The sequence below is a fragment of the Gallinula chloropus genome (genome assembly GCF_964237585.1).
Source record: "Gallinula chloropus genome assembly, chromosome: 22".
In the NCBI taxonomy this organism is placed as follows: Eukaryota; Metazoa; Chordata; class Aves; order Gruiformes; family Rallidae; genus Gallinula; species Gallinula chloropus.
In genome coordinates, this window is record NC_140107.1 from 3579721 (window position 1) to 3634884 (window position 55164).

A 55164-nucleotide genomic window follows, 5' to 3' on the forward strand; every position below is an offset into this window, starting at 1 on the left:
AAGGCAGGACGACAGGGCCGGCCTGCGCCTCAGAGCTGCAGGCCTCAACCCAGCAGTGCCGCTGCTCCAGCAGAAACCCTGCTAACTGGTAAGGTTTCCAGTTTAATTAACACACACATTGAGACTTTTTCAATCTCTTTCCCACAGTTTGAAGCCCCCTCCCCACAACAGCCAGAACAAAAATAAACTGAGAGAGAAAAAGCAAAAATCTACGTGAAAACACCATGTCCCATGGAAAACACCATGTCCCATGGAAATCACCATGTCCCATGGAAAACACCATGTCCCATCTCACCACAGCTCCCACACACAGCCCCAAGGGCTCAGCCTGAGAACGAGGAAGGGTCACAGGCTGGATGTTGACAGCAAATTACAGCAGAACACTGGGAAAAGCAAGAGAGGACTGCCTGGCTTAGGGTCAGGTCAGATGTGAGGGAAAAGTTCTTCCCTGGCAGAGTTGTGGGGCTGTGGCACAGGCTGCCCAGGCTGACTCCTGAGATGAGGTGCTCAGGGATCTGGGTCAGGACAGGAACGGTTGGACTCGATGAACTTAAAGGGCTTTTCCAACCTTGTGATGCTGTGAACCCACTACCAAACTTCTCCCTTCCCTTCTTTTGCATGCTCCAGGCCCCACTGCCCTTCTCCAGATGCCATTGCTGGTGGAAAGAGGAGCAGAAAGGGTTTTGAGTAACATCTAAAGAGGGGCAAAGCACTGAGAACAAGGGATGGATGGAAACAGTAAGAAAAAGGAGGAGGGTGGAGTTCAGCTGCACATTTGAGCTCTCATACACCTTTACAGCAGCTCATAACTTGTTCCTAAGCACTGAGCTGCTGCCTGTGCTGCATCTCCTGTCCTAACTCTGGGGTCTCACTGCTCATCACAACAGCCAGAACTGACATCACAGCTGTCCACCCCAAGCAAGAGCTGACAGAACCCCCATCCACGGTTTTATTGCCCAGATCCCCAAACCTTTCATCCTCCTTTTGCAGTGTATACAAAAAACCTGCTGAGGGATAGCTAACAGACTACAAAAAACACCTCCAGCCCCAGCCCTGTCCTTCACAGGGACACAGAACTTCCCTGATGTTGTTTAGCCATTCTTCAATTTCAAAACCTCACCAATGACCTCGTTAAGCACCAAGAGAACTCCATCCCTCTGGCACAGGCTGCCTTTATTACTGAAGCAGTGCCCCTTTCTGTGACCCCACTCTCCTGTTCAAACCTCCAACAGATGCTGGATGAACTTGAGGAAGCTGCAGCTCCTCTATTGCCTTTGACCATAACGTTTTTTGAACCATATATCATCTCCCCACTCAGAGAGACCTGAGCAGGACTTTGTGCAACCTCAGGGTTGGACAGCACCCTCTGGTCCTGAATTTCTATCTTCTGTTATTTGAGGTCAAAGAATCAGCTTCAAACCCACACATGGACTTCAGCTGGCAAGCTTTGAGGCTTCCCAGCAGGGCCCTCTGAGAGGCTATTTCTCCAGTTTCTCCTTTCCCATCCGTGTGGAGCTCCTGAAGGATGAGTTGAGAAGGTGGGGTCTCCCCTCCACCCCACTGCAGCACTGAGCCCAGAACACCCCTGTGTTTCCTGTGGCAACAGACACCATCAGCCACACTCATGTTCACAGCCTCCTCCATCCATCACACACGCTAACTCTGCTCTGGTTAACGGCACATGTCAACTCCTGGAGACCCAATACCAGACTGACAGGCTTCACTGGCTGTTTTATTGCATTATTTGCCTTTTAAGGAAGAGTTTCAAAGTAGTTTATCAGTGACCAACCCCCCCCTCCCACCCTGGACCTCCCCAGAATAAGGAGAGAACTGAGTTACTGGAGCTGAGCAGAGGACCATGCCCATCCCACTGACCAGGGCCAAGAAGGGCTGCAGGGGCCAAAGGGAAGAGAAGGTTGTTAGGAGTTTGGAGGTTTGCTTTGGTTTGTTTTAAAAGCCATTCCTTACTCCATTTGCTGCTCATTTATAACTTTGGGAAGGAGGTATCATACCTACACCACTTCTCACAGGTACTTTCCAATGACCTGCAAGACCACAAGTTGCAGCCAGAGGAAGGCTGGCTGAAGAGCACCACTCATGGAGCCCACAGGCACCTTTGGTATTTAAAAAACAAAAAAGAAAAAAAGAAAGGGCTGTTAATAATTTTTCTCCAGGTTTTCATCTGCAGCAAAGGCCTTTCCAGAGGAGAAGTACTTTTGCAGGTCTCTTGCCCAACATCAAGCCTCAAGCAGGGAGATGCCCTATGGGGAGCTTTGGAGTACAGGGATGGAGATGTCCTCAGCCTCACCCACCATCACACCACTCCCTTTGCAAAAGCATTGCTTGTGTCCCATCTGAAGCTCCCCAAATGCTATTTGCAGGCACTGAATCTTGCTCCCTCCTCTCCCCTCCTGGCAGCTGCCCTTCAAGGAGCCGTAGGGTTGGTGCTGGGTCCCACCCTGCCTCTGGCAGGCAGGCTCCAGTGGGTCAGGATAACAGGTACCTCTTCTGTCCTGGGAGAAGATCACCAGACCAAGGAGAGATTCAAAGACTGAGGTGTGACATGCTTGAGCGCTCACAGCATGTTTTTCTGCAGGCCTGCTGCCAGCTAAAGATCAGGGCAGCTTTGTGAAGGGCACAAAGCTCCTGTCAGGCCCAGGCAGGTGGCCCCTCTACAGCTGCCCTTCCCCTCTGTGCTGCCTGCGATGCTGTGAGTCGGGGATGGGGCAGGCAGAGGCGAGTGTCAGATCTGAACACCCACAGCTCAGGTGCCTCAAAACCACCCTGACTACCACGGGGACTCAGAGAAGCCAGCCAAGCTCTGCTGCCTCCAGCACAGAAAGTGATTCCTGTTCTCAATGATTTTTAGATTCTTTTAATTGATTGCACCAGACACAAAACTAACCAGCTTGGGCACAGTACTGCCCAAATCCAGCCACAGGAGCCCAGCAGCAGCCTTTGCTCCTGGGCCCAGGACACAGCTCTGCATCCACACGCTGCACTGCTCTCAGGTGCTGATGGTGTCACCAGTCCAGGACCTCTCATGCCCTGGGAGCCCTGCAGCTGCTGCACAGGCTTCACACGAGAGCAGGTTGGGTCAAACCTGGAGAGCAGACCAGGCCCCAGGGTGCAGGGTGGATACCCTGAACCAAGAAGCTCGTCCTGGGTTGCCATGAGCTCGGCTTTGCCCTTTGAAGCATTTACTTTAGAAAACACACAACATGGGCTCCAAAACTCATGAGAGCCTCATTCACCCTGGAGTGACAGCCCAGCAGCTGCTGTGCTGCATTCACCATCCCACACAGCACAGGGTGCCCAGAGAGGTGACAGAGGCCCCATCCCTGGAGACATCCAAGGTCAGGCCTGAGCCTTGGGCTAGATGGCCTTTAAATGTCCCTTCCAACCAAATGCATCCTACGAGTCAGTGATCCACCAGCCCTCTTGCAGCTGTAATTCAGCATCCCTGGACACACAGTCCTGCAGAGACAGACATGGGACTGCAGCAACTGCAGCTACACTCTGAAGTGACTTGTAGCTCTGGGGAGGTCATCAGGGATTCTCTTAGTTGGTGGGTTTTTTTCCCCCAAGACTCCATTTGTTCAACTCAGGGACAAATTTCATCACAAAGCAAAAAAAAAAGCTGCATGTGGAGAACATACAGGCAACAGCACCCCCAGGGTGTGGAAGCAGCAAATTCAGAGCACAGCCTCAGCATCAACCTCAGCAGCACCCAGAGGGGTCATGGGGCACAGGTCTAAACTAGACTGCCAGGTCACAATTGCTGGCTTGTCACCTTATCAACAGGAAAACAATAATTATGACCCCCGTTCCTCTAGTTTAACCTTTTTATATCTGTTTCAGGTGGTTCAGGTTCCTCCGAGCTGTGTGTTGTTTAACTTCACCTCCCCTACAATGCCAGGAGCTGCAGCAGCCCAGCAACAAGCTCCTGTCCAGTGATCCTGGGAAGACTGCTCAGCTTCCACAGCTGTCACAGAGGAAAACCATCAAGTAACAACTCCCAGCAAGCCAGGTGGCTGCTCACACAGTCTGCCTGACCTAAAAGCATCAGGACGTGCCAAGGAAAGATTTAGAGCAGAGGAACTATTAAATAAGGTCCTGCATTTCAACCTGTTGGCTTTAAATAAAAGTACCCACCCACAAGAAATGATAATGAGCTTCCCCCCTCCTCTTCCCTGTGTGATCCACAGAGAATACGTTACTGAGGACAAGCAACACAGGAGAACACTCAGACCATTGGAAAACAGCCACAAACCGATGACTTCAAAGTATGTTTATTAGAAAAACTGGACATTACAGGAGGACCAGGTAAAAAACATTATACAAGGCACATGCAGGTTGTAGTACACTGCATAGAACAAGGGAAAAGACTCCAAAGACACATAACACACCCACCTGAAGCTGCTACCACGGGTAAGTCACTGCTCAGATCACTTGTCACCACAGGCAGATGCCGGGTTCTTATAAGAGACAGCGAATTCACAGCATGTTTTACATGGACTGCAAGGTACAGATTGTATGCACAGCTTTAATGACAGTTAAAACAGGACATATACAAAAATATCTACAGCATTCTCCCAGGCTGGGATGTTAAGATACTGCATTCCTTAAAAGTTTTGATTATTATTTTAATTTGAGGTCATCTAGATTGCAAGTTCTTACACAACATGCTTCCCCATGAACAGTCAAGCCCTGTTGTTCAGACATGGCTCTACCTGGCAAAGCATATCTGCAACCATTTCCTGGTTACCTAGGGAAGAAATCCAGAGACTTCATTAGGGTCCTTTATCACCCAAATCAGAGAATCAGGGTATGTATTAGCTAATGCCTTCATTAGACACGAGCAACCTAAACCCAGGAATTCTTGCCTTTAGGCACAGCAACCAGCAGTCCCATCAGAGAGCAACAGGCTGCTGAGCTCCCAGCAGGACACACAAGCTGCAGCAGCTCGGTCGTTTCTACCAACAAGCACTACAGGGACACCCAATTCTCAATGGGGACAGTGAATGGGAAGAACCTCAGAGTGGTGACCTGGCACCTGGGTCTGGATCTCAGAGGACACACAAAATACCTTCAATACTTTGGGAAATGGATCTGTTTCCCCCCTGCCCCAGTGCTCAAAGCATGCTATTACGTGACATTCTGTTACGCTTTCAGCAGCTGCCTGACCAATCCAACATCTGTCCACAAAACTTGAAGGACACCAGGAACAAACCCAGATTAACCACTGAGGGCTTGGCTGCCAACCCACTTCCATCCCCATCCCCAACTTACCTTCTCTGTCACAGCACAGCACTTTGATACACTATAAATAAGGATAGACACCTCCATCAAGGCTAAGATTAACAAATGGACAGTGGGACAAACCACAGCCCAGAGACATGCAACACTTAAGCCTTCCCCAGAAACACCAGCCCACTGGGACTAGATACAAGTACCTTCCATCAGAGTTCACACCCCACATCTGTGCTTTAGTGCCATCACAGTGTCCATCCTGCATCACCTAAAACCAGAGGAGAGGAGAACAAAGTTACATGGCAAGGAAGAGAGAGTTGTAATGGGGCTGTCAAGGAAAAGAGGAAGCTGGCAGGGCAGTGAGGAGGTACAGAGGCAGCAAACAAGATCTCTACTGCAAATAACATACATGAAAAGAGACCTCAGGATCTCAGGGGAGGCTCTGCTGCCCCCACTAATTAACACAGTGAAACACTTCAATGGAGATTGCTAGTTCGTAATATTTATGTGTCATCAGCTAATCAGCCATCACAGAGCCAGGCAGCCTACAGGGACTGAGAGGTGTCACCTCACCCTCCTGTCACCCTCCTGCCTCTCCAAGAGCACAAAGCTACGAGTGAGCGTAGCTCACACCCAGGTTACCCATCACCAAACACCCTGAATCACTGAGAGGTACTTGGGCAGGTCCTGATCAGCTTTTCAAAATAATCCCTGACTCTCTGCATCTGCACAACCTCCTGTAACCCAAACCTGGGACTGAGGAACTGAGGAAAAAGCAGGAGAAGAGTTCTCAGAGCTCCAGCTTCAGCTCCCTAAAACGAACACAGCAAACTGCCAGAGCTGATGTGTGCCTTTTGCTTTGGATACCAGTCTGACTCAGGCTTGGTCCAGGGTAAGTAATAAATATCCACGTTCCTCAGCTTCAGGGTTAAGGCTTTCCTCTTCTTCTTAGCTCTGTTTCTCCTATCCTACATTCCAAGTGCATTCTAAGCATGGAGAATAACAAGAAATCCCAATTGCTCCAGAACATATGGTTATTTTTTCCAAGCTTCCCACTCAAGAGAGACTGTTCAAAGACAGATCAGCCTGAACATCCTGCAGATGACATAAAATGCAACAGCCACTTCACCCATACCTGCACAGCCGTGCACCCAGGACACTGACTGACATTCACTCACTCTTTCTTTAAGATGAATCTGCTAGGAACAGACAAGGCTTTAAACTCCAAAATGAGCCTGATGTACCCCCATGAGTAACAGCCAAGCAGGCTGCAAGGTTTCCTGCTGCCTACGCGAGTCAGAACGATGATACCTGTCAAGGTAACCCCATGGTGCTGTCACAGGAGGCAGCACATTAACACATTCCCCCCAAAAACATCTTCTGATCACCCAGAGCAGCGGATACAGAACGACCCACCAATTTTGGAGAAACTCTGAATTTGAGGATTCAAGACAGCTGTGAAGAAAACACACTATGCCCCTGAAAAAGAAACCCAAGAAACCTTCATTTCTTGAACCTTTAAAAGATTGAGAGATACCCATCAAGCCAGGCTGAGATACAGCACAGGCAAGAAATCAAGGGATCTTGGAGAAAAAGAACCTTGCCTTGAATGGATTTGACCAAACTGTTCCAAAAAATAACAGTGGTTGATGGGTTTCTGGCATCAGCACTTAGGGAGGAAGCTCTAAAGCTCACTCAAACCACACAGAACCCAGGACCCAACTGAACTCTTCACTCACAAGTGTCATTCCCATCAAAGAGCAGATCACCATACCTGGGGCTCAGCCAAGAGAGCAGAACTCCAGAGCCAGAAAAGGCTTGAGTCATCCATCCTGCCACCTCTTGTACTGCTCTGCAAGACAGGAAATCTCCTGAGGTGGCACTCATCAGTGCTAGGACAGCAGCACTGCAGAGGGGGAAGATCTCTACAGAACACAAGGGTCTTCAGAGTCAATGAACAGCATTGCCTCATCGTTACCTACCAGTGCCACAGCACGGGCATTGCCCAGGCTCTGGGCGATGTCAGGAGGTTCCGCTGTCATCCAGGACCAAAAACCCACCAAAGGGAAGGACAGGACTGGAAAGATTTTACTTACTGTAAACATGAGACTGGAAGGAGGCTGGAAGACCATGATCTGAGATGTCATCATGAGAAGGGGAAAGTTCTTAGCCCGAAGGGGAAAGGGTGACACAGGGAAGAGGAAGCACAGAGAGACAAGCACAGGCCTCCACAGCAAAACGTGTCACGAGCTGCAAGCAAAGCTACACCAATTCTTGTTTGGGATTGGGAACTTCCCTCTCACAGGCTCCTGAGAGAAACTGGGAAGGACATAGGTGTGCAAGGCCTGACACGTGCACACAGGGCAGGAGCTGCAGGTGGAGCCTGAGCCACTGCAGGCCCACACTTCTGCAGTCAAGCACAAGGCGAGTACGACCATGCTGCTGTCACAGTTACACCCACTCAGCAAACAGCCTGGACACGTCTGTGGACAGGGAGACTTACTGCTGCTCTGTCAGACCTGGAACATGATCATCTGCAACAGCCACCTGGGGTCAGGGCACCTCGATGGCAGGACAGCTCTGGAGAAGGAATTCCATTTCTCAAAGGCTGAGGTACTGGGAGGCTGTGGTGGGGGGTGGTTGTTGCAGTTCAGCAGATGCTGGTACCTCCCACCCTGTAATGCTGGGAAAACACCCCAAGAGAAAACAAGGTAGAACAGCAACACTTTTACCATTGCAAAGGACACCAAGACCAGCAGAGATTATCAAGTTCCACCCCCCTGCCATGGGCAGGGACACCTTCACTAGACCAGGTTGCCCAAAGCCTCATCCAACCCAGCCTTGAACTCCTCCAGGGATGGGGCTTCCACAGCCTCTCTGGGCACCCTGTGCCAGGGCCTCACTACTCCCATAAGTAAAGAATTTCTTCATAACATCTACCCTAAACCTACTCTCTTTCAGAAGAGTTGCATCAGTGTCTTACCAGTCTCCAGCTCCCAGAGGTCAGCCCTCCTCTCTCCAGAAGATGCATCTTCACAAGATGATCAATGAACTGCAGACCAGGACTATTCCTCTTAATCCTCCCTCATTTAACTCAAGTCACACGTTAAAAAAGCTGACACTGAGCTCCATTTCTGCCAAGAAAGTGTTTTTTCACCCTGCTCTGCCCTTCTTGTCACAGGCTCTTTACTCCAGAGTCTCATGAATATTCCATGTGAGCTGTGCCAAGCAGCAGATTCCTCAGAAAGCACCATGATGACTCAGGGGACACCCAAAGTGGTGTTTTCAGGCAAACACACAATTAATTCTCTCTCACTCTCCACTAAAAGGCAAGACCCAGCTTCCTAAACAACTGAACTGTACAGACACCCAGGAAGAAGTGAAGTATCATTCAGGTCCCTTTTTAATGTTTGCAAGGAGAAGACGATCTGGACTGTAAGGGAAATATGAGCCAAGCCTTCTGAGTGCTGACTGGAGCAGCTGATGGACATCAGTAGGTTCAGAGGGACAGAGCTTAAGGAAACCTAGAAAACACCAGAAAAGAAAAAAAATAGGGGGAAAAATACAACAACAAATATTGAAAAGGAACTTGAGATGTGGGTTGCAAAAGGGACACTGGATGGAATGTCAGCATCTTTTCCACCAGGAGACAACTGGAATTTGTGAGCAAAACAGTAAGAAGCACTTAGCAGTATTTCAAACCAAAGGTTTTCCTAAGCCATTTCCATTTGAAAAGCACTGGGCTAAATTTAATCAGGATTTCAGCAGCAGAGTGAAGCTGGATTGCACCAGGCATGACTAACACGCTGGAGAACACGGTACCCAGCCAGGAAGCCAAGCTGGGACCAATGTTCATGCTCCAGTAACCCCCTTCCCACACTCTCTGTTCCACACGATGCTGGCTGAGAGATCACAGAATCACAGGGGTTGGAAGGGACCTCCAGAGCCCATGGGGTCTAACCCCCTGCCAAAGCAGCTCCCTAGGGCAGGACACACAGGTCGGTGTCCAGACGGGGCTGGAATCTCTCCAGAGAAGGAGACTCCACACCCCCTGGGCAGACCTGTCCCAGGGTTCCCTCACTGGGAAGAAGTTCTTCCCCTGATTGGTGGGGAACTCCCTGTGCTCCAACTTGAAGCCAGTGCCCTTTGTCCTGTCCCCACAGATCATTGAAAAGAGAGTCACTGGTCCAGCAGCTCCTCCCTGCAGAGCACATCTGGCAGGGGTGCTGCAGGCTGCCCGTCCCTCTGGTTGGGGGAGAAGGGGTTTAAATACTGAAAAGCCAACCCAGGTATAACGACAGGGAACTCACCAGCAGCTGTCACAGGGCATCAGGATCATTCTTCAGGGACCATGAGGGATAAGGATGGAAGCTAAAGTGTTATCAGAAGGGAAGTGGAGCAGGCACTTGCATACTGAAGACACCAAACAAAAATAGGAGTTTCAACTTTTTTGGAGCCTAGTTTCTGATTGCTGCTTGATCAACTCTAATTTCTAAAATATCTTATATATTTAGACAACTAAATGACCAAAAACCCCATTTTCCAGCCATGACATTCGCTGCTCGTTTCCCTCTGCCACCAGCCCCTCCCAGCCAGCAGGAACACCCCTGCACTGGCTCCACTGTCACAGGGACAGAACTGGACCACAAGCATAACAATCACATGTGCTTAATAACACACTACACCTCAATTTTCATCAAGCCATCTCTGTATGTAACCACAATCATTCCCAGCCTTTCTGGTAGTAAGGTCCAATTGTGGGTTGTTTGGGTTTTTCCTCACCAAAGATTTTATGAGGTCAGTTTGGAAGAGAGAAGAATTGACTGCTAACACAAACAAAGGCTCTGTGTGTAACAAAGAATCATAGAATCCCAGACTGGTCTGGGTTGGAAGGGACCCCAAGGATCACAGAGTTCCAACCCCCTGCCACAGGCAGGGACACCAACCTCCAGGCCTGGAGCTACACAAGGTTGCCCAGGGCCCCATCCAACCCGGCCTTGAACACCCCCAGGGATGGGGCACCCACCCCCTCTCTGGGCAGCCTGTTCCAGCCCCTCACCACTCTCTCTGGTAAGAATTTCCCCCCAATATCTCATCTAACCCTTCCCTCCTTCAGCTTCACTCCATCCCCCTTGTCCTGCCATTATCCACCCTTTAACAAGCTGATTCCCCTCCTGTTCCTCTGCTCCCTTCAGGGACTGGGAGGCTGCAATGAGGTCCCCCCACAGCCTTCTCTTCTCCAGGCTGACCCAGCCCAGCTCCCCAGAAGCCCCACATGTCAGAAGTCTGTCTCTGCTGGGACTGTGCAGGTCCCACATCTCCTCCTGAAGCTCCTCTCACATACTCCCCCTCTGCAGTCTCTCTTGCACAGGGGATTCATTAACTCAGGCATCACCATCAAATTTTCACCTACCAGAGTAAGTGCCACTCGCTGGGAGTGACACAGCCCCGCAAAGCTCCCACCTGCGCCACTGGGTCCAGCTCAGGGTCGCTCAGATTCATGTTTTTACATAGGAAAAATGACATGAGAGAGGCCCACAGCCTGTCCTGTGTTCACTGGCTCAGCACTGGAAGCTTTGTGAGAAACACAACGGTTAAAGCATACAACTTTTTTTGCATTCCAAGCATCACAGGATCATGGACTGGTTTGGGTTGGAAGGGACCTGTAAAGCCCATCTAGTCCCACCCCCTGCAGTGACCAGGGACATCTTGAACCAGATCAGATTGCTCAGAGCTTCATCCACCCTGACCTTGAATGTCTTCAGGGATGGGGCATCTACCACCTCTCTGGGCACCCTGTGTCAGGGTCTCACCACCCGCAGCATAAAAAAGGTTGTCTACACTAACCCCCTTCTAGTTTTAACACTTTACCCCTTGTCCTATCACAACAGGCCCCTCAAAGTCCCTCTCCTTCTTTCAGGGACTGGGAGGGGCTCTAAGGTGTCTGTGCAGCCTTCTCTACTGGCTGAACAAGCCCAACTCTCTCCCCCTGTCTCCAGAGCAGAGATGCTCCAGCCCTCAGATCATCTCCACGGCCTCCTCTTGACTCACTCCAACAGCTCTGTGTCCTTCCTGTCCTAGGGACCCCTGAGCTGGATTGGATGCAGCACTGCTGGGGGGTCTCCGCAGAGCAGAGGAGCAGAACCTCCCCCTAGACATGCTACTCCCACTGCTAGAGAGGCAGTGCAGGACACAGTTTGCTTCTGGGCACACTGCCAGGTCACATCCAGTTCTTTATCTGCAGTGCCCAAAGTTCTCCTCAAGGATGCTCTCCATCCCTAGGACCTCAACCTGAAACATACACATCTATAGAAGACAGCACATAGAATTTAGCATCATTACTTGCTACTCCCCTGATGGTAGCCCAGCCTACAAAGAGCTTGCTAGCTTTCAAGGTTCAGATTTCACAGTAGGAACAAGCTGTTCATTGCTGTCACGAGTCCTACCATGCAGTTGCAGTCTACCCTGTACCCTCTGTCAGAAAGGGTACCCTCCTACAGCAGGACTAATCAAACTGCAGCCAGCAGTTTGATTAGTCCAAACACCCAGCCTAAACCTCCCCTGGGACAGCTTCACACCGTTCCCTCGGGTTCCATCCCTGATCCCCAAAGAGAGGAGAGAGATCAGTGCTGCCCCTTTGCTCCCCTCGTCAGGAAGCCACAGACCCCCATGAGGTCTCCCCTCAGCCTCCTCTTCTCCAGGCTGAACAAACCCAGGGCCTTCAGCCTCTCCTCATAAGCCTCCCCCCCCACCTCCAGACCCTTCCCCATCCTCTGGACACTCTCCAATAGTTTTGTGTCCCTCTTGTCCTGTGCTGCCCAAACCTGCCCCCAGGACTGGAGGTGAGACCGCCCCAGTACAGGGCAGAGCGGGACAATCCCCTCCCTGCCCTGGCCGTGCTGGATCACCCCAGGATGGGGTTGGCCCTCCTGGCTGCCTGGGCACACTGCTGGCCCATGGGGAACTCCCTGAGAAGGAACCGGGTGTACAAGTTACTTTCCTACAACATCCACTTTAGACTACAGATCTCAGGATGGACACCAGAAGTAGTATTCCAGCCTTTCCACAACTATCATTCCCAACCCTACATAAAACCTGCACTAAAGCCAAAGCAGAATATCAAGTGTTATCTTCTGTCTTCTCTTCTGTAAGCTCCCTAGTGCAGACCACAGCACTCACAGAAGTAATACCTGCTCTAGGAAGGGCTGCCTCTTGCATGGGCAGTGCACTGAAAGTCAAACTTGTGCAGAACTGCATTGTTAATAAGATGTGTAAGAGATGACAGGAATCACTGTTGGGAAAAACTTCCCTCTTGCTCCACACGCTGGTCAAATGAAGACAACTGGATGAAAAAGCAGAAGAAATGACTGCAACCCAAACCCACTTCATAAACTGGGTAAAAATGCCAGTAGTTGACTGTTGAAATCTGTTCAGATAAAGAGATTTCTGACTATACTGAGTCTGGATGAGCCTCCTTCACCTGACCAGCAGGAAGGACTATGTGGAATGATCCAGAATTGGTTTCTTGTACTAAACAAAGGATATGAGGAGATTACAGCTCCTGTGTCACCTTTAGAACCTGCTGTTCTCCTTTACAACACTATCTTCAGTTTCTTTCCCTGGTTCACTGGATACAGCAGTCACTCAGCTCTCCCACCTGCGTCACTTAATGCAAGTTCATGAGCCCATGGGCATCGTGTGAGGGACAGCAGGACACAGGTAACTGGGGAGGGGCTGTGCCAGTGGCCCATGCACAGAGCTATGAGGTGTCTGTTCATACACATGTCTGTCATACACACCTCTCCACACAAGACACCGCTGGGTGCGTACGATCAGTAAGCAGCACTGCTCACTGCAGCCTCTCTGAAAGGAAACAGCAGTTACAGAGAGGAACAGTGTGCCAGAAACATGCCTGTGAAGTAGCTTTACTCACTATTGGAACTACTGTTGTGCCTGTATTTTAACAGACAGGGATTCCTAAAGGCACCAGACAATCCTCAGTTCAATGCTACCTCCATAGTGGTCCCTTCCCTCACCCACATCACAGCACAATGCAAACAGACCTGGCATATGCTTGAATTAACAATCTTCCTACCTTGGCTGATTAGAGAGGAGTTTGTTCAAACCAAAAGTTGCTTGAGTTAAAGTCCACTTCATGCCAGAGAGAAGAACAGCAAGGTGAAGGAAGTATCAGAGCAGGAGAGGCAGGATCCTCACAGTAAATGTCACCGTCCTCTGCTGGGAGGTCTCCTGGAGCTCCCCCCGGCGCTCTCTGGAGCACCTTGCAGCTCTCCACCATCCAGAGCTGGAGTCTGTGGACAATAAGCCAGAAAGGCTGGACACCAGTCATGTTATTTTGTATATTTAAGTCTCCCCCTGGTAGTGAGAAAGGGCTGAACTCGATTTTGTTCCCAAGGACCTGTGTGCGCTCAACCACCAACCAGCTCCCACAGTGACTTACTTCTGTCAAACAACACCCCTCACTGCCAAGGGACCTTCAGAGGAAGAATAAACTCCATTAATGAAGGAGGTGACTGGTTATACGGGTGCAGCTCCCATCTCCCCCTCCTTTCCCAAAGGTCAGTTCTGTAGAGATGTGGAGTAGAAACCTTCCCAGGCTCCTTCACCCCAATGCTCCTCTCACAGGGACAGCGCTGAACGAAGCCTGGCTTGGTAGAGAAACTTTATGCTCAGAAGATTGGAGGTGCAGACATGTGCTTTTAGTTGTACTCACCAGTTCAAACAAGACAAGCCTGCCAAAAAAACCACAATTGTCCTCAGTTCCCCAAAAATCTCTACCTTGCAGGAAGAGTCTTTATGGAAAGGTTATCACAGCTCAAGCCCAAGCACTTAATGTTTATGGCTTTTATATAAATTAGAGCACTGAAAACACAGAATTAATGGAAAAAGCTCAAGTGGAAATTAGGGAAGGTAAAGGAAGAAAAATTCCAAGTGAAAAGAAGGATGGCAATTCCCACCATGGAACTGACCTCTAAAACCTCCCTGCTAAACTCCAAACTCTGTGCTGTAATAGAGGTGCACTGATTTTCAATGTATTTCAAGAATTCCAAGTTAAACCCCCTTAGTACTCTTTCTTGGTTGAGGAAGTGGTGGAGCATCTAGGAGCTGACCAGCTGCACTGCTGGTGCCCATGGAAGGCACACACAGCCACATGCTGCACAGGTTACCCCAGTAACATCACTTTGAGCTACTCAAGTACTTGCACATTAGATCTCATTTCAGCAACTACCAAGACAGTCAGGAGTTTGATGTTCTTTATCTGCTTCTATTTTAAACCTCAGCTCAGTCACTGAAGGGATTTTTGAAGCTGTTTGCAATGAAGAAAGACGACCTATATTGGTGGAACAGCCTCTGGCATCTGAGCAGCCTCCTGCGCCGCGGGCGACGCAGCCTTCATTGCACGTGCCCTACTTTGGCCCAGTGAGCCAGATTTAAATGTGACCTTTAGATTCCACATGCTGCACTGTACCCACCTCTATGCTGGAGACCTCTATCTGCCATGAGAGGTCTGGAAACTGCCCAGGAGTCAGTCAGGAACAAGTAAAAGGTGAGGAGTACAGCACATCCCTACAGACTGCCCCGGGAGAAGTCACACAGGAGGAAACACTGTGAGATGCTTACAAGGAACGTTAAAGAAAATGTGTGTTTAGTGCTCTGACCACCTGAGGAATAATGAACATTTAGCTGCATAAAAAGGGCAAAATGAATGTGAAATTAGCTAATAAGCACATCTCTTCATTGCTGTCCAACACGTGCCAGCGCGAAATCCTGACCAGATTCCAGAGTCAAGGGAAAGAAATGCAAATGAGAGAATTCTGCAGCGATTTCACCTTTAGTACCCCATCACCACCGGGTGTGAAAACCAGCAAGGCCCATTCCCAACCCTTCAAACCTTGCAGCTGGACTAGAATCTGCAGCTTGCTGCCTAAACCTGGGCTCTGTGACTCTTTCTTTTTGTCTCTGCACCCAAAGACAAGCAGAGGCACACGTCCCACCCACCAAGGGACAGCGAAGAGAAGAGAGAGAAGCTACAAACACTACAATTAAGCAGTAGGCACCCTTGTTTCTCAGGAATCTTAAATTCAGTGTCTCCACTAGTATCCATCAGCTGACAGTGTCACTAGCAAGGACAGCAAGAGCACTTCCTTGTGACGAGGGGTAAGAGCACCGATGGGCAAACCCTGCTTTGAATTCAAACAAGTAGTGAGCAGTGTTCCTGGGGCACAAGCTCCCTGTGGAGCACTGCTACAGGCTCCTTCTTTAACCTGAGCCTTGTTTTTTCTTGTGACTGAAGTGTTCAGCTCTGCAACACGCTAACAAAACCCTGACACACTGCTTTCTTAGAAGGCTGTAACATCTGTCATCCTGTAAAGGTGCAGCAATTAGAAACAACAAAGCAATCCTACAGAAATCTGATGGGAGAAGGTCTGGCTCACAGACCCACTGGCTATGGGTGACTTGGGTTTTTGTAGTAAACCCCTAAAGAATATCTGAAACACAGCATGTGCAGCAGAAAACCCTGAGTGTTCAAGAGAAATGCTAATGATGAAAAGTCATCTTTAAACTTAGTCACTAAAAATTTTACATCGAACCCACAATAAGAGGCCAATAAAGGTGACTTGCTCAACTTTCTTTTCTTCTTACCAGGAGTATGCAAGTTAGTACTTACTTTACCTAAGAACCCTTTTATAATCTGTAATATCCCTGGGTTTGCCCCTCTTGAAGATGATCTGTAATCCTAAGGCATGCTGTTACCTGTCACCTTCTTGGCTTCATCTTCTGCATGAAACATTCAGATTCTCAGCATCAGATGTCCATGATCCACCCTCCAACCTTGACCTGCCTGCAGCACACCTCAGTGGTGACACAGCACACTGAACTACTGGGAAAAAAAGGGCCAAGTTCTCAAAATGAGAACCCAAAATGAACTGACAGATGTTCTGCTCTTCCTGAGCAGCACCCAGGGAGCTCAGCACACAAGAGTCCACAAACATGATGCCTGACTCAAGTCACCCTGACAATAACTACATTTTATTGAAAACTGATCATCTGGATGTGTGTTCTTGCACTGCAGGGGTAGCAGAGTGTCCTGCAAGTCTGGGCAGCTCCCACCTACCTGCAGGCCCACCACTGAGAATCCCTCTGCACACAGGGGGTAAAGGCACCCAACACAAGTGGCTGCAGCTACAGCAGGGTGGGCTTTCTTGTTTGGGGGGTGTCTTTTTGGCTTTGTGGTTTGTTATTGTGGGTTTGCTGGGTATTGTTTTGCTTTTAATTAAAAAGACCTATGAGCACTAAACATTCATTAACTAACTGGGGAAATAATCCCCTGACTGTTGCAGGTTTTCACAGCCATGGTAGTTCTAACCTTCTGCAGGCTGCAACCTTCTGGAACTGGAAAAGCCCTGACAAAGGGTTAGAGCAGAAGCAGCTTTGTGTGTGCTGCACAGCACTGCCAAAAGAGAGGGTCCAACGCTGCCCCACAGTCTGCTCTCCTCTCTCTCACCACATGTCAGCCACCCAAAATGATTTCTGTAACTGGAGGAAGTTCAGTTCCCCCAGTCCCCTTTTTGGAAGGGCCAAAACTCCCAACAGTTGGTTTCAGTACTGACTGGAAAAATCTATTTTTGCCCAGAACCTGTAAAAATCACCTCAACTCGATCACATCCCTCTGGCAGGTGATGTCAGCACTCAGAATGAAGCTTATTCAGAGGAAAGAACTCTTTTCCCCACCCATGTCAGGAACTGCTTACAGTCCTTTAACTCTGTAAGCAGAAGTTATTGAAGTGGTGCTAGAACCAGACCTAAGTAATTTGCCTCTTGCCTATCTGGAGATGCCCCCAGGCAGCTGAACCTAGTTTTTGATACCAAGGAACTACCTAGGAAATACCTACATACCCAGACATATCAAACCACTGCTCCATTACTCCAATGCTTCCACAAGTATTGCTGATGGAAGCTTTTCAGAAGTTGCCAGACAACTAATCCCATCTTCTCTACTAAGCAGCTGGACATGACTGGCGGGCTGGGAGCAGGCTACTGGCCTGAGAGATGCTGAGCATAAAGCTCTGGTCTCAACACACAGCGTTCACAACACGGAGAGGTGAGGTCTAGAAAGTACTGCAAGATAAAAAACTAGTTTCAAGACCAAAAAACAGGACTGCTTTAGTTCAATGCAACTCACCACAGATGAGGTATCAGTCTGAACGTGTAAACCCCCTTACGAAACCAGAGCTGAAATGCCCAGACACCAACACCTGACAGTAGCCAGAAGCTCTCTGTTTTTTCCAAAAGCCCAAACGAGACTCCACACATTTCCAAAGGAAAAACTCATCTCGTTGATGCATCACATGCAAAAGTTAATCCATACACTTGTCTATGGATTTAGTGTACTACAGAGATGTCAAAGCCTCTCCTGGACCAACAACCCACTAACATGGGACACTCAGACTGGGCAGTTGGGCTCTGAAAGGATGTGTGTGTGCAGCCTGGAGGGCTGAGCAGTTGGTTGACACCTGTCTCCCAGTATCATTATTATTTGATGCCCAATACCTAGAGCCTGCCTAAACGCACCCATGGCACAAGTTTGTTTTGCACTTAACAACATATTTTTACTTATTTACTTCAGACTAATTCCTTTACACTGAAAACCAATCACAGCCTCCAGAGCTGAGGTTTCCAGTCTACTTCCCACTCAGAGCAAGCTCACTGAGAGCTCTGGCCCACAGATCTGCTGGGACACACCAGATAAGCACAACCATTCCCACAAGAACTTCATCAGATGGCAAACAAGAGGATGCTTTACTACCACCTGAGAGCAGGGCCCCTCACAGCTGCTGGTTCCAGGCTGCAGGCTTAGACCTTCACAGCTATAGGGGTTTTGTCCCTCTCCTCTTTCCAACACTCCCAATGGAAAAAAATACTCAGAACATATTTGCTCCTCCTCCTCCAACTGGAAACAACCCAAAGGCCAACAGCCAGCAAATCAGCAGAAACAAAACCCAAAGAGGAAAGGTGGAGAAGATGGGAATGCATATTTCATACCTTCAGAACAGCTACTACTGCTGGTTGCTCAAGGGGGAAACAAAGTGATAAATAAAATATTAACTGACAGGCCTGACCTGCTTCCTCACAGGAAGAATCATCCGGAGCCAGGAGAACCCAGAACTGAGCAAGCAGAGGAGTCGCTGTGAGGTAACCGAATTAACAGCAACATCAATGTATCCTGTGTCAGCTCCTGAGGCTGATCTTCAGCTGCTGGTAACCTGCAGAACGCACCATGCTGGACTTCTGCCCTCAGCCAGAACATCTGCAAACCCCTCTTGACCTGGTGGTTTGGATGTTGAGATCAGCAGTGTTTCTACGGAACCACAGATGAAACTCTCACAGGTAAGGTGCACACTGGCCCCGGTGTTTGCATGTTACAGAGCAAAACTCACTCAGGACAGATCTGCATCAAAATAAAGCTCCTTGCAAGGCTTCTTCCAGGCTGTTACAAACTCATGGATGCACGATACCAGGAGTAGGAAGAATTCCTCCCCTGTGATCTGAGTGGCGTTGCTGCCAGCACTGCAGCAGAACAAGGAGGGAAGAATTCACCACCCAGCACCATGGGGAGAAACACCTGTAATTACAACTGACTTGGACTGAAAAGGCAGAAAGACGAGTTCAGGAACTCTGGTCTGGATAAAATGGGAATTAAAACGATCTTCTTTTAGGTGTTTGTTCTATAGGTACTACCAGAAAAACCTCACTGCTTCAATATATTGAATTTTAAAGCCTGATTACTTAAGTCAGGTTCAACACAGCACGTTAAACGTGCTCCAAAGGATACCTGCAGGAAGCAGCCAGGAAGTAGTGGAAAAGCAAGTGTAAGAAACACTGAATTACTGCCTATGCAACGTGTACTAAGCTCTCCTGAGTACACACATGATGATACTATCTTCAATTATGCACTTCAACTGCTTTTAATCACAGGGATTTTAGCTCATGCAGCATTTCGCTTCCCTTTTTTCTGCTGAAGCTTGAGCAGCACAGCAGGGAATGTACGAAGAGAAAAGGCCATTCATTGCTCTGGCAGCTGAACGCTCTCCAGAATTAGCTTTCCTTTCCTATCACAAAAGTAATGCTTACACCACATCCCCTCTAAGATTCAAGTCAGGGATGCATTTCCTGCACGCTGGATTTGCAGCATCTGAAGGTCCATCAGGATGATGTCATGTGAACGGGTACTGTGCAAGAGACACTCCCTGGAATTCAAATGGACACACGACCACCTCTCAGAGGGGCTGCTGTGAATATTAAAAAAGATAGAAGTAATTGTGTGTAAACTTAAGCAAGCTTTGCAGGAAGTTCTACAGGAAAACCCCAGCATCACCAGGTCGGAAAAGACCCTTAAGATCATCGAGTCCAACCGTCCCTGTCCTGTGCTGACCCACATCCCTGAGCACCTCATCTCCCCTCTGTTAAACACACCCAGGGATGGGGACTCGGCCCCTCCCTGGGCAGCCTGTGCCACAGCTCCACAACTCTGCCAGGGAAGAACTTTTCCCTCCCATCTGCTCTGCCCCTGCCCTGGCACAGCTTGAGCCCATTGCCCCTTGTCCCATCTCCTGTCCCCCGGCTGAAGAGACCATCGCCCACCTCTCTGCACCCTCCTGGCAGGGCAGGGGAGGTGGGGAGAAGGTCTCCCCTCAGCCTCCTCTTCTCCAGGCTTAACACCCCCAGCTCCCTCAGCTGCTCCTCATATGATGTGCATGATGAGCAAATGAGCATGTTGGCTGGTGCTAAGGAAGGGAAAAATGAAGCTGTACTTGAATCAAGGACAGAGCTGAAGTTTGGTCTGCTCTTCATTCTTCTTTTGCATTTATTGCAACTTGGCAGATTGTAACTACAGAAATACATGACAAAGCTGTGTAAAGCCTCACTGGTAAGAGACTTACGCTCCTGATTCAGGAAAAGACAACTGCCCCTTGTATATTCCTACAGCTATCCCAAATTTCCACGTGTGCAAAGCCACTCAGGGTTTTTTTTTCCTGTAACCACCTTGCTACTTGCTTTATTTCCAAGATCCAGGCCCCTGGAGTATATTCAACAAGTCCTACTGCATTTCTTAACATCCCTGACTCTTTGTGCCCATGCAGTCTGGAGACTCCACGGTTACAAGAGATCCTCTCGGTTCCGTGGAAGATCTTTCCAGTGAAACAGCACTGATGACTCTGTGATCAAACCCATTTTCAGATGGAGGTATGCCAAGCAAAGTTTACCTGGAATTAAGCAAATACTTTGTATCTGAAAAAGCCTTAGGGAATAACCTCTACTCACCAGCTCCACTTCCCTGTAGCTGGAGTCAGAACTGGAATGCTATTCAGTCCCACAGAGTGACTGAGCCTGGAAAGGTCTCTCTGGCTCCTCTGCTCCTTTCTCTGTGCAGCAGGGAGAGAAGGGGCTGGGCGCTGCCGGCTGAACCGGGGCCACCAAGGATTCAGCATGTTACATCTGCAAATCTGTCCTTCAGCTTCTGTTATTTGTTTGACCAGAACCAACACATCAGGCTCTCCACAAGAAATAGTTACTAAAATCCAGTGTTTTTACCAACTAGAACTGGTCCTTGGTTTAATGGCAGTACTGTCTCAATTAATGCCTTCTAAGCACTATCATGTTCACAGATAAATGATCCAAAACTCATGATATGCCAGTTTTGTTAATATTTTCAAGGCAAAATTTTATTATTTTACACATATCTAGTTGGACACATTTCTTAACAGGATTCTTAGACTTTGAAGAAGCGTGTCGTAAGTTCTTTGACTTTTCATGGTTGGGGGGGTGGTGGTGGGGGGGAACCCCATACCTGGATTTAATTACAGAGGAAAAATTTAGATGTTCAAAATTTTTTCCTGCTTCCAGCACCCACAAAATAGCAGCCAGTTTTCTTTTGAAGTGCAAGTCATCTTTTCAAATTGATTTCAGTTGTAAGAGCCTAAGCCGTGCTCTTCTTGGACTTGGACGGATTCAGATTTAACCTTTACCTTCAGTGCTTGAAATCTCTCCATGGTAATGGCAGATTTTTCAACACTATTCCAGCGATCAGGCCTGTGGAGATCAATCTCCTCCCTCCTCCCACCCCAGCCCTTTAATCTTACTGAAGGAAATTAGAAAGAAAGTTGTCTTACCGATAACTCCAAGGTTAATGTCCCTTGCGAACCCCACCTAGCAAGTCGACATCATGACATGTCAGGTCAGCCTCAACCACGCTTCCCTGATAGTCAGGTAAAAGGAAGGAGTTAAAATACAAAATTGACACTTGCAGATTTCTGGACATCAGAAAATGTGATGCAATATATTCTGAACTGTCTTTCAGAGCTTCTGGTAACCTCCAAGTTGTTAAAACATTTCTTCAGAGGGATTCTCCTGTTCTAAAATTTCACAAGTTCCTGATCAATAACCAAATATTGCAGATCCACCTCCACCAGTTTGAATGAGAACAAAAGGTTAAGGTTTCCCATTAACACAAATCATTTTTCCCCCGACTCTACACATTTTATCAACCAATATATACTCAGCTTAGCCACTCTGGGTTTCAAAAGACATTTTAAGCCAATAAACTACAACAGCTTCATTCAAACTCTAAGTTAACAGAAGCTCTAACTTTTTATTTAGGAAAAAAAAAAAAGGAAACACAACTTGGTACACTCTTTCTATAAGGCTTTGAGCTACTCAAGTAGTTCAGGTCAATGGCAGAATGTGATCTTGGAAGCCTTTGCTGTACAAGCAACCCTACAGCACATCACTACACCACTACAATCCAGATTAGCCATGACAGGTCTGTAGGACAGGGTCCTTGCTGCTCTGCGTGGGCCACCATCAGCTTTTGGGTAACATCTTGCTGAAAACAGACATCTGCATGAGGCTCTACAGGTCTGGGTGCCAAACAGGTTTTACTGAGAGGTTTGAGAATTTTAGCTCAATGCTTCAGGTTTTTCTGCTAGCCTTATAATAAGAGTGCCTTCTGGATTTGGTTTTTCTCTGTAGTTCAAAATACAGAAATGGGCTTCATGTCCAAATGCAGAGGGAACAAAAAGTGGTCACGTTTTCATACAGAGTCACCAAAATCATGCGGTGATCTTCTACTGAGTTTATTTTGAAAAGGTTTAAGCAATGCAGGTGTCATCCTTTCTAATAATTAAGACTACAGCAGCCAAGTCCTGAAATTAAGTACTTGCTCCAAAAATTCAGCTTGGAAAAAACTGCAGCCTATGTTTAATGAATTAGCAGAATTAAAAGCTGTGCTTAGTAAACTGACTTTGTTAATTAAGTGAAAGGAAGTCTAATAACACGATAGCTGTGAAAAAAATCTTGCTCAAGTTTTGGAATTACTAGGAATCAGACAACCTACTTATTTTGAAGTCAAACACCTTATCAATACAGACATTTAAGCAACTGCTATAAATGAGTGATCAAATGATTAATAAAAATCCCATTTCTTGGCTCCTCCTCCAACGCCAGCAGGACACTCAGCAAAGTTTATATTGGTTTGCCAGTTGAAATCCATTTTCAATATGTTCTATAAGAGGATTTTTACATTATGCTGAAGAAACAATCAAAACAGATGCACAAGAGGAAATTTGAATTTATTTTTTGCTTTGACTAGATTATGGAAATTGTGCTGAGAAGATTCTTCCCTCGAGTATCTGTCATCAGGCATGGTAGGGTTTCCCACTGTGCTACAGTATCTTTATGCAGTAATTTTAAGTTCTTCAAGTTGGGTCCACACCACTACTCAAGGAAGCTGTAGGACACGTTATCTTTAAGGATTCAGTAAAGCACTGCTGCAAATTTAAATGGTGAATTTGAGTATCCATAATGTAAGTTGAAGAACTTGGTCAATCTTGTAAATATAAGCTATAAACTTTTATTGATTTTAATTTTCAGTTCTAAAGATGTATATAGCTCACTTCTCAATCAAAATATTAGGATAAATGGCGATTTGGGCAGAAAAATACCAAAGCAGCTTTACAATTCTTGAGGAAGACAATTTGAAGGGTTTTTTCCTTAGTTGGTCCATAAGCATTGTAATGGTTTCACTTCCTCCCCACACCCCCCCCACCCAAGCATGCAGTGGCACTTCACCTCTCCTGGGCTAACACTTGAAACATGCAGTACATGAACACTGTCCTTCTGCTAGAGTACTTTAAAACTTCATTCCAATTAAGCTCCCTCATTACCATATTCCCTCTACATTGATTACCAAAAGGCAAATAGGTATTGGGACTACAGGGTTGTGCTCAACGCCACAAAAAGCTGTATAATCACTATGAAGTCATAGAGGACAGCAAACCCTTGTAGTAAAACAGAATTACGAGCCAGATCCTCAGACCAGTAAAAGCCTGAAACACATACTCAGGGGTGTTCCTCCTGGATTCCCTGCTCAAGCAAGGACAGAGAGGACAGGGTTTGGCCCCTTTGACTTTATAAAGTAAAAACCAACCAAAAAACACCCCAAAGAACAAAAAGGGCTTTAAATGCTAATTTTGAAAAATCACTTTTAATTATTTATGACCAATTGTATTAATTTGGATGGAAGATCCTGACACAGGGACAAACCCATTTTTGAGAACCAGATAGACATTCTCACTTCAATTAAGGTCAAAACTCAAACCATGCAATTATATACCAGAACCACGACAGTAAGGCGTGGGAAGGCTCATCTTTCTGTTTACATTCTGATTTAATACACTTGAGAGACACCAGGCAGGAATAGAAGACAAAGGGAGGAGTATGACCACTGAAGTTTAACTTCCTCAATAGTCTGCGTTTAGAAGGCTGTAAATCAAGTATGAGCAATGTATTTGATTTGGATATTTAGAGGTCCAGCAATAGTTTTCTTTAGAGAAAGTATTAATCCCTTTGTTTCTCTTTTTTCTGGAAAAGCAAATGTTCTTCAGTGGGGTACAGAATGGCTCAGATGAAACAGAGGAGTAATGTCATGACTTGCCAGTTAAAACTTATCTGGGAGTGTCCAAGACAAGGGTCAAAGCAACACATAACACCCCAATAATGCAGCTAGCAACGCCCCCAAAAGAGAATATTTAGGATTTTTTAAAAACAGCCTTTATTACAAGGCATGAGGATTCTAAGGCAAATTGTTCATCATGGCAGAACATCAAATTAAAGTGTCAAGACAGAAACGAGCACAGTACAGAGAGCACGGCTGTTATCTGCAGCAAGAAGTTAGTTTACTGTGCCACAGCACCTAATTGATAATTCTTATCCCTAGTCAGGTATTATCTTAACTTAGACTAAGATGCTGGAGACTGAACCATTTCCTTACGTGTCTGTCGCTGAGGCAGTGTGGCTGGGTCCTAAGGAACAGCCTCTAGAGGGACTCCGCAGTACAGAACAGAACAGAATTAACACCATTGTAGGCTCTGCTTCCTTCTCCACAAATATGAGATTATATTTAGATTAGATCTCCATGAATGTTTGGATGCAATTCAACACTTTTAAGAAGAAAAAAAATTTCAAAATTAGATGCTGGTTAAGTTATGGAACAGCAATTAAACAGAGTGCCCTGTGGGCTATCTGCAATCTCTCCTAGTTCTCAGTCTGATGTGCACAGTGCTACATGTTGGAAAGCACAAGGAATTTTGCAGGAATTTGATCACTCACATAGGCAGTTATACTTTGAAAGCAATGATTTTCGCAAGAATTACCAATGAAATAATGTTTTAGGACACAATTGAATTTGAAATAGGTAATGTTTTGAATAGATTTTTGAGTTTTATTGAAATCTTACATGAACAAGAAATTGGAAATACAATCACATCAAGGAACAAATTGCCACGGCTTTGACGTTTTAAGCCAAACAAATTTTGTAGGGCAGATTTTCAAAAAGGTGTGAAGTTATAACAATTTAAAAACACAGTTAACCTACTTCTAGGAATGCAAAACATACAATCATGTTATTTTCAATACAAGAAAACTTAATTTGTTGTAATTTCTTAAAACTACTAAGACAAAGTACTAACTTTTACTTTTATGTACAGCATACTTCTATGAAGTCTATCCCAAATCGGAAAAAAAAAAGCAAAAAAAAAAGAAACTGTCCAAAACCAAAGGTTCTGCAAAATCATGATTGAACAGTGTGCCATTCCTGCTTTTAAACTGCTAAAATGAAGCCTAAAATGATAAAAGCGTTGAAACCCCGTATGGAGTTCAGGAATTCTGCAAGCCCAGTAATGTCCAAGTGCGTTTATGAAAAAAAGAAAACTAAGAGACTCGAGTATATACACAATAGAGTGATTCTTCAGCCCAATACAAATGGCAGCCAATCGCTACTGAAGGATGAAACATTAAGCCAATTTTGTTTTGAAGGATGTAGAGCTATAGCCAATTCTATGTTTCCAATATTCTCAATCCCTCCTCACTTGTCTACTTCCACTGTTGCCCATAAGTATCCTGATAAAATTCCTGGTTGTCATTATTGTAACCATAGTTACCGGCATAGTCACCACCTTGCTGGAGCGGCTGTTGAGCGATGGGTTGGGAGCCCCAGTTCTGCTGGTTGTTGGTCTGGCGGCGCTTGGAATCAGGCTGGTTGTACCCATCTGCCTTTCTCTTGCCTCCTACGTTGCCCCCACGGTTGCCCCTGGCTCCACGAGCACCACGTCCTCTCTGCTGCTGCGCAGGACCCCCTCTCCCACCCCTGGCTCCTCGTGGCGGTCCCATGGGTGCCCCCCTCTGTGAATAGCCAGCTCTACCTCTTGGTGGTGGTGCTCCCCGCCCCCTAGGTGGTGGAGGGGCACCTCTCCCACCCCTTCCTCCTCCTCCTCTTCCTCTTATAGCATAGCCATCATCATAGCCATAATAGGGATCTTCATAGCCACCACGGTAGTCATGATAGTCATAACCGTAATAATCATCGTAATAATCTTCATAGCCATAGTAATCTGGGGGATAGCCATATCCACCTCTCCCTCCACGGCCTCTGCCTCTAATAGGAGGCGGCATGCGAGGTGGAGGGTAGTAATAATAGTCTTCATACCTAGTAAGAAAAAGAAACATGCAATTATTTATCTTCAAAAGGCTCCCAAAAGAAAATATCAATTTCCCCTTGTCAACTAATAACACACAACACAGAAAAGTCATCTGGGTTCTTCTCAACCAGCTCTCACTTCCCAGCAGAGCTTCCCTTTCACCATCACAGGAGTGCACACAGGGATACTCACGCAGTGCTTCTGGAAGCTTGTCTGGCAGCCTGACGCTCTTTCCTTTTCTTATCAGGTGGCTTTGCCAACACTATTTCAATTTCTTCCCCTTCTATCTCTTTCCCATTCATTTCATTCATAGCCTGTACAAAAATTAGAAGAGAAACATTGAAAAACTGTTTCCAATCAGAAGGGAAACTAACTTACTGAAAGAAAACAGCTGTTTGTGCTGCTCCAGGCTGAACTATGCCATGTGCTTCATTTCTGTGCTACTCAGAAAGAATACTACATAACATTCTGCTAAGTCCCACTTTAATCTTTAGTTACAGTAAAACAGTATTTAAAGAAAAAAAAACCCAACATCTTTGAATATCATAAGGTAAAAGAAGGGGAGTGAAATACACTGAGCATTATTTAAAGAAAAAAAAAGAAAGAAAAAGGGCAGCCTTAACACCATTCCTTTTGTATGTATTTGGGCTTCTCACCCAGCTGAATGTGCTACACAATTGCCTGGGAGGAAATCAAGTATTTCTGAGGACACATATTTAAGGGGTGTGGTGGGAATTACTAGAAATTGGTGGTATCTTCAAGTGAGCCAAAAATTCTCCGGAAAAGTAATTTTTAATTATTAAGTGCATGCACAAAGTGGGTGTAGTGTGCATGTACAATGTACACAATCTCAGAACGCCAGGAGTTAGAAGGGACCTCAAAAGATCATCCAGTCCAACCCCGCTGCCAGAGCAGGATCACCCAGACTACATCACTCAGGAACGCATCCAGGGGGGTTTGGATGTCTCCAGAGAAGGAGACTCCACACCCTCTCTGGGCAGCCTGTCCCAGGGCTCCAGCACCCTCACACTGACAACATTGCTCCCATTATTCCCATGGAACCTCCTCCGCTCCAGCTGCACCCCCAGCCCCTTCTCCTGTCACTGCCATCCCTGAGCACAGCCTGGCTCCATCCTCCTGACTCTCACCCTCTGCGCATTTATAAACATTAAGGTCACCCCTCAGTCTCCTCCCAGACTAAAGAGCCCCAGCTGCCTCAGCCTCTCCTCATAAGGAAGGGGTTCCACTCCACCACCTTGGTGGCCCTGTGCTGGGCTCCTTCAAGCAGTTCTGTGTCCTTGAGCTGAGGGGCCCAGAACTGGACATATTCCAGGTGGGGTCTCGGCAGGGCAGAGCAGAGGGGGAGAAGGTCCTCTCTTGCCCTAATAACCACCCCCCTTCTAATACACCCCAGGGTGCCATTGGCCTTCTTAGCCACGAGGGCACAGTGGCTGTGCATCAGGATCCCAGAAATTAAGGCTACACCTCCCAATTCTTCACCTGGAGTTACCTGCCTTGCATTTAGCATTTCTGGATATTACAGACATTAGCATTCATGAAGACTGCCCATGTCTGTACAGCTACACACCTCAAAAACATCTGAGATCATGGCAACTTATTTCAAAGAAGGTATGAAAGTAAGTAGACACCGGAATGAGTGAGCCAATTCCATGCATTAATATCACAATAATGCTTTCCTAAACAACAACCAAGACAGCCATACACAAAAAGTCTCACAAAGTTCATAAACCAATTTAGTAGACATAAATCATGCCCATGGGATAGTACTCCAGCTTGTTTTAGAGAAAATAAACATCAGAGGTGCCTGGCTACAGTGCTTGATGTATCTGCTCATCTGCTCAAGTTTTAATTTACTCAAACTTCACTTACTTCAGAAGTAAGGTCTTCTGAGAGGGGACTGCAGAGTGTTTAAAGACATACCACAGTAAGACACATCAGGGGTGCCATGACTTACCCTTTCTGTCAACAGTCTCTTACCCTCTTCTTGGACATGGTCTAAACCTATCCTAACTGCCTTCAGCTTCATTAAATGTGTGTGACATTCATCCTGAACCACACTCAGGACTATTCTAAACCTTATTTTGATTGGTAGGGAACTTTATGAGATGAAATGATTGTAATATGATTAGTAAGGTTGAGTAAAGAGCATCTGAACTGTCCATGTAGCCACATACACCTCCCAGATGCAAAACACTTCCTCCCCTCCTGATTCCTGCATGAACTGTGGATTTATGAAAGACAATGGAATAGTTGCTATAGAATTCAATCTGCTCAAGTGCAAACAGCAGAGACTAATGACCTTCTCAACTGCTCTTAGATGTAAAGGAAGATACCTTTCAAGCTTACAATAAAGGTCTCAGCTGTTTAGGAAGTCATTTAGAAGAAATGTTCTAGGTAAGCGTGTACAATTAAAAACAGCTAATGCATCAGTGGCATTGCTAGTGCTGCTGTTCTCCCCTTAGCATCTTTTTAGTTACCTTCCCATTTCTATTCATTACTTTTGTCACTCCAAAACTACACAGAGCTTTTACACAGGGGCTTTGAGAGACATCTGATACCTTCTGGCAGTGTTTCCTCAGAAAAATTGTCTAGGTTTATTTTTTTTCCTCTTCTCTAGACTCTCCTGCATTGCTCTATAGCTCTTTTCCAGTCTACTCGTTAACTTGCTACAGTTTTGTCCTTTGCAAGTGTCACAGCCTCCTAGCTACTGAAATCATAGGAACAAAATTATTAGTATTCAAATTCTCACAATGGGAACCTTATTTACCGGGCTCTACAAATTGTCTTATTTAGATATTTACACTAAAGAATTTTCTTAAAACCATTTATACAAAATAAACTGCTCACATCAATTTAGTCAGAAAACAATAATCCACCTACCTTCACTGCAGCACCTCTGTCCTCAAAATGAACAAAAGCATAATCCTTCAACTTCTTTACTCTTTCCAGCTTTCCAAATTCAGAAAACGATTTCTCAAGAATTTCTTCTGTCACAGTAGTGGCCAAGTTTCTTACAAATAAAACTTTCACCTGGTGAAAAAAGTGAGAATTCAAGCTGTAATCTTTAAAAGTCAATCCTCAAAAGGAAAACTTTAATACTAAAGATGTTCCATTCTCCGCATTAGGAAATTTTGGGTAAACTTATTAATTCGGTACCTGTCTGTAAAAAAAAAAAAGAGCTTTTTAGTTACCTGCATGGAGCTCCTACAATTCCTCTCTTTCTGCAGTTCCCTTCCATGACCAGAACAATAGCCAACTTTGATATTCTGGGATGCTACAAATCCCAGTAAAGTTTTAGTAACAGACCACAAGAGCAGCAAGAAGTTATCCCAAAACACAGCGATAAAGAGCACATCACTCCCTCTGCTGAACACCACCTTCACTTCATTCCAGCAGAGTTTTCCAAGATACCCACCTCGTGCTCAGTAGCTGCAGCAGCAGGTAACGACCAGACTGATGTGCCAATCCAGCAGAATAACCTGGTCCCCCACTAGTCTGTGTGTCAGCAGTTGGTTACATGTTCCTGACATGTTACACAAGCAGCTCCTCTGCAGCGCTCAGACAGTGACAGTTTGGACAGCTTACTCTTGAAATACCTTGTGTGCCTCAAAACACGCACTGCGCAGCTAGAACAAACCTCTGCCACTATGGCCCAAAGAAACTCCTCCCAAAGCATAAGGGCATCCAAGTAAGTTTTTACTTACCTTTGCCATGACTTCTGGATCAGGTTCCTCTACTGGATCAGCCCATTCCACTGTCACAACATTTCCCCAGACTTTTACTTTCCCACTCATCAGGCGGCGGCGAGCTTGTGCTGCTGACTTGTGATCCTCATACTCCAAGAAGCAGAATCCTCGATTCTTCTTTTTATCATCAGGTTGATGATACAAGATTACATCCACCAAACCCTCTGAAAAACAGGTCTTTAGTATTAAGCTTCAAAAGGAAGAAAAAAAAAATAGTCTGGAGTCTACTCAAATGCCCTCACTTGTTTTTTGTAATAAAACAGCCTTTGAATTTAACACCCAAAGGGGGAGGGAGCAGAAGAAAGCAAAACAAGTCAGACAGCCACGTAATTTGTCCAGACACAGGTAACCTAGAATGTGAAGTGCTCCAGAACAAACTTACCTCACAGGTTGGCCTTGCAAAACATCAACAGTTCACACAGTGCAAGTTCTACATATTTGGGTTTACCATCTTTACATTTTTAAAAGCAGTCAGCATTAATACATGGCATTTCCCCACCTCTGGGGGAAGCTGGAAAAACTTCTTCCACATCTCCTCAAAAAGAGGAGAGAGAACTAAATGAATATTCAACTTCTGGTGCACCACTTCCCTGCCATACTTATATACAGCAGTCCTATAAAAAGAAGTAGTTTAACACTCTCCTACAGTAACAAGAGCAGGCAATCAAGACTTCAAACTCTTAAAGCAGAAGCATCCTTCCCATGATGAGCTGACTTCTTTTCTTCCTACTTGCTGCATATACTGGGGAACAACACTGAAGAGTGAGGACAGAATTTTATCTGCCATTAACTGTTTCTGCAATAACATCCCCTCTAAACTTCTCTGGAATTCCCTCCTCCCCCTCACTCCTCAACAATACATTTGTTTCAAACTCCCCAAAAACTTCTCAGCTATAAAAGCAGAATCTATTTAGATCCAGTACAAACACAGAGGGTTCAACAGGAAGCTAGAACAGATACAGAATTAGGTCCTTCACTTTTTTTCTGTGTTCATTTGTTCTGTTGCCATCTAAATTTGTAAACCTACAAGATCAATCATCTAACAATCAGTAAAACAGACATATCCCTTCATACTCTACCATAAAATATATTTGAAACATAAAATTTCTACCAGAAACAAACTTGAAATCCATCTTGGAAATATTTTAAGTGACAGCTGAACATGTCTATCAAATAACTAGACCTATAAAACAGAATACGAATGGTATTTTGGGATCAGTGAGATAAACTCATTAAGGTGGTCTTACCTGTGACTTTACTGAACTCATCCAGTATGTTTTCCTTAGTCTTGTTCTTTGGAATTGACCCAACAAATAACCTGTTGTTTGCCACGGAGATGCACACTCCCAGGTGCTTCCCAGGACGGATTTCATAGTTGTCACACTGAGATAAGAAGCCATTAATTTGTTTTATCCACAATAATAAGGATAAGATGCCCTAAATCATAAAATCAGCTCTTTTCTTCAGTCTACTATATTTATACATAGCATATTGAAGTCACATGGCAAGAGAGTAACTAGAACTGCAGGACTTGGGACATCATTCACTTGTGAGAACGCTGCCAAGCTCAGGTTTTCCACAGAAACTTCAGAAGTGCTGACGAACGCAAAGCTACACAAACTGATGTACACAGACCACCACACACCAGATTCAAATTGCAGAGGGTGAATTCATTGACCTACTGTTAATCTCAGACTGAAAAGGTCTTGATAAGACAACTGGTGACTGGTGCTGGGACTCACAGTCAGCCACTGCTGCTGTTATCAATAAGCCGACACGTGGCATTACAGGTGCTGGGAGTTCTTCTGCTTTACTGTGGTAAGTTTTAATCACTGAAGGTATTTGCTGTGAGATACCTGCAAGTCTCAATCAGCATGTGACCTTGCTCCCCACCAGCCCACAGCAGGGATTTTTTTGGACTTCATAAACACTTGGATTCTCTAAATTTGACTTGAAAGTTTTAGAGCTTCCCATTGAAAAGAAAGCTGGTCCCCTACTTCACGCTTCTACCCACAACAAAATCAGTTTAAAATAAAAATTAGCCCACTGCTTCATGCTCATACCCACAGGTGGATTACTCTGAAGATAAAAACACTTCAGAATTCTTCTTCACACACAACAGTGATTCATAAGAAAACAAAACTTTCTGTTCTGGTGCCATGAAAATCTGAAGCTGCTTCTCAAATTGTAGCTTATAAATACTTTTTGCCTACATCCAATCCCATTCCCACTGGTACCTGTAAACATAAGCAGAAGGCCCACCTAGTATGGAAAAAAACAAGACTTCAAATTTTCAACTATACTTTCTTCTTTCAGAAGAAGCTTATTTAGCTCCAAAATTTAACATGGGTCTACCCCATTTTCATTTCTCCAGTGGTCTGTGGAAGAATTACACCTAAGCACAAACCTGGCTCCACAACTGGATAGCAGTAGGGTGGAGGAGGTAGGGGGAAGGGAATCCACCTACAGGACTTCAGGAATATGTGACCTGTGCTGGAGCAAGCTCCTGGCAGCAGGACCTGCAGCGCATGGAGAGAGGGGCCCAGGCCAGAGCAGGTTTGCTGGGGGAATCTGGTCTTAATTCTCCTTACCTGACTCTGTTTTCACGGGGTACTTTCTTGGAAGGAGAGTGCTCATGAATTGCAGTATTTTTTTATTTTATTCCATATCAAGTCTGTTTTGCCTGTGACTAATTGCAGAATGATCTCTCCCTGTCCTTCTCTGGACCTGTAAGCCACTCATTGTATCTTCTCTCCCCTGTCCAGCAGAGGACAGCAGTGACAGAGCAGGTCTGGTGGGAGTCTGACCTCCAGCCAGGGTCAACCCATCACAAGAGAGCAACAAAATTTCTTAAAGTCTTTCTATATTTTGATCGAAAATTTTCCCCCAGCTTAACTGGATCTTCTTCACCAGGAGCAGCTCAATTCTGCTAAGGCAAACGAGCAAAGCATTCCACCTGTTTAGTTTCAAAGTACATGCAGTATTTTGCAGCAGTATCCAAACCCTTTCTTGGGAGATACACATTGACCTGCCTAATTCTGGTTCCTCCTCTCAGAAAGGGGCAAGGCCAAATGAACCAGGGCCCCAGTCAGACCACTGTCTCTCATTTTTACTCTCCAGGGATTGCTCTGTGTCCCTTTCCAAACCATCCAGATGCTGGCCTAATCAAGCATCCACGTAGTGAGCTGACTGCATCGCTGCCACTGGAAAGATCTAAAGACCACTGTGAACCATAACAAGCTCAGCAGCAGCATGAAGCACCTCTAATTAGCTCCATACAGTAGGAAGGTGATAAAACTTGTACACAGTGAAGCTTAAAGTATGTATTTTCCAGCTGTAATCAAGGAAGCACTTGTGATAAACCAAGTACTCTAGCAGACTAGAATCCTAAAAGCAGAGTATTATCTGTATACACTAAATGAAATCAGGAGGCAATTTTTAAGGAAGTAAAATATTCAGTCTGTCAATGGACAATGAAACACTTCAAAGACTACATAATCTAGGGAGTGCCATCATCATGCTGCTTATATCATCTTGTCCAGTCTGAAAATAAGTTACTCACCAATTTGACTGCTTCCTGTGCTGCATCTTTACTACAAAAGGTAATGAATGCATAACCTCTGTTCTGACCAGAAAGAGGATCCATCATGAGGCGTAGATCCCAGATTGGACCAGCTTTCTCAAAGAGCGGTACCAATTCATCTTCATACAAGTCTCGGGGAATCTTGCCAACAAAGACCTAAAAAAAGGAAGAGAACACAGAAACAAAGCTTTTTCAGAAATCCCAACTGTTTTTTAATACTTGAAAGGTCCAGGGAAAGGAAGCACACTGCAGCAGAAATACTGTGGCCAGCACTGCAGCCTCCACCGTGGTGAACATTATGGACACCCCACTAACCTCCTGCAGTTACTACTAGGTTTTACATGTAGAAAACCTGGTTTTGTTACTTCAAAGGTTATAAATTTCCACCACTGAGTGGTTCTTACTTGGTTATAGTTTTAGCAATTCAAACCAAAGACCTTACAGTCTATCTAGTTGGGTTTCCTGTATTAAAGCAAACCAAGTGCTTCCTTGCTCTTGAGGGTTTTACAAATCATACAGTAGCCACATCTCCATTAAAAAGTTCCAGAGATACAAAATAATCACCTACAAAAATCTTCAGGTTGCCCAATGCATATTTTCCCATTTTTTATATATTGCAATCTTACTTCTAGTGTGTATTTGTTTCAGCTTCCACCAACTGAATGCTTTAATACTGTGTGAGTCCTCGTGGGTTTGCTGCTTATAGAGAGTAACAACAAAAAGCTTTGGTAGTTTTGTTAAATTTAATACCTTCAGCTGAGGTGTCCCTAGAAAGCTTCACCCTCAGAATTATTTAACCACTGCAGTTCTCCTTTGAGAGGAGAGTCTGAGTCTCAGACTCTGTGAATTATGAATACAAGCAAAACATTTCACATCCATTAAGACTGGATTCTATTTATTTTAACTTTAAATAGTTTTCGTAGTAAAAAAGGCTGGGAGTCAACCTTTTCCACCCAGGCAACGCCTTGTCGTAGGGATATCTGGTAGTGAAGGCTCAGCAGGTAATTCCAAAACTGAAGCCACTCAGAATGCCAACATAAAGATTGATATGAACAAGCCTGTGAGGAGTGCACGATGACTGGTTTGAAACACATGGATCACACATTATTTCCCTCTAAAGGGCAGCTAAAATCTTGAGATGTTTTTTTACATTACACAGATATTCCTCAATTGCTGTTCCCAGAACACTTCTTTCACTCAGCTTAGCCTCCCTCAGCTGAATGTGAATACCAACTGACCATTTATTTACTACTGGAAGGAAGAAAAACCCAACACATTTATCATACTGTGTAAAAATTTACTAGCAGAGCCAAGAGGCTTTTCCCCCATCTTACTGAAAGGCTTAGGAATTCCTACAGACATTTATTTCTATCACCATTACCTAGAACACTTCATTCCCAAAGCCATATGCAGCTTTTAGAGACAAAATCCCTGACACCATCATCAAAACATACAAGGCAGGAACTCTTCATGTGATTGGCAGTCAATCTTTCCTAAATGTGAAATTCAGGTGTTAATTAACACAGGCCACACGACTGCTTCATCACACCCCAAATCTGCAGTCTTCATGTACAAATAAAATAAAATGCAAAATTAGAAGTTCTGGCACAGTGCAACCCCCTTTGAACCCCCCCAGTTCTTCCAGTAGAAAAGCAAAATCCATTTGTGAACTAAATGCAGCCTGAGCTTTGCCTGTTTCAACTCCTGCTGACTTTATGGGATTATTGCTTCTTAAGGTTATGACAGTATCTGATTCTCCCCATTCAATTTATTCTGATCAAAAGCAGTTTAAAGTGCTGCCCCATCTCCAGTAACATTCTCCAGACTGCAAATTAACCTCACAACCCTTCCCTGCCTGTCTGTTGCACACTGACCACGTACCCACACATAAGCACACAGCCTTCCAGTCCCTGAAGGGAGCAGAGAAACAGGAGGGAATCAACTTTTTCAAAGGGTAGATGATGGCAGGACAAGGGGGATGGAGTGAAGCTAAAGGAGGGGAGGTTTAAATTAGGTATTAGGGGGAAGTTCTTTCCAGAGAGAGTGGTGAGGGGCTGGAACAGGCTGCCCAGAGAGGGGGTGGGTGCCCCATCCCTGGGGGTGTTCAAGGCCAGGTTGGATGGGGCCCTGGGCAACCTTGTGTAGCTCCAGGCCTGGAGGTTGGTGGCCCTGCCTGTGGCAGGGGGTTGGAGCTCTGTGATCCTTGGGGTCCTTGCCAACCCAGACCAGGCTGGGATTCTACAATTCTATGTGATACTGACTTACCACTCACACAGCTGAAAGGAATTTCACATTTTGGAAACAGTGTTCAAAGATGATGTTTATCATATATTGATGCAATAAATTTCTGCTCTGAAAAGAACACTGTGCAGTTCTGCCATGTTACACAATCTAAACTGTCACACAGGTACCTAAGCTCACACACCAACTTAGCACATGATCCATGTACAGAATTATCAAGCTTTCACTGCACATCACTGAAAATTCAGCAATCAGTACTGACATAAGCTGACTACTTTCTTCATCCAAGCTGCACTGCTGATTTTAAAGTGCTTTCCCCCTATCCCTATTACAGGGGGCTAAAGGGCTCCAAGTTAGAGGACAGGAGGCTTCATTCGTTAATCATGTCTTCAATGGTATTATCTTCATTTGCACCAGATGAAAATCAAGTGCCACATCAGCCACCACCTTCATTGTTGGTGTAACAGTAGCCTGGAAAGGCCAGTTGGCCTTTTTTTACCCTCTTCCAAACAAAAAAATGAATATATATAAAGTAACCATCCTTCAGTTTTCCCAAATTTAACAACTAAAAGCTCCTCAGTCAGCACACTGACAACCAGGAACAGACCCAGGTATTTTAACCTGCTTGGCAAATACAGCTCAACCTACAAATGCAGACACTACAGGTATGTTGGATTTACCATCCAGCATTATCTGAGTGAAATACTGAAGGCTGGTGGTGTGGGTCTGCTTGGAGGGGGAGCAGTCCCCCAGGTCCAGCAGAGCCAACACCAGCTGCCTCAAGGATGGACTCGCTGCTGACCAAGGCTGAGCCCATCAGCAACGGTGGCTGCACCTCTGGGGAATATTTAAGAGGAAAAAAACCACAAGAAGCTGCTTTTTGCCCCCAGAGATGGGAGTGAGATGATGTGAGAAACTCTCCAGACACCAAGGTCAGTGAAGGAGGGGGAGAGGGCACTCCAGGTGCCAGACAAGAGATTCCCCTGCAGCCCCTGGAGAAGACCATGGTGGAGCAGTTTATCCCCCTGCAGCCCATGGAAGATGATGGGGAGCAGAGATCCCACCTGACACTTATGGAGGATCCCACACTGGAGTGGGTAGAAACACATGAAGGACACTGTGACCCCATGGGAAGCCCGTGCTGGAGCAAGCTCCTGGTAGGACTTGCAGCCCATGGAGAGGCAGACCCACGCTGGAGCAGGTTTGCTGGGGGGACTTGTGTCCCTATGGGGAACAGCTGATGTGACAGGAGATAAGGAAACTCAGAGAAAAAAGATCTTGGAAAGTTTGAGCCAAACAAAGGAGGACTGTGTAAGCCCCTTGAGGATAAGAGGTTGTCAATCTCTGCAGATGCAAATGCCAAAGCTAGTGTGAGGAGAGGGGAAGCACCCAGGTAACTGCTTCCATTGTCATCCAATCAACACTTTCATAAATGCCTCCAAATATCATCATGTGACCTCACTATAAGCAAGATTTCGATTGGAGCAGCAAGTCCTTAAATAAAACAAATTCTCAAGTTTAATATAATATCCTATAGCAATTACTTTCTCCTCCAAGCTTAGGCACAGCTGTAACTACTTTGTCTTTATTAGGGAACCCCATTCCCAAAAGGTCCAGCTGCTCTTACAGACCACCCACCTGGAAGAATACATTGGACAGCTTCTCCCACATAATCCTCTCAGTGAAGCCTTCACTGTGAGCTTGTGAACGTTCCACATGCTGAGCAGCCATAAAATTATCTATCAATACTTTAGTTTTCAGGTGTATGTTGAAGGACAGTTAAAGCTGCAGTTAGTGTGATAGAGATTCCACTTGTTGTTTTAGAAAGACAAATGAGTTGGTGCACAAATATTTACAGTAGGAAGATCTGATATGTCTTGGGGGAAGCAGGCCACCTGGTATGCATCTTCTTGAAAGAAGTAACAGTACTGGGGTATCCTTACAAAACCCAGAAGTTTGACATCGCTGACATCAGCAGCAGCTTTGACATCAACACATCTGAGTTGGCACAAGCTGACAGAGCTTCAGTGTTACTTAAATTTCAAACACAAAAGATTCACTGACTCAATACAATGGGATACAACTTGTGTTTTTCTGCATTTTTACCCACAGCATTAGAAGAGAGGCATTTACACTCCTATATAACCAGAACTGCTGAACACAAATAAGAGAGGTGCTTCTCAAAAGTTTGGAGAGGGAAATAATCTGACCACCAAACCAACCACCCACCTCACTGTGGGAAAGGAAGTGCCACAATAATCTCAAGTCACTTGTCTTCAAACATGCTCTCCCTAGTCTACCAAATCATAAGATCATGTTTGAGTTGGTGATGCCTTAGAGCTCAACAGCTAAACACTGAATTTAATCAAGCACACACCAGCTTCAGCAAGGTGTTGAGGACCTCAGCCAGTCAAACCAAGCAGATGCGTAAAGTAGCCAGCAGTCTTTAAACCCTGGGAAACGACAGCAATAAATTAATCTGGTAGAGGTTTTTGGAACTAGCTGGCTAGGTTTGGCTACAGCCTCTAATGCTGATTCACAGCAGATGCATTTACATTCTTATCTTAAGGGAGCTTCCACAAGGTACCTGTTCCAACAAGCTTTAGAAGAAAGCATAAAAACACACTCTTAATAGTATTACAGCACAGCCAATTTTCTGGCTTTCCTGGGACTTCCTGAAGAGGCTGAACCATTACCTATAGGACAAAGTACTTCATAGGAGTTGAGTATTCTCAGCCATGAATAGAATAGTTGGTTGGAAGGGACCTACATCCACCACTTCAGGGCTGCCCACAAGCTGAAGCATGTTACTGAGAGCACTGTTCAAATGCCTCAAACACCAACAGGCTCAGGGCATCGACTGCCTCTCCAGGAAGCCTGTTCCAAGGTCTGACAACACTCCTGGTAAAGAAATGTTTCCTGATCTCAATGAGTTATGCAATTAATTAACACTTTATACCCCCACATAATCAGCCTGGCAACATCACTAAGACATTTATCAACTTCTAAAGTCACCTCTCTAAATGCAGAAATGCAAAAGTTTACAGACAAAAACACATTACATGGACTCCTTCAGTGTGGTACTGTCACTCCATGCAAGCATCAATCATTAAGGTTGGAAAAGGCCTCCAAGATCATCTAGTCCAACCATTTCCCTACCATCTCTCTTACTCACTAACCCATGTCCCCAAGTACCCCATCCAACCTTTCCTTGAACATCCTGAGGGACGGTGACTCCACCACCTCCCTGGGGAACCTGTTCTGATGCCCAACCGCTCTTTCGGAGAAGAAACTTCTCATTTCTCACCTGAACCTCCCCTGGCACAACTCAGCCATTTCCTCTTGTCCTGTGGCTACTTATCTGTGAGAAGAAGCTGAGCCCAAGCTCACCACAACCTCCTTTAACGGACCTGAAGAGCGCAATGAGGTGTCCCCTGAGCCTCCTCTTCTTCAAACTGAACAGTCCAAGTTCTCTCAGCAGCTCTTTTATAAGACTTGTGCTCCAGCCCCTTCCCCAGCTCCACTGCCCTTCCCTGGACATGCTCCAGGGCCTCAGTGTCTTTCTGGTAGTGAGGGACTCAAAACTGAACACAGTACTCCAGGTGCAGCCTCACCAGAGCTGAATACAGGGGGATGATCACCTCCCTGGTCCTGCGTGGCTGCACTATTCCTGATACAAGCCAGGATGCCATTGGCCGTCTTTGCCACCTGGGCACAATACTGGCTCATGCTCGGGCAACACCCCCAGATCCTTTTCCTCTGTACACCTTTCCAGCCACCCTGCCCCAAGACTGTAGTGTTGCCTGGGGTTGTCAGGACCAAAGTGCAGTACCCAGCACTTTGCCATGTTGAACTTCATCCCACTGGCCTCTGCCCACTGATCCAACCTGTCCAGGTCCCTCTGGAGGACCTTCCCACCCTCCAGCAGATCAACATTTCCCCTCAATTTGGTGTCATGTACAAACTTCCTGAGGGTGCACTCAATTCCCTCATCGAAATCATCAATAAAGCTATTAATGAGGATGCACCCCAGTACTGACCCCTGGAGTACACCACTTGTGACTGGTCGCCAGTCAGATTTAACTCCATCTACCACCACTCCCTGGGCCCAGCCATCCAGCCAGTTTTTAACCCAGCAAAGAGTATACCTCTCCAAGTCATGGGCTGCTGGCTTCTCCAGGAGAATACTGTGGGAGGCTTTGCCCAAGTCAAGATACACTATGCCAACAGCCTCCACCAGGCAGGTCACCTGGTCATAAAAGGAGATTAGACTGGTCAGGCAGGACTTGGCTCTCATAAACCCATGCTGGCTGGGCCTGATCCCCTGGTTGTCACGTACTTGCTGTGGTTGCCCTCCGGATGACTTGCTCCATAATCTTCCCTGGCACTAAGGTCAGGCTCACAGGCCTGTAGTTCTCCTGATCTTCTTTACAACCTTTCTTATAGACAGGCATCACATCAGCAAGTCTCCAGTCTTCTGGTACCTCTAAGTACCTCTGGTACACCAAGGATCTTTTCTTATAGAGTGAAAGAAAAGCAACTAAACAGCTCAATAATACATATTCTCAGCTGCTGTCTTCAAAATTTCATATAAATCATTAAACAATAACCAGCTCTTTTTTACTTCCAGCACACTGTGTAAAATAAATCTTGCTACTGCCACTTAAATTCCATTTACATTGCAGATTCAAGTACCTTTGAGTCACACTTGCACCGATCCACACATCTAATACCTACATTGAACTCTCTTTCAGCAACAGACCATAAACTTTAGGGCAGACCATGAAGTTTGACAATTTAATGATGTATTCTACATTTTAAGAGATCCCCTAACATATTCCACCTGCTTCCCCCACCTTAACCTACTATTCCTGTCCTTTGCAACACTAAGGAGTAAGACTGATTAAGACACCCAAACATAGAACACTTTCCTCTACAATACTTTAAACTTTCACTTTGTAAAACAGTTGACTTTCAAGTACTTCTTGGGTATCAGTTTGCACAAACACACAAAATAATCATATTATTCTGCATATACTAACCTCTGTTCCAATACCAGGCTGAACACCAGAATATACAGTATTTGGAGGAGGGCCCCCATATTTCCTCTGTCCTGTAGTTACATCCAAAGTGTAACCAGTCCTCTCTAGCAAAGCCTGAAAAAAAAAGAAGACACATTTTAGGGGATGGGAAAGGATACTGGGTAAATATGAAGAATAAAATACTGTCCTAAGATAAGCATTTCCTTATCTGCTCCTTGCCACATCTGATAAAGGTATAGTATACATGGACAGACAGAACCTACAAAAAAATCAAGAAAAATAAAAAAATGGTATTTGGGGGTTTTAAAAACCACCACCATGAACAGCAACAGTTGTTTGAAAACTACAAGGTTAATAGAAACAACTTTTTCCTTTATTTTCCATTTTATATGTCATACCATAACAACTCCAGAACACCAGGAGGCTCTTGTCACCCACTGTGTATGAAGGTTTTCACACAACAGAAAACTTTCTTAATGATTTAATCCCTTATTGAAACATCCAATCAGTCTCAAAGTAGTTTTATGAGTGCAGAAAAACTTTCAAAGGACAACTAAGACAATTCCTGAATAGATACAAATGCTTTCACAGACCTCATGTAACAGTATGTTCATGCACCTACTTCAGCCTCTGTACAGTAGAACAGAAGGATCAGGGTTTTCTAAGCGTTACCTTAATCTTTGCTTCATCTGGTCCCTTCGTTGATTCCTGTACTTTGCTGCCTTGCTTCTCTCTTTGCCTGTAGGTCTTCATAACTCCACATAAAAATGCACTTTTGTTCTGTAGATACAATTTACAGAATAATTCAATTGTGCGTGTGAAGCGTCCCGGGAAGCCCCATCTCACACTCCATACGGGAGGCGACTCTACGAGCCAAAGCAATCAACAGGGTGGCACAAGGAATCCTTCAGACAAACACAGCACTCAGGCAGACTTGGCATACTCAGGTCAGATTCCAGGTAGCATTTTCACCTCTTTTTCTCAACAGCACACTCATTTTTGTTATCTGGAAGCTTTTGCTTTGTACTCAAAGATACCTACACATTTAAGGTCATTTTTAACAGGCTTGTGACATGGGTTTGAAATGTCAGAATACAGCAACATGATGAAGTTCTAAATTACAAGTCTCCTGCCCATAGTGCCAGAACACTAGTTATACTTATGCACTCACATTCCTGGAGCTCTCACCTTACCTGTACATGCGACAGGTCACTTTCTTTAAACTGCTGTAATACAGAGAGGGCTCCTTCTTCATTAAATTCCCTAAGAGCATCAATTGCTCTTTCATCAAGATCGACATAAGCTACCAACCCTAAAAGTTAAAGATAAAGAAGTTACAGATTTCTATTGAATGTCATACAAACTAAGAACTATGCAGTTTGCTTTTAAAGTCAGAAAGTTACGTTACATAGCAAAAGAATTATACATTTAACATAATTACATATTCCTACACAAGAATATGAAAGAACATGAGTACAACAATGAAAAAAGTTAAATTAAAATGTATATACCTAAGCACTAACTGACGTGCAAGGTTATACCCCATGTGTAACAGTTTGCTAACATTCAGGAATACAATCTAAAAGTAGCATTACACACCAGGAATTGAAACAGTGAACTCTGGATCACTTCTAGCAATTTGGATTTTGTTAGTTTGCCTTTCATTTGAAGTTTCACACTTCCTTCTCTCAAATGAAGCTGCTCTAGAGGAAGCTGACGTGTGAGCGTTACAGGTATCCTCTTGTACATGGACAAGGAGCTACCTAACTGACAAACAAATACTTATGAAGCTCTACCCCACAAAATGTTAGGAAGTAGAATGGTTTGTTCACTCTTTCCTCCAACTTCAAAAAAACAAAAATCAGTGAACTTCCTATGTAACCAAAATTCTTTTTCCTTTTCACTCCTTGTGTTGCTCTATGCAGCTTGAGAGCCAGAATTCAAAAAGATATTCTTTCGAGCCCTGCTATGTACCCAAAAGGCTAACATTAATTTTACAGGTACAGACTCCCCCAAGAAACACTGGACCAGTTCTGAAGCACTTTTTGTGTTTAAGGATCTTTACAGGTTATTTCTTTCCTTTTGTAATGCACTTGCATGAGCTGTGGAGCAGGAGAAGTACACGCTAAGACTCACACTTTTTAAACTACACAGCAAAATTTAGGACAGATCCCAAGAACTCCACATGCTCTGCAGCAGCTTGATCTCCAAAATACACAGGTTATTTAACTGCTACTGGATTTCAAAAATGCACAGTAGTGCCAAGCCCAAGGACTACATTTCAGAAGTGATCCTGCATATTGGAAGGCACCTGTATCTTCCATGTAACACCTCAGCAGATTAAAAATCCCAAGGTTCAACCCCAAATTTAGCTTGGGCGTCAAGAGTAGCTTGCTTCACTGACAAATCCCTGCACAATGCAAACGTCTTCAGTGGCATTAAGGAAGTGTGAATAAATGTTTTCAGGTTACTCATGCAGTGGTTACTAGGCAGTCAGCTTCTGGGCTGAAAAGCTTATAAATCCCTTGAGAACTCCTCAGAACACAACCTAACTGCACCACGTGTTAGAGCCCCACAAGTTCCTCTGCCCAGGCATTTACACCTTCTCTCAAACCATCAAGTGCATCCTCATGACCCACAGTTAGAAAGTGCATGTCTAAAGCTGGTAAAGGCTTGATGAGAGCTCACTGAATAACTCCCAAAAGACATCATCCACATGAGCCAGTGTCCTACTGAAGGTTGGTAAGGTATTGGTTTGGAACTGCCTTCTCTTGCTCAGTGGAATTTTGACTCTTTTCAGCAAAAACTGTCATTTTGCCACTAAGGGGTTCAAGATCAGTGCATAGAGCATTTCTACTGCTGCTGGTATATCTGTTCACAGAACACGCTCTAAAGAGGGAAAGGAAGGCTCTGTCTATAGGACAAAATAATAAGGGGGTTACAAAAACAAGCTAGAAAAAAACCTCTGTCCGTAAAGAAACCTCTCTAGAAGTTGCAGAGACCACTTGCTACCAGCAAGGTATTACTGGGTTTGCTAGATAGCTTAGTCCTCAACTTTGTGGAAAAGCAGTTAGTGCCAAACCGAACACTTCGGTGTCGTAACCAACAGGGATTAAACTGTCTGCTCAGAACTAGAGAGACCAAAAAATCCACAGGCAGACTCATTTCAAATGTAGTCCCAGGCAAGACAAGCTAGTTGCTTCCCTAAATCACCTATCCAGCCCTGGAGTGTTTAAGAACCACTGTGAGGAGTTGACAGTAGAAAAGTAAAAGAAAAATGATGATTGGGATTGAAGAAAAATAATGTACAGTTTAGTATGCTCAAACATACATCTTTATTTGACAACTAGTGCTCTGTGCCCTACAGCAACTAAGATATTACATACAACACTAAGGATGTGTCAAGTAATTAGTCAATGTCAAACCCAATTTGCCTTTAGGGAATTCAAAGTAGCAAAACATTCAGAGCTACACAGATCAAAAACAATGAATTTTTAAACCTTAATCTATAAAAATTGGAAAATGGTATGCCCTCACTTTCATAACCAGTTCAGAAACAAGAAATGCATATTATACCTGTCTGAAATATTTCATCAAGTCTCTCTGCCACCTTCTGTGGGAGGCCTGCCTCTATCAGTGTCTTGTAGTGTTCTGTGTGAGTTACACTGGAAGTATCCATTGGTTCTTCCTCTTCTTTTAACTGTACCGCATTACCATTCACCTGATTAGCCATTTTATTATGCTGCTGGAAAAAATTCAGGAGCTATATTACAATAAGCCAGAAATAACTAGTTTGTAGGACAATGCATGATTTATCTAAACTAATTTGTATACATGCTGCAAATGACCTGTACCAAAAGTTTTAACTTCATACTTTTTGGATGCAGCTGGTCTAAGTTCCAAAAGAAAGTACAACCCTTAATCCTGTGGAAAATGTACATGGAAGAGTTTACATAATTTTTCTTTAAAAAAAAAAAAAATGTACTTCATGTACATAACGATGTCTACACTTCATCTGAGGATTGTCAGCAAATTAACTGGTTACCATAGCAACTAGAAGGTACTGGGATACAAAAACATCCTACAAGGAAGAAGCAGAAGAGCTAGTGCTATTTTCATTTCCCATTCCTCTACTTTTAAAACAATCATTTAAAATTTAGTGAACACATAACCCTGCAGGGTAGCTTCACGTATAAAAATGTCAATACTTATTTGCTAATTTTCACTTTCTTGGCTTGTTGCCATGTCTTCCTTCAAACCCAACATGCTGCATAAGTCTAACCAAACCCTTTCCCACCGCACTGTCAGAACTCAGTAAGGACAGAAAGAGAAATCGCACTGTAACCAACGTTGTGATCCCAAGCTGCAACTGAAGAGTTTCCATGCTTTCAGTTTTACACAAACAGGAGCTCTACAAATCACAGCAACTTAAGTTTTCAGAATACATAACTTATTGGTTTAAAAGGAAGCCATGACTGCAGCATCTTCAGTTCTTGTGTTCATAAAAAGACTTGCTTTCAGAATCCACACACTGATTCCAGATAGGTGCACTCAAAAAGGCACGGCTATCCTCTCAGACACTTCCAGTGGGCTCTGCCCAACTCATTATAAACAGTTTTGATTTCTCAATTAGGCAGCCAGCTGATAACTCACAAAAAGGCTTGCAAGAGACAATTCAACTACCCAGCAGAGAACATTAGGATGATCAGCTGTTAAATTCAGAAATGAAATGAGCCTCAGGCTTTAAAAGGTAGGGAAGGAGTGGGTGATCAGCAGTGAAATGATAACCAGATAGACATATGTAGCATGGTCAGCGCAATGCAAGTAAGTACTGGAATACAAGTATGAAGATGATTCAAGAACAGTTGGGTTTTTTCTTTAAAAAAACCAAAACAAAACCCAGACCAAAACCAACAAAACCAACAAAAACCCCGCTGAAGCCTCAAGCTATTTACTACGATGTAAAACGAGTCTTCAAACATCACCACACCTCCAGCAGTCACCTGTGTACCCACCCCTTCTAGACTATAGCTCGCCCACATTCTGGAAGATATCTTATGTAGATTTGCAAGCTTGAGCAAGGAAAAAGAAATCATTTATTCTGACAAAAAGGTAATAATTTCACTAAAGCCGCTCAACTTGAAGGACAATTTTAGAGAGAGATGCAATCCCACCTCGTGTTTCACTGTCAGATGCCAGTTTATGCAATTAGTGAGGAACAGAAACCATGTTTTTCATACCTATGTAGCACATGTATATACACACAATCGTTGTTACTTGACAAAGAAATTGCTTTCTAACTAATTCAGTTTATTTAAAACCAGCCACAACTACAGCCTAATTACAGAAGAAAAAAAATGCTACCTGAAGACTACAACAATGCTCACCTATCATTACAAGTATTTAATGAACTCTCAAAACACTAATGGAACATGAAGGTTCTACAGGTTACAAAAATCATGGGAAACAAACATCAGCTGGCTGTCTGCTTGCTCAACAGCCCCTGCGGGACCTCCAATGTGACACAGGACAGGGCGGGGGGGGTTACATTACCCACAGATGAGCTGCATACAGTATCTTTTTAAGCCCTTCAAGATTGTATACACAAATAAATGCACACAGAGGGCTTGGTGTTTTTTGTTTTCACCTTTTTGCTACCTTATAAAGTCAGTTACTTACACATATATTGTCTTCTCTGTACACAAAAACCCCAATGAACTGTGAGGCTGAGCTGCCAATACATAAATACAGCCAAGTTATTTGGAACAATTACAAGTACCTTCTCAACTTCAGCAGCTTACAGTGATGCTTCCAGACATTATTTTGTGTGAACCCAGATTAGCTTTCAAGTGTCACACACCTCAAAGTTTGGGAAGGTTCTCAGTGCTGCCTATAACTGAACAAAATGAATGTTGACAGCTATTCCATGCCCAGGCAGAAATTCCTCACACACAGTTCAGGAACTCAAATTTCTGACCAGCAAGATGTGGAGCCTAACAGCATGAAGAGATCATCTCCCTTTGCAACAAACACTCACCAGTGTGGGGAGTAATATCTAACACCCAAGTATCAGATTACTACACAGCACTACAACTCATTAAATGCTGTTTACATTACTCTTTTAGACAATGTAAATTAAGCCTCAGCATTTTAATCACTAGTTGTATAGTGATTTTTGCATAAGAATGAGTATCCTCATAAACCTAAGCCCAACACAGTGTGTGTTCACCAGCCAGCAAAGTTCCCTTTGCCACTTCAAATTTTAGCTATTTCCTCTCACACAAATTTCTTTAACAAAGTCTTTTTTGCTGGAAAATTTTGAAGTGACATAGCTGTCAAAATATTGAGGTCCCAACAGCATCCAGAAGAAATGCATCTCTTTTCCCAGTCACAGGTTCCCCCCGCTGGCTGTACAAGCCTGGCCTGGGATGTGATCACCAACAAGCAGAGTCACATCTCTGACAACACTGGCACCCAACTTCTGCAGAGACACCAGAGTGAAAGCCACAGCTGAGAAAGGGCTCTTCAGCTCTCCCTCTCGGTAATAGGAGCTAGATGGAGCTATCAAGAAAAAGGTTTTAACTGAATTTTATCGATAAGGAAACACACAGTGATATTATTAACATTTTGTTCCTACCAAAAAGAGAGAGAGGAGTGGCATCTGTGTGTCCCTGACTCATCTCTGACAGACCAGGCACACAGAGGAGCACCCCACGTGCACTCGAGTTTTTCACCTTCATTAAGTAACTCAAATATTTAGAAAAAAGACTGGTTGACTCCAAAAAAATTTAAGTGTAGACTATAAGTAAAGGATTATGCATATTAGTACATGTGGGGTATGTATGTTTTTAAAACATGCAGAAATGGATGAATTTAAAACAGCATACACAAAAAAAGGTGCTTACCAAATGAGCAGCAGTAATAACTACACATTGGGGGCAACTTTACAAAGGCAAGGAGAATTGCCTTGGTCACCTAGGAAAGGTCACCTAGCTTCATCACCTCAGAACTGTTTGTGCAGGGAAAGGGAATGACTGTCTTGGTTCAAACTTCACACCATTGTGGCCAACGTTTTTCTGAAGTCTGTGACTAATAAGACATGTTTGTAGCCATCCACTTTCATCTATAATTCCTGCATCTCAAGAGATTAAATTGCCAGGTGACTAGTCCCTTTTTTAGTGCTCTAATCATAAGACAAGTAGGAGGTTCAAACTACAGGTGCTCCTAATTTACACAAAAACAACCTTCTTTTCCATGTTTAATAACTCAAATGGCTCAAATAGTAACTTTCCTACAGAAGAAAACAGCAGATTTTTAACTCACACAAGCCTCATAGTTTAGGGCATCTTGAAAACAGAACCTTGGTATCGGCCTCAATCCGACAATCACTGATTAAACAGCCATGATGGCACTATTCCCTCTATCTTACACCGTGCCTCTAAGAGAGGTTGCCACCCACAGACTATCTAAGTATAACTCCATCAAATTAATTATAAATGCGGTCTAGTTAGCTAAAAACATGCTTAGTAACAGCTTCAATAAGCAGGAATGGCAGTTTCTGGCAAGGGACAGTATCTCTCAAAGTACCATAACCAACTTCACAGTGATTATCCACCAAGGCTGCTTTCAGCCTTCTGCTACGTAACATCCGACTGCACCCAGGAACTTCTCTAGCTCAGCAGCACAGGAAGCATCACCAACTCATACATAAAAATTCTGCACCAAAGGCATTCAACTTGCTTACCTTACTGTTCCTTCTATCCCATATGTTACCTGTGTCCAGTATTTAAGCTATACCACATTAAAAAAAGCATTGAAAGGAACATTTGAGCTTGGTGGGGGTTGTTTTTGTTGGATGGTTTTGTGTTTGGGGTTTTCTTTTTGCAATAAACCACAAAAAAAAAAGTGTAGTCCCTTATAAAGTTATGCCTTACACTTCAAGAAGCTTCTTGTCAAAACAGGAAGATAAGCACATGAGTGAGGGGAAGATAAGAACTCACACTAAAGGCTGGATGGGTGGTTATTAAAGCCTCACTCGTTCACAAACTGGCATGTCCTTTTAGTTTTTACATGAAGGCATTCTGGCCTATTCTTTTGTACCATAACTCATTTAATCACAGAAAATACATTTTAATAGCTTAATTATGACATACTGTTTATTAGAATGAGTTGCAAGAAGCCTTCCTTCCAACCAAGGCTGTCCTACGACTCTATGACCTCAAGCATTAACCAAGTCTCCACACCATCATTTCAGCAGTGGGCTACTTTTACAACAAAACATGGTTTGCACCCTCACCCCTCCAGCACAGAGCTCTCAGCCCTTCCCACTCCATAACCCCATGCAATGAAAACATCTGATCACTGCTCTCATGATGTTAAGCAAGTGACTAGCTCAGCCCCTACAGAAACTATGCTCCACTGTCTACACCACTACTAGCAAGAGGTAACTTTACAACAGGCTCACAACGTGCACATCGATGCCACTAAAATACAGCACTGACTGCACCAGCAGCTACTGCTCTTTGCCAACATGACCTATAAAGCCTGTACATGCTTGTTTCTAACTGGAGTTGGCCATTCATAGCCCATCAGGGTGTTAGGGCTGTACTGAAAAACATTTGTGGCACTCTATTCCAAAGCAACACTTGAACAAGAGTGAGCTTTGTTCAGACAAATTCATCCTCACTGAGTTTTTCTGATCCTAAAAGCCTAAAAAAGCTGAAAAATATTGAGGGTTTGGGTTTTTTTTAAACAAAACAGAGTTAGTAGGAGGTTCAAATACAATTCCAACATCGTTCACATCTAGATGGAACAGTTGACAGGGATAAGGATTTAAGTACTGACGGGAAACAGAATTTCTAGGATAAAAACTATGAAGCAGACTACGGTTTGCCTAGATAAAAAAATACACTGCAAAATGCAGGACTCTGGGGGGACTGCCCTAACTTTGAGAAAACATGTAAAAAGTTCAGTTACACCAAGTATGATCTCAAAAGAAGAAAAAGGCAAGCTCTGTGAGCATTAACATCCTTCACAGCACACACACAGCACTGCTGGCAGGATTCCTCGGTGCAGCACATCGAGGAAGAGGAAACTTTTGCAGGAAGAGCAGCGGTTTGAGGATGTAACTAGCCACACTTAAACCCTGACAGGTAACAAGGCACTGAGACCCGGTAACCACCCGCCTTTAGGTACCAGTAATGGTGATGCAGTTAAACAAAACTTCTCGAGGTCTAGGAAAAGCCCGTGGCAAAAGATAGCTTGGGAAAATCAATGTCTGGGCAACAAAACCCCGGAGAATTCTTCCGGGGCTCCTGACAGGCGTCACTCTCCCGACCGAAGCGCTAAGAGCGAAGCGAGAGCTGCGGGAAGGTGCGGCGCGGTTCTCCCTCCCTCCCTGCAGCCGGCTCGGTCGGGACACTCGCTACCCGAGGCTTCCCAGCGCCCTGTCACAGCGACGCACCCTGAGCCGCACGCCCGCTCCGGTCCCCGCAGGCACAGCGCGGCCGCTGCCTCCCTGACCGGCCGCAGCGTTACAGCTCCGCAGCGCCAGGAAGGGACTGAGAGAGGCCCCGGCTTTGGGCGCGACACACGGCCCAGCGCTGCCCCTCGCAGCCACACCGCGAGAAGAGCGCGACCCGGCTCCCTAATCCGCAAGGGCGGGCGCAGCGGGCAGCCTCAGCCCGCGGCCGCGCCGCCCCCCCCCAGCCAGGGCCCGCGCCGGGCCGGGCCGGGCCGAGCCGCCTCCCCCCCCCCCCCTCCGCGGGCCGCAGGGCCCGCCCCCGGCCGCTCCCCGGCGCCAGCTCCCGCGCGCGGCGGCCCGCGCGCCCCGAGGAGGCCCCGCGGAGCGGGCGCGCGGCCACCGGCACCCGGCGACGCCCCCGCCCCGCTCCGGCGCGAGCGCCCCGGGCCCGCCTCCGCCGGGCCTAGCAGGAGCCCGCGGCCGCCCGCCCCGCCGCGGCGGCCTACGCAGGAACCCTCGGCGCCCGGCCGCGGAGCGAGCCCCCTCCCCCCCCCGCCGCGCCAGACGGCCCCCCGGCGCCCCCGGCGCCTCCCGGGGACTCACCGGAGCGGGGCCTGCGCGGCGCAGCTCGGGCCCAAGCAGCGACGGCAAATGGCGCGCGGTCCTCCTTCTCCTCATGGACGGCGGCGCGACCCCGGCAACACGCGGGGTTTCCCGGAACTGTTTCCAGGGACCGCTGATTCACCCAGTCAGGAACTAACGCTCCAGACGGGCGGCTCGCAGCGCCTATGAGACGTGGGAGGCGGGACACGCCGTTCCTCCCAGCGACCAATGAGCTGGAGGCACTGCAGCCAATCGCGTGCCGCCTTCCACCCGGCGCGCCGGTAGAGAAGGCGCTGGGGGGATTTAAAGGGGCAGCGCCGCCCGCGGCCTCCGAACAAAGGAAGCGCGCGTGGGGCCGCCCCCGCTCCGCCCCCTCTCGCCCCTCCCCTCCTGTGCTGCGCGGGGGCGGGCGCCGCCCCTGCGGCTGGGCGGAGCCGGTGCCGCGCTCTGCGCCCGGCAGGGCAGGACGGGGCCCGGTCCTCAGCCGGGATGGGGCGGGGGCGCAGCCCGGCAGGGTTAACCCTGGCCTGGGAAGGGGGGCACGGCCCGGCCCGGCCCGGCCCGGCCCGGCCCGGCGCCTGTTCCTGCGCTGGCACTCCCGCCTCTGAGGTGCGGGGCCGTCCGGCGCAGCTGCGGGCACCGGCCGTGCTGGGCGAAGCCGTCGTGGCCCCGGCGGGCTCCGCCGTTGGCCCCGAGTGAGGCGGGAGAGGCGCGCTGGGGGCTGCGGCTCATCGTGCCCCACACGGGCGTGAGGGGCCCCGCGGCCTGGGAGGGGCCCCGCGGCCTGGGCCTGCCGGCCTGTGATCAACCTGCGGCTGAGCGTAACCTGCCCGCTCGGGGCTGCGGGCTGGGTGCGGGAGCCCCGTGAGTCCGGGGGAATGAGCTTGTTTAGCGTCGCCCCGCCCGCATCCCCGAGCCCTGCCCGCATCCCCGAGCCCAGCCGTCTTGTAACGGGAAAGCAAACGCAGCCTGGACTGGGTCAGGGCGAGTCCCAGAGCGCCGTGGCAAAGAGTCTGCGTTTGTGTGGCCGTGGGTCCCTCCCCAGCCTGGCAAAGAGAGAAGCAGCAGCTCTTCTACCCTCAGAGAAGGGAGTTTAACCACAGCAGGACTCTCAGGGAGACGTACATGTGTCTGGTATTGAGTACCTGTGTTTCCATCACTGCTGATGTGGAGCATGGGGATAAACTGCCTGTGACCTGGTGTAAACAAAAGCAGCTTTCTGGTTCAGAAGATGTAGGAAAGCTGGTACGGGGAGTGGAGGAGCTGGGTCCTGCTGAACCTGTCTGGTTGGCAGACCCGTACAGGTAGCGGCGGGGTTGAGTCTTGCTGCTGCTGTTGTGAAACACGCACTGCCTCTGGGACTTCCCTCTCCAGATTTGGCAGCAGAGCCGGCTCTTTGATGAAGAAGGCTCTGCTGTGGTGTAAAGATGGAAGGAGATCACCTCACCCATTTGGGCTCAGTTTATCTTATTAGGAGGTTTTCACATAGGGATGTCGAGGGGAATTGAGGAGTCTCAGCATCTCCCCCTGTAGTGGAGCTTAATAAATATCCTGAAAAGCTCTTAAATATTTTATGATAAGGTATCCAGGAGTGAAATATGAAGTATGCCAAACCACAACAGATGTCCAGCCTTCATCCTTGATGACCACCAGAAGACCCCCTGAATGTCACTGGGCATGCTCTGTCTGGGAGGAGTCAATGCCAATGACTTATTGGAAATGGTCTGCATAACCCTGCTTTTTCTTAGAAATACAATGGATATGTAAAACTAGTTTGTATAAAGTTTGAAAGCTTTGTCTTGGGCGGCACACAGCCTAGGAGGAGCGATCCCCTGTGTGCCCAGTGCTGCAATAAAGAATACCTGCTTCACAGTCACCAAGGCTCCTGAGTTTTGATTTCAGCTTTTCACAGCATCACCGTAAGGGCATCGTTCTCAGAAGTTTTCTGAAGTCCAGGGGCACTGCAAAAATAAAAACACGTTTTTCACTTGACAAAGTCCACCTAAAAGATGAATGCCAGGAGGAAAACCCCCTTTAGCAAAAAAAGTCAGTGGCTGCTGGGAAACACTGGCAGACAGTCCCTTTAGAAACCTCTTCTCACAGCTTCCTCAGTGCCCGGGCAAAGGGGATTTTTTCTTTCTTTGACTCTGCAAGCATCGTGCTATTGAAACCACTCCTGACATCCCTCTGCCTCCACTCGCTGCTCTAAATCACATCAGGAGCCAAAACCATGATACCCGCTCTCCCTCCAGCTAGGAAAGAATGAACACATGGATTTCCCTCTCTTCCAGATGGGAGCTGCTCCATCCTGAGGCACCTCTCAGGCGCAAACTTGGCAAGAGCCGTCTGCCAGGGTGATGCCAGCGTGCTGCAGCCTCAGCTGTCACCTGCTGAGGAATGCTGATATGTCCTGAGGATGCAGTCTGCACTCCAAGAGGGAAATCCTAACTGTAAGCTGGCTTCCCTCATCCACCTGTCTGCCTATCTATGGCTTGATGAGCGCGGGTGGCCTGTACCACCGGGCCCAAATATGTGTTGGTGTGTGTTTGCCTTATGCTTTCTCTTTTCATAGATATCTCTGTGTCTATCGATACACTTTGGGATAGGATACCTTACAGCAAGCTGGTGTGAATCTTGTCATCTTCCAATCTGGAATTAAACGGCTTTTTTGGTCCTAACACAGACTGCTGAACCATTTCCAAACTGTAGAATCTGCCCATCATGAAGCGCTGCTCGGACCCAACTGCTGATCGGCATCAGGCTGGAATCAATTCTGACTGACCCAATCAGAACGGCCTCAGATGTCCCTCATTCACCACAGCAGATAAAAAAACCATCAGCTTTCATGAAATCTGAATCAGCCTACACTCATTGCAACAGTTTGTCCTCCGACCAACCGTTGGACACGCTACTTGTGAGAGGTTCTAAGATGATTTCTTCAGATGGCAAAGCTGTAGGTGTCTGCTGTTGAAGCCTGTACATGAACAGGCAGAACAAAGACTCTATTTAGTACAAAACTACTGTTTGCAAAATGTCTCCAGTGGATGTTGAACCGGATGATTTAGAGATTTATGCTCTATTCCCATTTTATACTCACCCCACCCCAACTATACTTGGTGAGGATGATGAAGTATTATCTCAGCTGAACTTAACCTGAAGTTGAGGGATTCTCACACGTCAGCTCAGCTCTGCCAGTTCTAACAGGATAAGACAATTTCATGACTAAGTCTACCCCAAAACAGGACTGGAAGCTTAGGATTTAATCAGCACACACATACTCAGAATAAAAGAAAAAAAAAAGAGGGAAATTTAATAAATCTAAATTCTTTTTCTTGCTGCTTGAAACACTGAGCAGAAGATGTCTGCATCTCTCTTTCTAGAAAATACAACAGCTGGAAAACCAGAGGGTGTTTTTCCTTTTAAAGAAACAAAACAAAACAAAAGCTAAAGTACCTCTCTGCCCTGCCCTCGTGAGGCCCCAGCTGGAGTCCTGTGTCCAGATCTGGGGCCCCAATACAAGAAAGATGTGGGACTGGTGGAGAGGGGTCAGAAGAGGCCATGAAGATGATTAGAGGGCTGGAGCACCTCCCCTATGAAGAGAGGCTGAGGGAGCTGGGCTGGGTCAGCCTGGAGAAGAGAAGGCTGTGGGGGGACCTCATTGCAGCCTGCCAGTCCCTGAAGGGAGCAGAGGAACAGGAGGAGAATCAGCTTGTTAAAGGGTGGATAATGGCAGGACAAGGGGGATGGAGTGAAGCTGAAGGAGGGAAGGATTAGATGAGATATTAGGGGGAAGTTCTTTCCAGAGAGAGTGGTGAGGGGCTGGAACAGGCTGCCCAGAGAGGGAGTGGATGCCCCGTCCCTGGAGGTGTTCAAGGCCAGGTTGGATGGGGCCCTGGGCTGTGGAGACCGGCGATGAGCAACACGCAATTCAATATGAGTTTTAGGTGAAGCCATTTATTGGGTGAAATCACACAGATTATAGACATTTGTTACTGCAAACGTGGCAGGCTAAAAACCTGCTAATTGGTAACACACACTGTTCACACCACACTGATTGGTTAGTGATTATAATGAGCTCTGATAAACACATCTTAGAGCTGAACATCGTTAGTTCACCTTTGATGCCTCAAAGCATCCACACACCGGCTGTTCTGAC

General features: G+C 45.9%; 1 protein-coding gene and 2 long non-coding RNA genes across 5 annotated transcripts; all 3 read right to left on the reverse strand.

Annotated features, from left to right (window-relative positions):
- Positions 1–4282: 4282 nt before the first annotated feature.
- LOC311200141 lies at positions 4283–7090 on the reverse strand. The gene is made up of 3 exons (XR_014617804.1): positions 7028–7090; positions 5457–5521; positions 4283–4518 (listed from the first exon to the last, which is right to left on the reverse strand). It is a non-coding gene; the product is annotated as an uncharacterized lncRNA (long non-coding RNA).
- A 13991-nt stretch (positions 7091–21081) lies between these two features.
- Positions 21082–24936, reverse strand: LOC311200206. The gene is made up of 3 exons (XR_014617810.1): positions 24605–24936; positions 21447–21532; positions 21082–21124 (listed from the first exon to the last, which is right to left on the reverse strand). It is a non-coding gene; the product is annotated as an uncharacterized lncRNA (long non-coding RNA).
- A 90-nt stretch (positions 24937–25026) lies between these two features.
- On the reverse strand, positions 25027–51098 carry HNRNPR (heterogeneous nuclear ribonucleoprotein R). 3 transcript variants are annotated; one of them, XM_084274328.1, is made up of 11 exons: positions 51009–51098; positions 44519–44684; positions 42136–42254; positions 41615–41722; positions 40943–41056; positions 33639–33815; positions 31324–31459; positions 30035–30240; positions 29211–29360; positions 26502–26623; positions 25027–26317 (listed from the first exon to the last, which is right to left on the reverse strand). In XM_084274328.1, the coding sequence occupies exons 1-11, from the start codon at positions 51081–51083 to the stop codon at positions 25705–25707; spliced, it is 1986 nt and encodes a 661-aa protein (XP_084130454.1). In that variant the 5' UTR covers positions 51084–51098; the 3' UTR covers positions 25027–25704. The 3 variants fall into 3 exon arrangements, with proteins under 3 accessions (XP_084130454.1, XP_084130453.1, XP_084130452.1); XM_084274327.1 differs by lacking the exon at positions 44519–44684 and having other exon boundaries at positions 51009–51077; XM_084274326.1 differs by lacking the exon at positions 51009–51098 and having other exon boundaries at positions 44519–44681.
- Between the last annotated feature and the right edge of the window lie 4066 nt (positions 51099–55164).

Bases quoted from the DNA above. Each gene is read 5' to 3' on its own strand.
- HNRNPR (XM_084274328.1), bottom strand. From the start codon at position 51,083: ATGAGGAGAAGGAGGACCGCGCGCCATTTGCCGTCGCTGCTTGGGCCC. The intron at 33,816-40,942 runs GTTAGTATATGC...TCCTTTTTTTAG, and splicing joins AGCCTGGTATTGGAACAGAG to GTCTTTGTTGGCAAGATTCC. The intron at 29,361-30,034 runs GTAAGTAAAAAC...TTTTTTCACCAG, and splicing joins ATCCAGAAGTCATGGCAAAG to GTGAAAGTTTTATTTGTAAG.